This window comes from Micromys minutus (genome assembly GCF_963924665.1).
Source record: "Micromys minutus genome assembly, chromosome: X".
Taxonomy (NCBI): Eukaryota; Metazoa; Chordata; class Mammalia; order Rodentia; family Muridae; genus Micromys; species Micromys minutus.
The window spans coordinates 126,072,651-126,144,739 of NC_137970.1; the positions used below are offsets into that span (position 1 = coordinate 126,072,651).

General features: G+C 42.0%; 4 protein-coding genes across 4 annotated transcripts in view; all 4 read right to left on the minus strand.

The window, feature by feature from the left end:
* Positions 1 to 17,769: 17,769 nt before the first annotated feature.
* On the minus strand, positions 17,770 to 18,609 carry LOC308415521 (alpha-tocopherol transfer protein-like; the record flags this gene model as incomplete). The annotated part of the gene is made up of 1 exon (XM_080910560.1): positions 17,770 to 18,609. One exon carries the CDS (start codon positions 18,607 to 18,609, stop codon positions 17,770 to 17,772), a length of 840 nt encoding a protein of 279 aa, XP_080766686.1.
* Positions 18,610 to 27,567: 8,958 nt separating this feature from the next.
* LOC308415514 (paraneoplastic antigen Ma6E-like) lies at positions 27,568 to 29,892 on the minus strand (the record flags this gene model as incomplete). The annotated part of the gene is made up of 1 exon (XM_080910550.1): positions 27,568 to 29,892. The coding sequence occupies one exon, from the start codon at positions 29,890 to 29,892 to the stop codon at positions 27,568 to 27,570; it is 2,325 nt and encodes a 774-aa protein (XP_080766676.1).
* Positions 29,893 to 57,901: 28,009 nt separating this feature from the next.
* On the minus strand, positions 57,902 to 58,612 carry TREX2 (three prime repair exonuclease 2; the record flags this gene model as incomplete). The annotated part of the gene is made up of 1 exon (XM_080910561.1): positions 57,902 to 58,612. One exon carries the CDS (start codon positions 58,610 to 58,612, stop codon positions 57,902 to 57,904), a length of 711 nt encoding a protein of 236 aa, XP_080766687.1.
* A 2,673-nt stretch (positions 58,613 to 61,285) lies between these two features.
* The window catches only part of HAUS7 (HAUS augmin like complex subunit 7), a 19,229-nt gene continuing 8,425 nt past the window's right edge, over positions 61,286 to 72,089 (minus strand). The window contains exons 6-10 of the mRNA XM_080910559.1: positions 71,618 to 71,776; positions 71,401 to 71,497; positions 70,718 to 70,927; positions 69,608 to 69,722; positions 61,286 to 61,470 (exon numbers count right to left, since the gene is read on the minus strand). Coding sequence (XP_080766685.1) covers positions 61,400 to 61,470; positions 69,608 to 69,722; positions 70,718 to 70,927; positions 71,401 to 71,497; positions 71,618 to 71,776 — 652 coding nt within the window. The 3' untranslated portion in view covers positions 61,286 to 61,399. The remainder of the gene's footprint in view (positions 61,471 to 69,607; positions 69,723 to 70,717; positions 70,928 to 71,400; positions 71,498 to 71,617; positions 71,777 to 72,089) is intronic.

Genomic DNA, 72,089 nt, shown 5'->3' on the forward strand with positions numbered 1-72,089 from the left:
CAGACAGACAGATGGTAGATAAATGATAGTGATGGTTATATAGAATGTGTTAACATTTGCTACCTCCATAGAGTACATCAGAACATCATTCTTTGCTTAAGGAATACCTCTTTATTTGCCTCCATCAGCAAACAAGGTAGAAACTAACAACATTTTCAGGTAAACAGTATACAGTTTTCAAGAATTAAAATGTACTCATGAGAGTGTAGTCCACAGACAAATAAATGGCATGGAGGGGGTGCATGAAAGTCTTCCCTGTGTGATGTAGCTTCAGGGAGAAGAGTAAGAATAGATGGTACAAAGGCATCCAAGTGCCCTCAATCATGAGTAAGTTTGTGAGGGAAGCAACTAGGAATTCTCGACAGCAGTTGGCATAGATAGTGACAAGAACAACTCAGAAAAAGACATGGGTAGAGACATAACTAACCATTTCTAGTTGTGGCTCTTAAGTCTTGCAAGAGCGCTGTTAAAAGTGTAGCAATGCTGTCAGGGTCTTATATGTTTGGAAGATAACTTGACTGTTAAAATAAAAGAGTGTGAAATCTCTTATAGCTACAAAGAAAGAATACTAAGAACAAAAGAAATAGTGTACCCAAGGGAAGAGAACACCAATTGATTATCTAACACCAAATGGTTATCCTTGAGAATCTTCATATTAGTAACATTGTATAGACTGAGAAGGTTATATTTTGAATATATGCATATGCATGTAATATCAATTAATTAAAAAGAGGCCATGAATTTGAAAAAGCACACAGAAGATTATATGGGAGACTTAGAAGGGAGGAGGGAAGGGAAGGAAGAAATTATATAATAATTTTAAAGTCCAAAAAATAAAAGAAAAGAGAAAAAAGTAAAGACATCTTAAAACAGGTAACACTGAGTTAGGTGTAGTGGTACATGGCTGTAGTCTTGGCACTTGTGAGACTGAGACAGGAGGTTCATGAGTTTAATATTTAAGACCTACACATGGAAGAAGAGAATCAAATCCGTCACGGTGAAGAGACAAAGTAAAATTTTAAATTATGCTGGAAATTTTTTACTCTATTGAAGCAAAACAAATATATTTTATACTTGTGTCTTTTCTATCTAAGAGTATGAAATAGTTTATTGTTTGTAACTATGCTACTTTTATAACCTGTAGTTGGGGTTTTTTAATTTTTATATTAGCTTATAGTACCAGGTTTTCTATGGCATCTCACATACACACAATTTAAGTTGGCCTCTCCTTCCCACTTCTTCCTTTCCCCTGCTTCTCCCTATCTCCACTTAAACCAGTGGTTCTCAACCTGTGGGTCACCACCTATTTGGGGGCTATCCTGTATATCTTATATTTACATTATAATTACTAACAGTAGAAAAATTACAGATATGAAGTGGCAACAATATAATTTTATGGTGGGAGTCACCACAACATGAGGAATTACATTAAAGAGTCATGTCATTAGGAAGATTGAGAAACACTAGCTTAAACCATTCCACTTCCAACATTTACTTTCCTTCTAGTTTCGTATCACATCTCTCCTCTATCCCCCCCTTGTACTTTCTTATCAGAATTTTGATGTATTTAAAGATGTATGTATTTATATTTTTATACATGTGAGTGTTTGCTTGAATGTATCTAAGTGCTGTGTCTGTATGCCTAATGTTCACATTCACAGAGTCCAGAAGAAGGTGCTGAATCTCCTGTAACAATAGTAGGTGCTGAGAATTAAACCTGGGTCCTCTGGAAACGTGACCATACCTTTAACTAATGAATGATATCTCTAGTATCAGTATTTTATTGTATTTAACATTCCATGCTATATTATTGTTTGAGTCTTAAATGTACTTGTAGAGAGTCATCTTTTTATTTATTACATCGAGAGGATGTGGGAATTTTAGGTGGTGAGGACTAACTGTGGGAAGTTTTCACTGGAGATAAGCCTTTGAAAATTGTGGCCTGCCCCTCGTTCTTGTCACTGCCTCTATGCTTCTTGGCCCATGATGATTTGAACAGCATCAGCAACATGCACCTGTCATGAATGCAGCTACTCTGCTATGCTGTCTGTGACCAGAAAGACTGAAACCCTCTGAAGCTATGAGCCAAGTATCTTCTACCTTAAGTTGTTTCTTTCCAGTAACTAACACATAAAAGTTTGTTATAGTCTGTGTTGCTCTTCAGAGCAGAACATTTCTTTAACATATAAAATTTATTTCTCCAGTGTTGTTTGGAAAATAAAGGTGTAAACACATCTCAGTAATTTAAAGATACTTTTAGATCCTTATAAGCTAGTATATCCAAATAATTAAAGTTTATCTGTTCCAATATTTCTACTGTGTTTTCTTTCACAGTGATTAAAGACCTCAATCAAGGAGTAGGAATGTCAAGTGAATAGATGTTCTTCATATATCTGTTAAGATAATATATTTACATTCTTCACCAAAAACAAAGTGACTGACATCAATAACTGTTAATATTTATCTATCATTGCATTCTATAAGTATATTTGTGCATGATACAGGCTTCTTCTAATGTTCCTATAGAGATGATTAATGTTTTCTACTGTTGTTAATAGGTAAGCTTAATCTACACAGTGGTTTTACTATGCTTGCTTATTCCAATTTGAGTACTAGGATTATAGTGTGGGTTTGAATATTTGTCATATTTTGCAATGCAAAGAGGAGATTATATTATCTAAGAATTACTTGTTTCTTTTTTAAGATTTCTTATATTTTTTAATTTTTTACAATATTTATTTCATTTCCAATATTTGTATTTGCATAAAGTACATTTTACATGCATAAAGTACATGTAAAACAAGATGTAACCTGGAAATAGTCAAAGTTTTCTTGGTGTGTAAAGATTAAGCATAATAATTTTTTTCTTTTTTTTGACCTTTGTTTTTCTTGAACTTCATATAGTCTGTGAGTTGTTTCTGGGGTTAATATCCAATTATCAGTGACTGCATATTATTATGCAAAAATGCTTAAAATCTACATTTATCTTTGTTTTTTAAAATAAAGTTGTTCAATTAAAAAAAGAACAGACATAATATGCAGTCACTGATAATTGGATACTAACCCCAGAAAGCTCTGAACACCCCAGAATCAACTCACAGAGTATATGAAGTTCAAGAAAAGAAAAAAAAAAGGAAAATAAAAAATCATTATGCTTAATCTTTACACACCAAGAAAACTTTGATTTCTTATATTTTTATTGGATATTCTCTGTATTTACATTTCAAATATTATCCCCTTTTTCCTCTCCCATCCTTTCCTCCTCCCCTTGCTTCCATGAAGGTGCTCCTTCTCTCAACCACCCTCTCCCACCTCAGTGCCTTGTCATTCCCCTACACTGGGAAAACACACCTTCACTGGACCAAAGGCCTCTCCTCGAATTGATACCAGACAATGCCATCCTCTGCTGCATATGCACCTGGAACCATGGGTCTCTCCATGTGTGCTTATTGGTTGGAGTTTTAGCCCTGGAAGCTCTGGGGGGAGGGGTTGTTTGGCATCGCTGTTCTTCCCATGGGGTTGCAGACCCTTTCAGCTCCTTCAGTCCTTTCTTTAGCTCCTTCATTTGGGTCCCATACTCAGTCTGATTATATTTTCTAGTTCTATCCATTTGACTAAGAATTTCATGAAGTCATTGTTTTTAATTGTTGAGTAGTACTATGTTGTATAAATGGACCACATTTTCTGTATTCATTCATCTACTGAAGGACATCTGGGTTCTTTCCAGCTTCTGGTTATTATAAATAAGGCTCCTATGAACATAGTGGAGCATGTATTCTTGTTATATGTTGGGGCATATTTTGGATATATTCCCAGAAGTGGAATAGCTGGGTCTTCAGGTAGCACTGTGTCCAGTTTTCTGAAGAACCACCAGAATGATTTCCAGAGTGGTTGTACCAGTATGCAATCCCACCAAAAATGGAGGAGTGTTCCTCTTTCTCTACATCCTCAACAGCATCTGCTGTCATCTGAGTTTATTTTTTTTATCTTAGCCAGCATCTGCTGTCACCTGAGTTTCTTATCTTAGCCATTCTGACTGGTGTGAGGTAGAATCTCAGGATTGTTTTGATTTGCATTTCCCTGATGACTAAAGATGTTGAACATTTCTTTAGGTGCTTCTCAGCCATTCAATATTCCTCAGTTGAGAATTCTTTGTTTAGCTCTGTACCCCATTTTTAATAGGATTACTTGATTCTCTGAAGTCTAACTTCTTGAGTTCTTTGTATATATAGGATACTAGCCCTCTATCAGATAGATATAGGATTGGTAAAGATCCTTTCCCAGTCTGTTGACTGCCATTTTCTCCTATTGACAGTGTCCTTTGCCTTACAGAAGCTTTGCAATTTTATGAGGTCCCATTTGTTGATTCTTGATTTGGTGTTCTCTGCTCACGAGATTTTGCCCTGTGCTTGTGTGTTCTAAGCTCTTCCCCACTTTCTGTTCTATTAGTTTCAGTATACCTGGTTTTATGTGGAGAACTTTGATACACTTGGACTTGAGCTTTTACAAGGAGATATGAATGTGTCAATTTGCATTATTGTACATGCTGACTTCTAGTTAAACCAGCACCATTTGTTGAAAATGCTGTTTTCCTAAATAACAACAAAAACAACAAAAAGCCCACATACACATGGAAACTGAACAACTTGGTCAAGGAAGAAATAAAGAAAGAAATTAAAGACATTTTAGAATTTAATGAAAATGAAGGCACAACATACCCAAACTTATGGGATACAATGAAAGCAGTCCTAAGAGGAAAACTCATAGCTCTGAGCGCCTCCAAAAAGAAACTGGAGTGAGCAGACACTAGCAACTTGACAGCACAGTTGAAAGCTCTAGAACAAAAGAAGCAAATACACTCAAGAGAAGTAGACAGCAGGAAATAATCAAATTCAGAGCTGAAATCAACTAAATAGAAACAAAAAGAAATATACAAAGAATCAACAAAACCAGGAGCTGGTTCTTTGAGAAAGTCAATAAGATTGATAAACCCTTAGCCAGACTAACCGGATACAGAGAGTATCCAAATTAATAAAATCAGAAATGAAATGGGAGACATAACAACAAAAACTGAGGAAATTCAAAAAATCATCAGATCTTACTACAAAACTCTATACTCAACAAAACTGGAAAATCTGGAGGAATTGGACCATTTTCTAGACATATACTAGGTACCAAAATTAAATCAGGATTAGATAAATCATTTAAACAGCCCCAAAGTCTCCCAACCAGAAAAAAAAAAAAAAGTACAGGACAAGATGGGTTTAGTGCAGAATTCTATCAAACCTTAGGTCTAATACCAATACCAATACTCTTCAAACTATTCCACAAAATAGAAACAGAAACAACACTACCCAATTACTTCTATGAAACCTCAATTACACTTATATCTAAACCACACAACAACCCAACAAAGAAAGAAAACTTCAGACCAATGAATATTGATGCAAAAATATAGAAACTTTATTATAAAATAACTTGCAAATAAATAAAAAAATCATATACCAAAATTAACCAGACCCTCCTGTTTCTTGTAACAATTGTTTCTCTCCCCTTTGCTCTTTGATCCTAACAAAAACTGTCTAGAATTTGTACTTTTATTACATTTTTATTTTTCTAACTCTTCTGTGGTTTTTGCTGTTCATTTATTTGGTTAATTAGCTGAAAGGTGGTTCCTTTCAGTTAGTCACTTCTAATTTTAATGCTTTGAATTCAGTAAAAAAAAAAAAATGTTTTCTAGAATTTTGGAGATTGTCTTTGTGAAGAAAGCGTTGATTCTATATTTTCCAGTATATACCATTTGGTGGGGGTGGGAAATATTGTGATCTCATGGTTGGACACAGTTATGTGCATTATGCATCTATGAGGTCAAGATTATTATTTGTACAACTTGAATTCTCTGTTACTTTTTAAAATAGTTTCTCTATTTGGCTTGTCAATTAACATGTGAGGATAACAATTTTCTTCCACTCTAATTATGGATATGTCTACTTATTTTCCAGTAATTGTGAATTTTGTTTTCAAATATCACAAACCTATGTTGGACACAAAGGTTTATGCCTATTCTTTGAGCTTGTATCATTTAAATATCAGGACATTCATAGTTGTCTGTGAAGAATTTGTTTGTTTCCATTCTATTTTCTATAATAGTGAAGTACTAAATATTCTTTCTGTGGATATTTTCCTGGTACTTTTGTTAAATTTTTTAACCTTCTCAAGATTTATTCATTAAGTTTATTGGAAGATACAAATGAGCATTTTTTAACCTCCCCTGCATATTAGAATAGCTAATGAACAGATCATTTTAGTCATTGATAAAGGATCTGGAAAGTTCTTTACAGTGGAATGAATTAGTTCAGGCTATGCCTTATTTCTCCAACTTTCTCCTATACTTGAACATACATTAGTTATGTTGATACTGTAAGGAAAATACTGAGAGAATTAAGAAGATTCTTCTGTTGACATCCTTGCATGGCTAACCAAAGGCAGTAAGTGCCTACTTCCAAACAACTAAACATATGAGAAAAATTAAACATGTTGTATTTAAATCACCATTGCTGTGTCTGTTAATTGATCAAACCCAATTTCTAATTAATAATACATCACCCCTATGGGTAATCAGTATCTCTGGCTTATATGCATTATTTTAGAAATAATCTCTCTTTAAGTATCATTATTCTAAGTATACCTTGAACATTTCATTATGGAAATTTCCAAGCATATACATAAAATGACAAATAGCATGGTGTAGCTCCATATTATTCATAAGCCACCTTGAACAATTATCCATTGTTAATCTATGCAAGTACATGCAGGCACACAAATTCTTGTTTGACACAAATGCCAACTTGTTATTGAATCTATACTTTGACTTCTATTTATCTTATATCCATGGATCTGTGTCTGGGTATAGGCACATGAGTGCCACAGAACGTATGTGCAGATAAAAGAACAACTTGAAGGAGTTGATTCTCTTCTTTACTCTTTAGATCCTGAGGATTGAAATCAGGTCATCAGGCTTGGTTGCAACTGAGCCACCATACTACCCCAACTTTCCTTTTTAAACCAAGAATGTTTGTTGGACCTGGTTCTATATCAACATTAATTTCTCATTGTCATCAATGTTCATCTGGTGTTGCTTTATCTCATCACACATGTGTAAATAGATCTGTGGCATCAACTCCCTGATATGGAATAGCCAAGTCCAAAAGGTATAGACATTTGTAATTTTCTATTTCTTCAAATTACCTCAAGAGAAGTTTGTACAAGTTCCAACTCCCATAAATATGGGCGCACGCTCCTGCTGGTTCATTACTCTGTCAAATGTTTCTGCTTTAACCAAACAGACAAAATGAATGTGTCACTTCACCCTGAATTTTGTTTTCTTACTTAAAAGTGACATTATCTTTCTTGTGGGCTGTCTTTGAAGCCTTTACTCATCTTCCTATAGCACTGTGCATTTTTCTTACTATTTGGTAAGATTATTAGCCCCTTTATCTTTAATATGAGTTACAAGTAATTTCTCTACTTGACAATTTACCTTGGACTTTGGTAATGGACAAGTTTTGCATTGAAACTTTCTCTTTGAACTGAATTGATGGACTTGTTGTTGGCTTCTGAAGTTTATGTTATGTTCAAAAAGGTCTTTATTCCTCAACATGTTTTAAATTACCCAGTTTCTTGTAGTATTTTTATGGCTTCTTTTTTATCTTTAAATATGATCTATCCAGGTTTAGTGGTTCGAAAGTCTTAAGAAGAGTTGTAAATTTATCCTTTGCTTAGATATCCACTGCTTCTTTTTTAAAAAATGATTATGCCAATTTTCTTATATTTAGTCGGTAATTTTTAATAATTTAAAGAGTCTTTCCCCACTAAGTTAAGGCCAACATTTCTGTAATAATCTGTTTTCCCTCATGAAGCTGAAGCAACATTTTATTATAAAATAAGTAGATTGTATTTTGGTACTTTTCAGATTTTCTAGTTTTCCTTCCTGTTTTGTTACAGTATTTATGTACTAGTAGAAAATTGTTTTCATAAGTGTAACTTTACTGTATTTTAAAACCTGGTAAGTCCCTGTAAAGAGTGGAAGGAGTTAAGCATGAAGTTCTACCTCTAGATAGTCTTCTAAGAGATAGTCACTTTTCTTTTTTTATGGGATATTTTATTTATTTACATTTCAAATGTTATCCCCTTTCCTGGTTTCCCCTTCAGAACACCCCATTTCATCCACCTCCCCCTCCCCCTTCTATGAGGGTGCTTCCCCACCCACCCACCTACTCCTGCCTCCCTGCCGGGGCACTCCCCTACACTGGGGCATCGAGCCTTGGCAGAACCAAGGACTTCTCTTCCCATTGATGCTCAACAAGGCCATCCTCTGCTACATATGGGACTGGAGCCATGGGTCCATCCATGTGTACTCTTTGGTTGATGGTTTAGTCCCTGGGAGCTCTGGTTTGTTTCTATTGTTATTCTTATGGGGTTGCAAACCCCTTCAGCTCCTTCAGTTCTTTCTCTAACTCCTCCATTAAGGACCACTTTCTCAGTTCAGTGGTTGGCTTTGAGCATCCACCTCTGTAATTGTCAGGCTCTGGCAGAGCCTCTCAGGAGACAGCTATATCAGGCTCCTGTCAGCATGTACTTCTTGGCATCCACAATAGTGTCTGGGTTTGGTGACTGCATATGGGATGGATCCCCAGGTGGGGCAGTCTCTGGATGGCCTTTGTTTCAGTCTCTGCTCCACACTTTGCCCTCGTTTTTCCTTTAGACAGGAGCAATGCTGGGTCAATTTTCTTTAAGAGCATGGCCACTGATAAGTTGGCTATGCTCCAGTGGAAACTCATAAATCCCAGAGCATATAGACAGCATAAATTGGACTTGATGGGCTTGATAGCCCCCCCCACAAAAGACACAAAGATGGTTGGGTAGGGGAGGGGTGAATATGATCAAAACATGTTGTTATTAGAACTGACCTATATATGACAGAAAATTATATATGTAATTTACAGATTTTGTGCCTCCCCAAACAGCAGTACCTTTCTCATGGGTTCCAAGCCTATTTGTAATGTGCACACAGACAACACCTTGAATGACTAACTAAGGCCCGCTTTGGGGTGAAATATATGGTTGGATTTTAATGTTTCATGTGTGTCTTCAAAGACAGTATTACCCAGATCAATGTGATTTAGAAATGTCCGTTAGCACGGGATATCAATTGTGATTCAGATCATATCTTTACTAACTTTTTCTTAATTTTGCCAACTCATTTTTTGTAATGACTGAAGATGTTTATTAAAAATGTAACAACAGATAATTTAAACACTGACTGACTATTTGACAATGTTAAATAATTATTGCTCAGTCAGTAAAACTTGTAGGTAAAGGTGCTGGCTTCCAAACCTCACTGCCTGAGACCAGTCCCCAGGATCTAGATGGTAAAAGAAGAGAATCAGTTCACAAAAATTGCCCTCTGACCTCTGCATTTGCTGTGGCATGCACACACATATGCTCATGCAAAAGTGTCTTCTTATTATCCTGACTATACTTTCCTATCCCTCTACTCCTCTCCTCTGATCCAGATACATTGCCTTTCTGTCTCTCATCAGAAAACAAAGGGGCTTCTCTGGGATAATGATAATATACAATAAAATATGGTAAAATGAAAACTCATCCATTCGATTGAACAAAACAAACAACTAGAAGGAAAAGAAATCAAGAGAAGGCACAAGAAACAGACAAATTCTCATACTCAGGAATTCTGTAAAAATATTAAACTGGGTGGGGAGGGGGAGGCTGAAGAGATGGCTCAGCAGTTAAGAGCACTGACTGCTCTTCCACAGGTCCTGAGTTCAAATCCCAGCAACCACATGGTGGCTCGCAACCATCTATAATGGGATCTGATGCCTTCTTCTGGTATGTCTGAAGACAGCAAGTGTGTACTTATATACATGAAATAAACAAATTAATCCTAAAAACCCCACTAAATTGGAAAGCATAGTTTTCTATTTATCTATTTACTCCCCTTACCTCCACCCCCATGTGTGTATAGTCAGGATACTATGATGAGAAAAACATCTGTTTTCAATAAAAGGAAAATGTTTGTAAAAGTTTTAAATTATTATAAATTCATAGTGATTTGATAGGATTGCAGTTAAATTATAAGAAAAAAAACAAGTATGTGGAGGACTTCAGAGAAGACCCAGTGTTTGAGTGTTTCCTCCTCTTCCAGATGACCCCACATCAGTGAATCAGATGCCCTCTTTCCTTCTCCACATGTATATGCCTGCATGCCCCCCCACACACAGAAAGAGAGACAGAGACAGAGACAGACAGAGACAGAGACAAATGTAATTTTAATAGTGGTGAAAGATTGAAACAGATATGCAAAAGTAACCTCAGGCCTGTAAGCACATACACTCTTACATATGTAGTCATGCATACATAAAACATGCAAAACATTGATCTAGCCTTTGTGAGAATTCAGACCTCCAAAAACTGGATTTCTTGCTAGGATAATAAGAAGACACTTTTGGAGGGAAGCTAAAATAAATAAAATACAAACAGCAGAACTTTATATTTTCCAATTAATTGCATTTTATCATCTTCGGGCTTTCTAATGTGTTTTACATTTTTCTTTCTATATTAACAGATTTTATCATTTTTTATTTAATGTGCTATTTCTAGAAATAAATTTTGAATTCAAAAGTAAGCTGGAGGTGGTGGTGCATGACTTTAATCTCAGCACTTGGAAAGCACAGGGAAGTGGATCTTTGTGAGTTTGAGGCCAACCTGGCTTACAGAGTGAGTTCTAGGACAACCAGGGCTACACAGAGAAACCCTGTCTCCAAAAGTCAAAAAAAAAAAAAAAAGAAAGGAAGGGAAAAAGGAAAGAAGGAAGGAAGAAAAAAAGGAAGGGAGGGAGGGAAAAGAAAGGAAAGTGAGAAAGGAAGAAAATAAAGAAAATTAAGCTAGAACAAAACCACAATGTATATGAATGTGAGAAAATGCAAAAGGTGAAAATAAGGAAAATCTTAAATACAAAATGATGTGTAAGTATTTTTTAGATCAACAGACAAATGCAAAAGATAAGCAGAGAAGATTGGATGCCTGGGTGACATAAGCTCTTACAGAGGAAAAGAAGGCAACAGGCTGTTAAAGTTCATGGTACCCGAAGAAAACTACCATTATGAAACCCATTATCTTCTACAGTGAGCAGATGCTAGTAATTGAGATGAAAAAGAAAGGATCAAGTTTTTTAAAAGAAAAGTACTAAAAGTTATAATCTAATGAAAATTTCTGGAAGTAAAAAGGATTTGAAGTTATACAAAACTATGTATAAAAGAGCAGAATGTGTAAAGACTTCCACAAAATTACCAGGACTAACCCATTCTACTAAACTTCCTAGACTTTACATACCAAGAAGGAAAGAACAATCTTTGGGTATTCTGAAAACGAATCAAGTAGATTATAATAAGGTGAAAATGTAAATAGCCATCAGGCTTTCGGATAGATAAGAAGAGAATGGAGCACTGCACTACTACTATGTTTTTTATTACTGGGGATTAGCCTTGTGCATGGAGAGGAAGAATTGTATTCACAGCTCCAAATCATATATTTAAGATATATAAGTTGCATTGGTTATCTGGGGCTGTAACAAAATTCATGAGTCTTAGTGGTTTAAACAATGAGATTAATAAATGGTATTTCCAAATAGTCAGATGGTAAAGTATACAACCACAGATTGCTGGTATCACAGAAAACTATCTTGAAAACCAAATTAAAAGGCTCTCACTAGCCAAAGTGGAAGTAACCTAGGCTTTGGTAAGAATAATAATTACAAATGAATGAAACCTTATCAAATATGCTTGATGTGGGTGCATGTCTTTAATCTCAGCACTTAGGGAAAGAGTCAAGCCTCTGAGTTCAAAGCAACCTGATCTCACACACAACTCACCTGGCTTATATACTGCTGTCCCCTCCAAGCCTTTCACCTAGCCTGCAGCACAGAAGCCTTCACAGATGTAGCCTTGTATTGACCATGGTTGTCAGGAGCAACAGAACTTATTAGAATGAATCTCTCTTAATGTACAGGAAAGAGCTTTATTAGAATGACTTTTATTTTATAAGTCTGTAATAGCTGTATTAGAATGACAACTGCTGTGGTCCAACTCATCCAAAATGGCTGGTTGTGAATGCAAAGTCCAAGAATCTAGTAGTTGTTCAGTCCATAAGGCTGGGTGTCTTAGATGGTCTTTACTATATGCTAGCATCCCCAAGAAACAGGCTTTAATGTGTAACTTTAATTTTTTTCAAACATTTTTAATGATGGTTCTTAAACCATTTAACCTCCCTTGTAGCCCACCACGCACCAGAGGTAGTGGGAAAAAAGGATATGGGGGGTCAGAGTGGACTTGTTTAGAAAGGCTCTTTGGAGCAACTCCCTTCTGTTGTCTGGAAATCAGCAGTTCAGTTCACAGGTCAGCAGTGGCGGCTCATTCCACTGGCAACCAGGCCTCACTCAGCCTTGGCTCATGTCAGCAGGAAGGACCAGGAAGAAAACCAAGAGAAGTTTTGGACTGTGCCTCTCTCTCTCAGGGAAGCAAAGATGAGCGAAGATTTGAGACCCACAAGCCTTGCACAGCACCAACAGTCACTCAGCACAGGTCTTGCCTCAGCAGTGCATCCAATCAGCCCTGGGAAGCAGCAACAAACTACAGCACACCACCAGAAGATTTTTTGGTGTGTTTCTCTCTATGGTGTCCCAACATGCAGCTCAACTATGCACTATAAGGTGGACCAATACATGCATGTTGTTAGCAAAGAATCTTTCATTACATGTCTTCTCACATGCTTGCTTTAGCAGAACATCTTCTCTCCTGTGTCTGCTTCAACAACATTCCTTCATGAGTCTGCCTTAGCCTTTAACACCTGTGTCCACTTTAAGGCAACATTGCCTCACGTGTTTGCCCCAGCAAAATACTATCCAATGGACTTTTCAAAGAACCTTTAAGTTTCTTCTCCACTAACACATTGAAGCAATGAACGTGCCAGTAAAGAGTGGACTTGTTAGCAAGGTGAGGGCAAGCAGGCAAAGAGATAAAGTTTTTTTTCCCATGTCCTAAAATGGGATTCCAGCAGAAGACGTGGCCCATATTAGATCTGAATTAAAGGTGTGTCTTCCAACCTCAAAGATCTAGATGAGAAGGATATCTTCCTATATTAAATTAAGCAGAAATTCCACATAGGTGTTCCCCTCCAGTTAGGGGTTTTAATTAATCCCAGGTGTAAAGTTGACAACCAAGGATAGTCATCCCAAGCCCTATCCTGCCCACTGTAGCAGACAGGTCAAAGCAAGCAGAACAGGTTCCAATAGCTTCACTCCCTCACCTACCATAACAGGGAGCTAGGACACCATCAGACACACCCTGATTCACTTTTGACATTTGCAGTCTTCTTTTCAGCATCAAATCCCACTTTATTTATGCCCTGAAACCTTCCCATTCTGGCCTCTGACTCTGGATTGGAGATCATCCTCCTTCCCTCCCTCAGGTTCTCACTAGGTTTGCTTCCTCTGCCAAGAAGACACCACTGGTTATTCATTCACTTAGTTCTTTCAGCTTTGGGTGGACTTAGGCATGTCTTAGAATGTGGTCCTCATTACACTGAGATCAAGGCCTTAGCAAATAATGCCTTGATGGCAGTCAAGTAGATCTTGAGATAAGCCTGTTTCCCTAACCCGGAGAACCAGCAGACAGTAAAAGTGTACAATCCTAAATTACAAAGCTCCAGGGTTCCGCACTCACAGAGCCTGGAAGATCAGTGGGGCACAGGGTAGGAATCACCCATCCATTCCCCATGGTCAATTGTTAAGAATGTACTCTCTCCCTAGTAATAGTTTTTCTATGTGTATCTGTGTGTGCATGTGGAAGATGTGGAATCCAGAAAACAATCTCAGACACTATCTGCCTTTTCTAAAAACATGATACAGAATCACACACTGGCAGGGAATTTACCATGTAGGTCAGGCTGGCTGAGAGCCCCAAGGAACTATCTGCCTCTACTTCCCATTGCTGGGTGCCTTAGTCACTGTTTTACTGCTATGAAGAGACACCATGACCATGGCAACTCTTATAAAAGAAAACATTTAATTGGGGCTTACTTATAGTTTCAGAGGTTTAGTCCATTATCATTGTGGGAATCGTGGTAGCACACAAGCAAACATGGTCCTGGAGGAGTTGCTGAGAGTTCTATATCTGGATCCACAGGTAGCAGGAAGAGAAAGACACTGGGACTGGCTTAGGATTTTTAAAGTTCAGAGTCTACCCCCAGTGACTTTGCATTCCTTCACATGCCCATACCGATTCCAACAAGACCACTTCTAATCTTTCTCTGTAGTGCTATTCCCTGATGACTAAGCATTTAATTTTATGATCCTATGGGGACCATTCTTATTCAAAACAACATGCTAGCATTATAAATTTATCCCACCACATCTCTTTTTAATATTTAATTTAGGGATTGAGCTAAAGTCTTCATGTGTGCAAAACAAGCACTTTACCTACTGCACCATAGCATTGCAAAGCTTCTGTAAGGTTAAGGACACTGTCATTAGGTCAAAACGGCAGCCAACAGATTGAGAAAGGATCCTACATCTGACAGAGGGCTAATATCCAATATATACAAAGAACTCAAGAAGTTAGACTCCAGAGAATCAAGTAATCCTATTTTTAAAAATGGGGTAAAGAGCTAAACAAAAAAGGAATACTGAATAGCTGAGAAGCATCTAAGGAAGTGCTCAACATCCTTAGCCATCAGGGAAATGCAAATCAAAACAACCCTGAGATTCCACCTCACACCAGTCAGATTGGCTAAGATCAAAAACTCAGGTGACAGCAGATGCTGGCGAGGATGCCGAGAAAGAGGAACACTCCTCCACTGTTGGTTGGGTTGTAAACTGATACAACCACTCTGGAAATCAGTCTGGCGATTCCTCAGAAAATTGGACATAGTACTACCTGAAGACCCAACTATTCCACTCCTTAGCATATACCCAAAAGTCGCTCCAACATCTAAGAAGGACACATTCTCCACCATGTTCTCAGCAACTTTATTTGTTCATAGTTTTATTTATAATAACCAGAAGCTGGAAAGAACCTAGATGTCCTTCAGTAGATGAATGGATACAGAAAGGGTGGTATATTTACACAATGGAGTACTACTCAGTTATTAGAAACAATGACTTTATGAAATTCCTAGGCAAATGGGTGGAACTGGAAGCCATCATCCTGAGTGAGGTAACCCAGTCACACACAAAAAAAAAAAAAAAATCCCACATGGTATGTACTCACTGATAAGCAGATACTAGCCCCAGAAAGCTCTGAATACTTAAGAAACAATTCACAGACCTTATGAAGCTTAAAAAGAAGAAAGTCCAGAATGGGGATGCCTCTGTCCTTCCAAACAAAACATTTATGGGAGGAAATACAAGGTCAAATAGAGGAGCAGGGATTAAAGAAAAGATCAATTAGAGATGACCTAGGCCATTCTTATAAAGGAGAATATTTAATTGGGACTGGCTGTAAAGTTGAAATGTTTAGTCCATTATTGTTATAATGGCAGCATGCCGACAGTTGTGATGTTGGAGTGGAGCTGAGAGTTCTACATCCAGATTTACAGCAGCAGGAACAGAGAGATTCTGAGCCTGGCTGGAGCTTTTGAAACCTTAAAGCCCACCCCCAGTGACACATTTCCTCCAGCAACATCCCACCTCTTAATCCTAGGTAGTGCTGTTCCCTAATGACCAAGAATTTAAATACAGGAGCCTATGGGAGCCTTTCAAATCACCACATAGGCCAAGGTTAGTTCTTTCCTAAGTGACCTAGACCTTGCCTTTGATCTCCTTGGCAAAAATGGACAGACAGGTGAACCTGACTCAAATCACATGTTTTTCGTTCTTTTTTTTTTTTTTTTTTATAAGAAAGATGCTTATTTTTAACAACAGTCCAGTAAATGATTGTGAAGTTCAGCAGCACAGTGAGTACCTATGGAGCCGACTTTCAGAATGTTTCCGGTACAAGTGAAACCACTTGAAGAATCCAGTAATTTTCCCCAGCGCCTTCCGGTTTACTCCCATTGTTCATCGATGTTCTTTCTAGAATTCCTTCACTGTATAAACATTTTCAAAACCCCACCACAGAAAGTACTTACATTGATTAACATTTTAAAATCCAGTTTATTGTTAATTACTTCATACTGTACACATTTAAAACATTAGCTTTTATTGTAGTGTCTCGTTCCTTCATGGCAAGAATCATGGAAAGTGACTTAATACCCATATGTAAATAAAGTGACACTAGAGTTTCCTTCAATGATTAAAACTTTGATAAACCAGAGGTGTCTTGTTATTGTTTATTTCTTTAACTTATTTTCTGTCATTCTTATTTATACAATTTTAATTTTATAATTTAGTAAAGAATACTATTTTTTAAGAAAAAGGCAAGATTTTTTAGTAAAATCAAATAGTAAACTTAGTGTTTAGTTGCTAAATCAAAATTAAACACATTCTCTAAAGAACATCTTCACCTCTTTTCAGTTTTGTCAGAGGTATATGTACAGAGAATCATAAGTATCAGCTTATCTGATTAGACTTATTTTCTTATAAAGAAAAACACCCTTGTGCAATGAAAAATATCCTTGTACAAAGATACTCTTATGTAATTAATGTAGATGTCTAACTACTTAAACATAAATTCATTGAGTTCTCTACCTTCTGTTCTTTCCAGTTCAAAATAAAATTAATTAGAAACATTGGGTATAAACATTATGTCTGTAATTGAAGGCTGTGATGGATAAGATTACATCTTTCTCAATGAATGAAAGTTGTAGAAATAAACTGCACTATGATATCCCAGCTACTGACTGTTTAGACTAAACATGAACCTTGGTACTCAGACTATTTGAGATAGTAGTAAATTATCTCAGAATAAAATCAAATTATTTTATGAATAATCTGAAAAATACTGGGTATACTGCTGATGGTCTGAAATGTAAACACCTCCTTTCATTTAAGTAGTTCTGTTAAATTTTCAAGTATAAGCAGTCTGTGTAAAATATATATACCTCTACTTCCTCATCTATAAACAAAAGCCATAATTATATTCTTTACTTATTTGAAAATACAAGACAGTATGAAAAACCAACTGTGTCCAGAAATTTTTCTTAAGTTTTAAATCATTTTTGTCAATAGTGATTTCATTGACTACAATATTATACTGTGTAGACTTACATTCAAAGGATTCTATTGTGCATATTCTAAAGTAGGATTTACCTGAGATGAACTATTCTAATTTAGCTATATTCAGATTCCAATCTGATGACACCAACCTCACCTGAGCCCTTTTGTTTCACCATCAGTTGACACACACAGTACTTCTTTCCAGTAGATATCCATCATTCTAGTATTAAACAATGTGATCATAAAGTTTTGTTTAAGAAAATATTTTTTGGACCATACAAAGATACACAGGAACAACTAATTTAGATGAAGCTATGTTTGCTCTTCAAGGGCAAACAGGAGTATCTTCTTTCCTTAACATTTAATTTAAAAGGAACAAAGCATTGTAGAAATTAAAACATTCCCCAGATATTCATGTTGCATGTTTAAAAATTAGATAAGCATCAATTCATTTATAAGGTTTGGTCTTGAGTTTCGTAACCAGATAGAATCCCATCCTTGAATTTTAAATGAAGAAGTCATTCACAGGAAATAACTTCTCATTGGATGGTCTCAGAAATGCTGCTGAGATAATCTTCAGACTTCATTATAAAATTTGTCCACTCCTGACAAATATCCTCCATGGAGAACTCGATACCACCATATTCCAGAGGAAGAATGTCCGGGAAGTGCTGAAGTAGACTTGACTTATAATTGTTCCCGTGCATATGAATCCGGCCCTTTATCTTTTCAGTCAGAAATGGTTTGATCATGGAAAATACAGCCTGGAAAATGACTGGTTCCTTTATAAGATGGATCCCACGAACTTTCAATGGAAAGGAATCAGTATCGACAGCAGCAATCTTCTTGGCTACAGATGGGGTAATTTGGAAAGCATGAGAAATCTGCCAGCCTTCCAGGTCAAATATAGCCTTGACTCCATTCCGTTGAGTTTCTGCCTCCTGTACAATGAGCTCCGATGTGATGAGACTTACACGAAATACATCATAGAGTGTAAAAACTTTTGGGTCCCAATAGGCAATCCGGTAAATGAGAACTCTGCTGCCCGTAGGATCCCTGGATCTCAGTGCTCCATGGTAGCTAGCCTTCAGAAGTCCAAGAATACTTCTAGGGTGTAGATCTGCACTTAAATCTGGACACTCTGCTCGCCATTTATAATAGTTTTTCATTAAGCGCCAGGCCAGGTCCAGGTCGAAATCCCGGGCGCGCAGGAAGCGCAGCAAGAAAGCGTCTGTGAGCGGCTGCGGGTTCTCTGGGACGCCCGCCTCCTGCGCCCGGCGCCTCAGCTCGGCCAGGCCAGGCTGGACCAGCGGCGAGTGGTCGGGCAGCTCGTTGAGCTGTTTCCCAACCGCCGGCCTGGCCGGCTGCATCTCTGCCATGCCCGCCGCGCTGTCCCAGCGACAGGGGGAAAAAGTGTGGGCCCAGAGCCATCCTCCGCCCCCCGCCGGGGCCGCCAAAATCACGTGTTTTTTAATACACATGTTTTTCTCAACTGAGACACACTGGAAGTCCACTGTCCTTGTCATCACTGGTCACTCTTCCAGCTTCAGGGTTTCAGCTCAGCTAAAGATGAGAACCAGTTCTCAGTCTTGAGGCCTTGGAGATTAAATAAAGGCCATCAAACAGTGCCTCAGGAAATGCCTTAGGTAGAAAAGAGGTCGTTGGGGCTTCCAGTATATCCCTCCCCAATACACACAATCAGGCAGTTTCTTGGACCAAAAAATGAGAGCAAGATGGCCACCAAGTTCACCAGAAGTTAAGGTAAGGCAGAAGAGCCTTTGTAGAGCCTTGCCAAAGGGAAAATTTTATGGCAAGAAAGACTGGTTGAGACTGAACTTCCATTGTTTCCAGTGGGAATCTTGTTAGGCTGTTTGACTCCTTTGAAAAACTATGACAAACTATGTTGGTTAGCTTTTGGGGCCTCCAAAGAGTGTGGGAAAGTAGCAAATGATATCTGCCTCCTTTATGGCTATTACATAAACCAGATGGAGGTATTAAGATCATTCTTCATGGGGGATGTGAAACAGACCATGAAATCTCTTTCTCTTATAAATCAACAACAGCACCTGTTCTCTGATGGGGGCTTTGGAGATACACAAAGGAGATGGGACTAGGCAATGTTCACTTTCATGAAGATCTTACCCCACAGGCTTTTCTTTTTTTCCATTCTCCCAAGCAGCCCACCTTTGGTTGCTGAATGCTGTTTCGAGACCTCTTGCCCACATAAAGATTCCAGGCCCAAGCATCTCAGCATAGAAAAGGCACTGCTGCTTCCCCTGGCCCCTCATCTCAGTGAACCAAAGAGAATGGGCTAAGGTAACTCACAATTTGCTCGGGGCCAGGAAATTAGGAAGAAGATCACATAGTAAACTGCAAGGTTTTATTCTAGATTCCCTGTTTGTCAGAGATACTGATTTGAGCCCCAAGAAAAGAAAGTGGCTGACTTGGTCACACAGCAAGTACAGCAGCTGCTGAGCACTTACATTGATTCAGAGTGCCTGCATGACTTGTTTATACCAAGAACTGCGCCTGTCTGGATTTATGGAATTAATTAAAGCCCTGAAGATGTCTCTTTCTGTGACGTTTGCTTACTAATGGCACCATCTGACTGTCTGGCTCTGTTGGTAAATTCCCTATATTGAACTACAAGGGACTCTGCCTTTTTTGGACACAGATTTCTGATTTTGTATCAAACCTATTTCATGGTGCAGAATCCCTGAGCAACTCTCAATGTGCATGCAGTTTTCATTGTGATTTCATCTCCCATGTCAAATGAGTAGTCTGCTGTTGCCATGGTGAATTGGTATTATACTGTGACCTTGATTCTGAACAGAAATGTACGTTTCCTTGACCATGATTACACAAAATTTGTTGTCTAGGAAACAGCACAGTTCCGGGAACAGGAAGGGCCAGATAATTCTTAGCTATAACTGGAAGCCACACAGGGTTACCTTGTACTCAGTAGTGTCTCAGTTTTCCTCAGAGTGCCTCTGGGCTTCATGTTTCCATGTGTGACACAAATTGAGAGAAAGGGGCAGGGGGAGAATGGCAGGAAGAGAAAGGTGAAGGCAAGAATCAGGGGAGTGCTCAGCACCTCTCTCCATGGTGGAAAATTCTGAGGCTGAACAAGATTGTGCAGCTGTTGAAAGTGTCCAGGACTTACTGAACCTTCCTATTGCTTACTGGGATCTACTAGGGAGAGAGTGGACAGTACTCCAGGATGTTACAGTATCCTAGTTTTATCTATAGGAAACACACAAATACACACACACTCACACCACCTGAGCCAAGGGCATATTGACAGGACTGGAATCTATCAGTTTATTTATACACACACCACACATAGCCACAAGCTTCTGTATAAGTCACCTGAAGCAAGCATAGAGGAATGCTTAATGGTAGAAAGTTCTAATCCATCCCAGCAGACATAAGGTGGAGCCAAAGAGGCTGCCCGCAAGAAAAACAGCACAGACTTGTATGTATTAGGCTTCTAGGCCAATGACTTCCTCTCCTCCCCCAACCCAAGTCCTTTCTTCTCATAGAATCCCAGTTGCTCAAGTTGGATACCTTAGCCTCATCCACAATACCCACCTGTCCTCCAGCAAAGGTTCTAACCGTGGACAGCCTATGAGAAACCTATTATCTCCGCACCTCAGCAGTTCCTAACAACCCGCTACTCCTCCATATAATTCTTTGCTCCCTGACCTATACTTACCACCCCAGTGTGTATGTAGCACTGCACACAAGAGTACAGCAAATACTTCTTGAGTCAATAGCTGAAGTAGAGAGAGAATCACCACAATATAAGTAGCAAAGAGAGGAGCAAAGAGAGTTCATGCCCAGTGGAAGCAGTTATGAATTACAGAAATGTTTGAAGATGGTACAGAATCCACTCCAAAGCCTAGCACCCAGCAGTACCTGCCCTCAACACAAGCCCAAAGCCCAGAGTGTGCAAAAGAGAGAGTAGACAGAAGTAGGAGCAGGCAGGTGAGATTACTCCTGATGTAGTTATACAATGCACCAAATGAGTGGAGGCTGAAACATGACTATAGGATTCCATTTTTATGAATCCTAAAATCAGAGAGCAGATGGGTGGCTACCAGTGTAAACTTAAATACCAGAAGCACTAGTTCCTAAAAGGCAATGAATAAAACTGTGAAAATGTTACACTTTTTGAAATATTATGCTTTCTTGCATGTTCTGCAACAATGTGTAAAAATATCTTCAATTATAGGTAAAGAAAAAATCCCACATAAACTCTTCCATAGCATCAGTCCTCTAACTCTGATTTTGTTACATTTCATTGCCATGGTATTTGACACACTCTACCCTGCAGTACCATAAAGTGTATGGTTCCCCTGTTGCTGAATATTAGTCCAGTACATAAACAGATCATATCTATGACTCTTCCATTTCTTTACTCTGACATCTATTGTACTTGGATGGAATTTGTTCCTTTGGCAATTTTTACTGTGGTTTTTAAACTTGAATGACAAACTAGACAGATTCATAGCGTATTGTGAGATGCTGAACTCTTCTTTCTCTGCTTCCCAGCTACTGTGTACTCATTTCCATTATGATGTGCTGCTTCACCATAGGCCCCAAAGTGATGATTAATCATGGCTGAAAAGTTTCTGAAACTATAAAAAGAAATAAGCCTGACCTTTTAAGTTGATTAAATCAAGTATTTTGTTATTGAGATAAAAGGCTACCTATCATGTCATTAATTTATCCATGGACACTTCTGTTTATTCTGGATCTTTGCTATTGTGAATAACACTACATTAAACATAAGAGTGTGTGTGTGTTTCTTTAAAATACTGATTTCTTTTCCTTAGGGATATACACAGTAGTGGAATGAGTACATCACATGATAGCTTTATTTGTAGTTTTTTTTTTTTTTGAGGAGCCTCCCTGCTGTTTTCTCTAATGTCTATATAATTTACACTCCCACCAAGAGAGTTTCAGAGTTTCCCTTTCTCCCCATCTTCGTTAGATTTTATATTGTTGTAATAGTTGTTCTATAACCTAATGATACCTCATAGACTAATGGAACAGAAAAAGAAATCCTAAACAAATGCACATATTTCTAGCTAAGTGATTTTTTTTACAAAAGCAACAAAAATGTACTTTGAAGAAAAGATGGTGTTCAATAAATGATATTGGGAAGCTGGGTATCCACATGCATAAGAATGATATTATACCCCTAACCTTCGCCCCCTACAAATATTGATTCAAAATAAACCAAAGCTTACATGTAAGATCTGAAATGCTAAAACCACTAGAAGAAAACACAGGGGAGAAACTTTAGGACATGGTAATAAGCAAAGATTTGTTGAATAATAATCCAAAAGCATAGGCAACAACAACAAGAAGAAGCAGAAAGCATATAGCTTTACAATCACGAGTGAAGTAACAACCTACAGAATGGAGGGAACATATCTGCCAACTATGCTCCTGACAAGGCCTTACATTAAAAATATATAAGGAACTCAATAGTAAAAGGCAAGTAGTCCAACTGAAAAACTGTCAAGTGATCTGAATCACCATCCTCAAAAGAAATAGCAAGCGTACAACAAGTTTAAGAAAAAAACATTCACCAGGGAAATGCAAATCTAAATGACCCTTAGACTCCATCTTATGGCCATCAGAATGACTAATATCAGAAATTAAAATGACAGCACATGCTGGTGAGGATGCAGAGAAAAAGGAACACTCCTCCATTGCTAATGGGAGTGCAAACTTGCACAACTCTGGAAATCAATCTGTTGCTTTCTCAGAAAAATAAAAATACTGCTACCTGAGGACCCAGCTATACCACTCCTGTGCATGTACCCAAAAGATTCTCCAACATCTAACAAGGACACATGCTCCACCATGTTCATAGCAGCCTTATTTATAATAGCCAGAAGCTGGAAAGAACCCAGATGTCCTTTGACAGAGGAATGAATACAGAAAATGTGGTATATTTACACAATGGAGTACTACTCAGCTATTAAAAACAAGGACATCATGAATTTTGTAGGCAAATGTATGGAATTAGAAAATATCATCCTGGGTGAGGTAACCCAGACCCAAAAGACATGTATGGTATGTATTCACTGATAAATGGATATTAGCTGTGAAATACAGGATACCCATGAAACACTCCACAGACACAAAGAAGCTAAACAAGAATGAAGGCCCAAGTGAGGATGCTTGAATCTTACTTAGAAGGGGAAATAAAATAGTCATAGAAGGCAGATGGGGGAGAGAACTGGATGGAGAAGGGTATGGGGGCTCAGAGTCATGTGTGAGGAGAGACAGGAGAAAGGGCCAAAGGGCCACAAGAATGAATGGAAATCTGCATCTCTAGGGGCATCTCTAGGATGTGCCAGAGACATAAGATGGGGAGGCTCCCAGGAGTTAATGTGGGTGAGCTTTGAAATGGAAACTTAAGGGTTCTTTGGAAAGTCAGTTGTTTGGGATGGTGTTTTGCTAAAGCAAACATGTAAAGGAATGGTTTCCTGAAGGTGAAAGGCTAAGGCAGACTCATGAAGGAACTTTTCAGTGAAGCAGACACAGGAGAGAGGATGCTCTGCTAAATCAAGCACAGACAGGACATGTGATGAAAGATTCTTCTCTAACAACACAACATGTCCACCTTACATTGTGTAGTTGAGCTCCATTTGTCAGAACTCCAAACATCCTTCCGGTGCTGTACTGCAGTTTCTTGCCACTTCTGCAGACACAGGCTGATTGGCAGACTGATGTCAGCTGAGACAGACACATGAGCTGAGGCAAGACCTGTGGAGGCCACGTGATGCTTGGAAGGTATGAATAGGTCTCCATGACCAGTGAAGGAGGCTGAGCTGACTTGATATAGAGCTAGCTGTGCAATGCTTGTGGGTCTCCAGTCTCCCCTGATCTTTGCTTCGCTGAGAGAGGCACAGCTGAAAATTTCTGGTGTTCCTTCCAGTCTCTCCTGCTCACTTGTGCCAAGGCCTAACTGTCTCTCCTGAGTAGTGCCACTTTTGCTGAGCCTGATGCTGCTTAACCTGACTGCTGCTGTACCCGTGAAGTGTTTGTGAGTGAACTGAGCTGCTGCTTGCTGACCTGTGGACTGAACTGCTGATTTCCTGACAACACGGGGGATTCGCTCCAAATAACCTTTCTATACAGGTCCACTTCCCCTGTATCTTTACTTTTCCACTACCCCTGGTGGGTGGAGGGCTAGAAGGGAGCTTAAAGTGTTTAAGAACCATTATTAAAAGTAGGCTATGAAAAATATTAAAGTTATAGCTGGTGCCCTTATCCATTCATCTTCAGGGCAGTGATCAGGGTGTAAAAATGAATAAATAAATAGAAGAAAAGAAAAACATTCAACCTCACTAATCCTCATTATTTTTGTAGTTGTGGCTACTGTTTCATGTATAAAACCTATGCTGGTTTGTGGTGTCTTCAAATTATCTTTCACTTTCATACCATCTACCTTGGAATGGTCTGCTACTCCTGTGGCCTATGGCCTTCAATTTCATTAATCTAACTAAAGATTTGTTTTCCATTTTCTGTGACTTTGGGGACTACAGCCCTTAATTCTAGAGCAATCTGATTTCTGCTCCAATTCTGAAAAGGCATTGTTGGCTCAGCTCACTCCTGCTCAGTCCATACTTAGCACAACTTGGCTAGGCTGTTGGCGAATTTGTGGTTTAGGACTGTAGCAGCTTCCAATGGTATTGTTTTCCTCTTTGAAGTTGTCTTTGAAGCCATATTAACCCAGAATTCCTCTGTTTAACTGAAAAGGAAAATAACCCAAGACCTTAAAGAAATTTCCTTTCTTAAAGTTGATCTTTTGAAACAGATAACATTATATAGGCCATGAACATGGCATGCCCTGGCTCTATAAACCCACAAACCAAATCAGTCATGCAAGAGGAGCTGGGCCTGGCAAGAGTGTACTTGTGGCCCTAACTTGAAGACTGCCCTAGGCTGGGAAGCCTTACCTAAGGGTTTATCAGTTGGTAAGGTAAGGTACAGTCACTTCCTGAACTATATCCACTGTGAGGGTCATATCCATTGTGTCAGTAAAATGTCACAATACAGATTCAGGTTATGTCTGAAACTATTGTGACACTGCATAGTCACATATTGTGAAACTGTATAGTCACACTGCAGACCAGTCCTCAGCTGATAGGCTCCAAGATGCTCCACATGATTGCTGAAGACAGTGCTTAAGGGAGTTATCATGTTCATAATTAGAATTGGCTAAAAGTGGCTAATGGGCAGAGCTTTCTGACACTTTGTTCTGGCCCCTTTGCTGAGCAATGTTAAAGCTTTTCAGCATTCTGACTGTTCCTTTAGCTACAACCTGGACATTAGGCTGAGGCCTTTCTCACCCAGTTGGGAGGTTAATAAGAATGAACCTGAAAGGTTGAGAAAAGACAGTTCTCCAGAGTCTCTTGGGGCACGACAGAACAGAGCAGGGGAGCCAGGAGCTCCTTGTCAAGTCAGGGGACAGGCAGGAATGGGAAGGAAATTCCTTGGGAGCCAAGTACACACGATCCTTGTGCCAGGAAGATACCTCAAGGGAATGGTATGCCACTTAGGGTTTATTAATCAAAATCAGAGTTCCTTATCTGAATGACAATTGATGTCATTGGATTGTAGTCACTTCAGGAGTGGGCAGAAGTCTATGCTAGGCTACCACCTTTGTGCCTGCAGATGAAACTGAAGTCAGTTGGACTAGAACCAGGGAGAGGAAGATGAAGATGCAGAAGCCCACTTGGCCTCTTACTACCTCAAATCCCCACATGGAAGAGCTCTCTCATAGAAGAGCATTTGACCTTGCACATGGATATTTATTTGCCAGGAAGTGATGAGGGAATACCTGACCGGATGAGGTGGTTGATCAGCAGTTCTAAGTGGTCTGTAGTGACTCCGGACTACACTGAACTGAGCTAGGCATAAAACAAATGTACAACTTCTAGTTTATTTCCCCTTGTGGTCAATCATGACATAGGACCATAAAGGACAGGTAACTGAGAAAATTAGCTTCAGATTAGTGCCATGGACACAGTATGCTTGACACTTGCTGTCCAAGCATTTTCTTAATGCCCCTATCCACCCCAGAACTATGTATCTATGAGCATGGAACTTATGCTTCAGAAGGACACACTGCCTTCAGCTTCCCAGGCTGGCAAAACATTATCAAAAGCCCAAATTAGACAGGTGAAACCAAACAACAAATCACCTTTGAAATAAAGATTTTCTCCACCCACAACTGCCCAAGTGGAGAGAGACACAGCTGGAACATACAAAATTTTTATTAAACAAAAACATTTAATGAAACCATTGAAAAAGGCAAAACACTAGTCAGGAACATACCATAGCCACTAGAAGCTGCAGTTCCCAGACTGTACTCCTGCAAGCACATTGGAGGGCCCTGTCATTTTCTCCCCTTGTGAAGATACAAGATATTCATCTTATCAAGACAATGGCTTCTGGCAATATTCCTTTACTTTGTAGGATCACCTCAAGGGGTCACATACTGTAAGTTGGCTCTGCCCTATTACTGATAAAGGCCAGTTACAGGTAATTAGAAACCACAACACAGAACACCCCACCAAGTAGAATAGGAGTCATAAATAACATAAATGGAACATCTAAACACAGTGTTCAATCTCCTCCCAGGTCCATGTCTTTTTGCCCATGAAAATCAATCAACTGACAGTTACAAGGTGAATACCAACCAGCCCCTTGTCTTATGTTCTTCCCACTGGCTCCTGTTGCTGGATTTGGGGGAGGGGTCTCTGCAAATAACCTGCTCAAATAATGCACACATCTGGATAACAATCAGCCAGAGGCCTGAATGCTCTGGATAGGCTAAGTCACTATGAGACAGATAAGAATGACCACCTATGGCAGAGAGCAGTCTTTGTAGACTGCAAATAAGGGTGGGGTTCCTGTGTTAGGAGAAAAAGGTACCCAGAATTGTTGGGATGGCCTCTTTTCCACATCATCCAGCTAGACATTAGGCCACACACTTAATTCTAAAAATGGGCCCTCAGCAATTTATTTTAGGCAAACCAAGCCATAAGAGTTTAGGACTACATCTGAAGGTAACAATGTTATGATAAAGGGCACATGGTTACCTAGGTAACTATAATAGGAGGAGATGCTGGTGGTGGCTAAAACTCCTTGGGAAGTTGAGGGAGGGAGATGGCTTAATGTTTAAGGCTGAGCAAAATCTTTTCTGGGCTCTGCTCTACTTTTAGGGTAAAGCACAAGCCCTGGGCTTACCTTGCCTACCTCTAGAGTTGGATGTCTGAGGTAGGAGGAAGCCCCTGGACCTTCTGAGCCTATTTGCCAAGGAAGGACTTGGGGTGACTAGATTCCCATGCCCCACCCTCATTTTCTGACTCTTCCTTCAGCCCCTCTGTTACAGGCTGCTCTGCTTCTTGCTCCCCTGCATGGGCCACACTCTCAGGCACACTTGGGCCCTCGGTAGGCCCTGCCTGGCCTGAGTCAGCAGGAGCTGACATATTTTCATCTCTCTGGGTGACAGGGAAGGCCTTGGCTTCACCAGAATTGGGGTCTACCTTTGTGTCACCATCACCATGAGAAGCAACCCCAGCAGCTTGCTGAACAGCAGCAGCAGCAGCAGCAGCAGCAGCAGCAGCAGCCTGGCCAGCATCTTCACTAGTTGGGAAGACCTCTCTAACAGCAGGGGCAGGCTCAGCAACCCCAACACTGACAAGGGCAGCCTGAACCACATCCAACTCCCCACCATGCACTTCCATCCTTTCCCCCACCTGAACTTCTGCATTTTCAGCCAGAGCTGCCTCCCATGCCTCAGTCTCCCGAATGAGCCTGAGCAGCCCCACAAAGCCAGGTGGCCGCCTCTCCAGCCGCAACCTCCTCAGGTTGTTCTGCAGCATCTGGTTTGGCCTGGCCCGCATCAGCACCTGTCGGGCCCTCGCTTGATCTACCATTGCAGGCTGGATGGCCCCCTTCTCCATGGCCATCTGCAGCAGACCTTCCAGGCGCATCACATAGGCAAACAGGGTCTCCTGAGGCCGCTGGGAACAAGTCAGGAACTTGAGCCGCGCTGTCATCACAGTATCTTTGTTGCAAAAAACCTGCACCAGTGCAGCCAGGCAGTCCTGAGCAGGGGTGTCTGGATGCTCTTCCAGAAGCTCACACAGAAGATCCAGGGCAGGGCCTCCCAAGCTCTCCACCAGCCGCCGCCTCCTCTCACTCTCAGATATGTGGCGCCACAGGTATAGCATGTCATTGGCATGGTCCAGCCAGTTCTCGAAAGACTGACCCCCACAGCCAGGCTCTTCCATCCCAGAGAAGTGTCTCAGCTCCTGGTAGGCCATGTTTTCCAGGGTGGCCTGGCTCCATTGCTGGCTCCAGGCTCCAGCCCCATGTGCCCCTCCTGCCACATCAAAGGCCCCTTCCTCACCTGAACCTCCTGCCTCACCTGCAGCTCCTGCCAATCCTATAGCTCCTATGATCCCTGCAACTCCCATGTCCCCTGCAGCTCCCTCCTCATCTGACATTCTTGCTTCAGCTGCAGCTCCTGCCTCATCCTCACCTATAACTCCTGCTTCACCCACAGCTCCTCCACCATCAATAGATCCTTCATCCCCTGCAGACCCCTCATCGCTCCCAGACTCCTCATCCCCTCCAGACCCCTCTTCACCTACCCCTGCCTCTAAAACTCCTCCCTCTCCTGCAGCTCCCACCTCACCTGCAGCTCCTACCCAACCCATGCCTCCTATAACACCTGCAACCCCCATGTCACCTCCAGCTCCTTCCTCATCAGACATTCTTGCAGCCCCTGCCTCAACTATATCATCTTCCTCATCCATAGCTCCCTCATCTGACAGTCTTGCTTCACCTATAATTCCTACCTCATATAGAACTTCTGCCTCATCTATAACTCCTTCATCTTCTGCTCCCTCCTCATCTGACAAGCTTGCCTCAGATGCAGCTCCTCCCTCCACTGCTCTTCCTGCCTCACCTGCTCTTCCCTCTCCTGCTCCTTCCTCATCTGCAGCTCCTTCTTCCCATAGTAAGGAGGCAAGAGCTGCAGCTCGTCCTCCTGCCTTACCTGCTTCTTCCCTGCCAGACACTCTTGCCTCATCTTCAGCTCCTTCCTCAGCTGTTCCTCTCACCTCACCCACAGCTCCTGTCTCATCTGCATCTCCTTCTCCAACTGCAGCCCCTGCCCCACCTGAAGTCCCTGCCTCACCTGAAACCCCTGCCTCACCTGAAACCCCTGCCTCACCTGAAACCCCTTCCAAAGCTTGCCCATGAGCCTGTGCAGGGAAACTGAATGTATCTTGTGACTCGACTTCAGGGACCTGAGGCAGGAAGACCACACGCCAGGACCCCCTATTATTTGGTATTTGTTCGGGGATCAAACTTCGGTTTAAATTGTCAGCAAATTCAACCAAAGCGACCTTTGCCCCAATCTCCTTTCTGAAGACCTTGCCAAGCACTCGGTACCTGCCCAGGGGCCTGAGGGCAGCCTGCACTGCCTCCTGAAATTCTTCTTCATCACAGTCATCAGGGATGCCCAGAATAAGCAGTGAGCGATGGGCGTTGACACCCATCCACCCACACCAGTCCTGCAGAATCGCCAGTGCCATAGCAGTGAACTTGGGAGGTAACATGACCAGACAGGGATGTGTCTGACTGCACTAGTCTCTTCCTCAGCCTGTGGGGGAAAAAACAAAACCAAAACAAAAGAGAAAGACATGTTAGTGTCAGGCAATCCAGGCCCCACCAATATTCCCCATAAAGTATGGGGCCAGTCCTACTCCTTGTCCATTTTGCTTGATTTTAAGAAATTATTTGATAGATTAAATCTGTTTATAATATACAGGGTTGCTTATATTTCACATTTTATCTGGTGGTAGTTCTTAATATGTTCTATGTTCCCAAAGAACTTATGGTTTTAAAGTTCTGGAATAAATCTGCACTTAATATTCCATTTTCTTTTTTATGTCTGCATGGCCTGTCAGATTCTCTTCTTTTTCAGTCTTGATATTACTTTTTGTTCTTTTATCTTAATTAGTATTGTTTACCAATTTTACAACTCTTAAAAGGCATTTGTGTTGTTTGCATATATTTTCTGTAGCTGATTTCTACACTTACATGTAACGTTTCTTCATTTGATTTTTTAAATTAGAGTTGCTCTTGCTCCTGGCTCTAGCTTGTTTAAATGGATCCTTAGGTCACTATCTTAAGTATTTGTTCTTTCCTTTTTATTATACTTTTAAAACTTAGTGTATGTACACACTTTTATGTATGTGGGTATATATGTCTCATCAAGCGCCACACAGAGTTCAAATGAGAACTTTCAGGAATCAGTGCTAAATCAGCCTAGGGAATCAAAGTCAATTTGTCAGGAGTCTTTACCTCCTCAGTGATCTAGTTAGCCTAGATTTCTTTTGTTCTAATAAAAACATGAGATAATTTTCTGCTGATCCTTCAATTTCACTTCTAATTCTGTAAATTTATGTTTTTATTGTTGAATTTGAAATATTTTCTTCTAACTAAACTTACCTAAAATATACAAAGCAAACCATACTTTCACTGACTCACAAAATTCCAAATATTTAGCCATCAAAAACTTACCAGATGTTCCACTGTCAACACTACAAAATTTAGACATTATTAATTTCACGTAGAATTGTTAACATGCTCTAAAACAATTGCAGACTCAGCAATCATTTTAAATACCTAGTATTTTCCCAGGATAGAATTTATAGCCTCAAGTGATCCTTTTGCCTCAGCTATTGAATATCTGAGGTCCACATTACTACCTATAGCTTATAAATAAATTTTCAAAAGTTTTTTGCACAATACATGTATGGTCTATCTAGGAAACTATACAATGTATTGCACTGTTATTCGTGTAGTTGCTACCAACAATAAAACGGATCTGTGGGATCGTCGAACGTTTCAAATCCCAAATGCAGAGCACCAGCCCACAGAAGCACTACCCCTCTTCACCCACCTGCAGCCATTAAGAGTCTCTGGTCTTCACATTCATCCCAGGATGCCAGTCAGCCTTGCCTTCTACATCTCCTCCACCCTGAGCCAGTGACCAGCTCTTCCAAAAAACCTCATCCTGAACATGCCACCACTGAACTCTGTCCGCCTGGCAGCTACAGGGTTCTGGCACATGGCAACACACAATCGCACTCAGCCTGCAGCAAGCTCCTCTAGGCCAGAGGGCAGGATGCCCCGTCCCAGAGTGCTTAAATATTATTATTCTCCTCTCACCTCCCAAAACTAATAAGCTGTGGACAAGACAGCAGCCATTCATTTATTCGCCACTCCACCCAAAACCAGGAACCCTCTTCTATCACTCACAGAACTGAGGCACCCCTGCGCCAGCACATTAACACCCCACCGCCGAGTAATAGTCCCACAAAGTAAGAGATAATGCCCCATTTCCCTGCTCGGCTGGTGCCCCGCCCCTCTCCCTTTTCTTCATTCGGAGGCTGACCGCCATGTTGTGCGCCGAAGGCACCCCCTCCCCATCCCTCAAGGAGCCACCAACCGTTAGCCCGCCAAAGACCGCGCATGCGCAAGCGTGCCTTCTCCACGGAGCCACCTGGCCCGTGGGCACCATTCGCTCCGTGGCTTAGCCTCTCAATCCAGTCATACCACATCTCTCCATCCACAGCTAAGCATCTAAAAGAAAGGCAGACACACCAGGGCCCTGGCCCACAGGATCCTCCCAACCGCCAGCATCCAGAGGCCTAGGCTGCCTCACACCACTACTCTCCCCGCGAGGTCGCCTCTGCCGGAACACTCCCCTCCTTCACCCCTCACACAGCCTGCAGAGATGACCGTTCCTCAGCCTCCTGTGTCCCCTACCCCTTATCCTCCACACTCTTGCCACAAGTGACCAGACTACGACAGACACACGAGGCCTCACTCGGGTGTGTCAGGCCGGGCCCTCAGCACGCCCTCGCTGTACCCCACCACGGCTGCCCCACAGCACCCTGACTGGACCCCAGAAGCAGCTAGGGTCTAAGTCAACCAATCTCCCTACCTGGTTGTTCACTTTTCTCCACTCTGCTGTCCTCAGGAATCCCAAGTGCAAATGTCTCAAACCGCCTCCGCGGAGCAGGCGAAAAGACGTGTGAAGCTCTCAGTCTCCCGACGAGCTCCCGGAAACCCCTTTTTCTCCCAGAAACCTCCTCTCCACATAGAAGGAAATTCTGGAACTATCTGTGGCAAGTGATTGGATGGAGAATTCTCGGGGGGCGGAACCAGTGTTAACGGGAACAAGTGCACCAATGTGAAGGCTTGATATGGCAAGCTTGAGATGTCCAGAAGCAATAGACGCACCCATTGGTCCTTGCTCTCCAAACCGCCGTTCAGGTGGGGGTGTAAAGAAGCTGCTTTATATCGTGGCCGACTTTATTATAATACATCTTGACGCTTTCTTATTCAGTGGAAAAACATGAATTTTATGTGCTCCCAATAAATCTGTCCATATATCATGATAACATTTAATCGTAGCTGATAGTTTTTATCCTTTCTTTTCTGATATTAATGTCACATTTTGACGTAGCTTTCATGAAGACACAGGTTCGATCGTCAACTCAGCACAAACCTGAAACTGGCCGTGGACACTAGTCATCCTGGCACTTGAAAAGTAGAGGAAGGAAGATTAGGAATTCAGAGTCATTCTCAGCTACATAAAAACTTCGAGACTAGCTTCGGCTACATGACACTGTCTGGGAAAAAAAAAGGAAATTTTAAAAAGTTATTCATTGCCAGGCGTGATGATGCAAACCTACAATTCTAGGTACTATATAGTCTGGGTTAAAATAGTCAAAGCCGAATTGCACAATTTAGAAAGATGTTGACGAAATAAAAGGGGGAAACAAAAAAAGGAAAATGATCTTATGAGTACGGTGCTTAACTCCGTGCACAAGGTCCTAGGTTCAATTCTCAAGAGTCCCAGTAAAGCAAAAATAAAAAAATAAAACCATTTCCATTTTCTTAGATTATTAAATTATTGTTTGCTTGTATTACATCTCTTACCATTGCCCCCAATGGAATCTTTTAATTGACTTTCGTAGAGGCCAAAAGCTCTAGGTTTTGTTATTGTTGTTTTGGTTTTTGTTTCTACCCATACACAACTTTGAATCCTTCTGCATCAACTCCAGAGTACTCAAAGACATGTACCATCAGGCACGGCCTACTTTCCTTTAAGAATTTTATCCTCTCTGCGCTTTTTTCCTCTTCTCTGGGATTCCTTATATCTTCCCACAGCACTTCATAGGTCTGTTATTTCATTTCTTTTTTTCTCTTTTCTTCCCTTTTCTTCTCTTCTTTCCTTCCTTTCTTTCATCTCTTGTCCTTTTAGCTTCCCAGAATGGATAATTTCTCTTCATCCACGTTCAGCATATTTATTCCTTTTTCTGTAATCTACAATATGCTAAAATGACCAGGTGAAAATTACACTTTAGTCAATTTTTGTCAAATGTAGATTCAGAATTAATTATTTTATCTTTGGCAGGATGGATTGTTTTAGACTCTCAGTTCACATTGCTAAGACAACCGGTAACTCACTATGTAGCCCAGCCTAGCTACGGAATTGCAGCTATCCTTCCATCTTGACCTGTGGAGTACTGAGTTTACAGGCGTATGCTGTTATACCTAACTCATAACTTGTTTTTTCCAATAATATTTCTCTGCTGAAAATCTTTTCGAAAGTTATTATAAACATGATTTATGTCCTTAATGATGTTTCTAAATATTTTCTTGCTTTGTAAACTAGCATGCAAAGTGTTACATATCATTATGAAATTTTTGAACACAAGTGTGTTTTAGTATATTCTCCCTCCAGTCACTCAAATTGGATTGGCTCTTTTCCTCTTTAATGTCCCATACCTCATCCTTCTTGTAACCTAGTTTTACCCTCTCATGATCTACTTTCTAGTTATTGCTGTTTTTAGGTTTTGTCTACATTTAAAATACATTTATATGTTATATGTATACGACACAGAGTAGTTACTAAATACAGTTTTTAACTTTCTAAGTTTGCATTACACAACTGATTTCCTGAAATATTTAATTTTCTTTACAGTGGTAAAAAAATTCTGTTGTGTATTCATTCATCTGTTGATGGACATCTAGACTGTTCCCTTTCCTTGTTATGACGGATAAAGCACCAATAAATGTGGATGTGCAAGTATCTCTAGAGTATATGTCCAGAAGAGGTATAGCTGTGTCATATGATAATTATATTTTTTACTGTTTTGGGGAAACTACCATACTAAGGTTTCATAATAGCTACATTAGTTTACACATCCACCAGCAGTGAATGAATCATACTCATTGTCAGATTTCTTATGAAGCCATTCTGGCAGTGGGGAGGTGAAATTTTAAAGTACTTTCAATTTTTATATCACTAATGACTAGAGATGTTGAACACTTAAAAACACTTAATGAACACTTTTTTGAAAATTATTTATTCATTTCCCTAGCCAATTTCTTAATTTCCAGGAGATTATTTGTATATTTAACTTTTATCATTCTTTTTTAATTCTGTATATCAGCTTCCTATCTGAAATATAACTGCTGAAGTTTCCTTTGCTGTGGAGAAGCTTTTAAATTTCATTTTTCTCATACTTCGTTTAGGTTGGTTTTTTTGTATTTTTTACATTTTGACTCTGATATGTCATAGAGTTTCTTCTTTGATCATGTCTGTTGGGGTTATGAATGTCTCTTGTGTTTGTATTTCTACTTTACTCCCTAGACTTGGGAAGTTTTCTCCTGCAATTCCCCTAGATGATCTGTCTATTCCTTTAGACTTTATTTCTGAGCATCTTCTATACCACGAATTTGTCCTTTTGAGTGTATCTCCAACTTCTTGGAAATATTGTTCCTTAACTTTTATTTTCACATGCATCTGTTTAGTATTATGTTATCACTATGTCCTTCATTCATAAATGTGTTCTCCATGATCTTGTGTTTCCACATTTTCCAGTGTGGCTCTATTTGGTTAGCCATTTATTTCATTTCCAGTATTTTTGCTTAGACCATTTTAAATGTTTCAGTTTCCTTGTTAAAAATTTCCTTTAAAAATTCTTCTCAAATATGCTAACTACTTAATTGACTTTCAAGACAGTATCACTGAAAGATACCGGGATATATTACCTTGGTTCATACATACATTTTCCTGATTGAATTTTCTAATGGTCCTTAATTCTTTTTTAAAGTGCTGAATTCTTTCGTGGACATTTCAGCTATCTCTGTGGTTATTTGATTACATTAGGAGATTGGGACTGAGCTACTGGAGCAAAACTCCTGGTCTCTCTGTAAACTCTAGGAGCACTTGGGTCAAAAGCTAGGTCCCACAGTGTCCTTTGAAAACACTGGAGTCAAAGACCTGATCCTGCAATGAACTCTGGGAGCAGTGAAATTAAAATTCCATCCCATGGTAAACTCTTGGAATACCGGGGCCAAATGCTTGAGCCTATGGGGTCAGCCAGATATTTAGGCAGACTTTATATTCCAAATTTTGTTCTCTCTACCTATTTATTTTCTGTGATCATTTTTCTGTCATGTTACCCTAAAGTCAGTGTCTGAGTTTTAGCCATACAATCTGGTATCCTCTGGTATCAGTTACTGTTCTCTTCATAAAAAATATCAACACCCCTGTGATTTTTGTCTCAGTTGCTTTGTATCTTGTACTGTCAAGAAGTTCTATATCTAATATTTGTCATAACTGTTGCCTACAGAATGTTGATGTGACAGGGGCTATTCCACCATACCTGAAGGCAAAGGCTGTATCTTAGATTTCTGTTACTGCGACAAAATACCATGACTAGCTTATTTTTAAAAAAGAGTTGAGTTGGGCATACAGTTTCAGAGTGTTTGTGTCTATGATGGCAGAGTGAAGACATGGAAACAAGTGGCTAAAGAAGCAGCTGAAACTGCCACACCTCCTCATCTTTCCCAAACAGTTCCATTAACTGGGAACCAAATATTAAAATACATAAGCCTATTGAGACCATTCTCATTCTAAGCACCACATTCCACTCCCTGGTTGCCATATTATAATGCAAATCACATTTAGTCCAGCTTCAAAAGTTTTTACAGCCTTTCAGTCTCAACACTGTTTAAAGGTCTAAAGCTCAAAAATCTAAGACTCAAAGCAATCTTTTAAATGTAAACCCCTGTTAAATCAAAATGCAAATTATATATTTGCATAATGCAATGTCAAAGAATATAAACTTCCAAAAAGGAGGAATTGGAACATGTTGAGGAAATATTTAACCAAAGCAAAATCAAAAACTAACAGGGCAAAGTCTAAATTTTGTAGTTCCCTGTCTGATAGATGGCTTAGGAAGTTCTACTCTTCCAGCTTTGCTGCCTGCAGCATACTTCTATCTCATGGGCTGCTTCCACTCCCTGTCTGTAACTCTCTTTGGCAAATGTCTTGTGGATCTAGAATCTCCAACTTCTTGGGGTCTCTAATACAATCTAGGCTTCATGTTCACTGCTTCATGAAATGATCTCTCAAGGCCTCCATGTAAAGACTCCTCTGCCTTCAATTGTTTTCCTTAACCACAAAGGAAGATCCCACAACCTCTTTAATGCATACAACCTTCATACTCTAAAGCCAGAACCATGAACCATATGGCAAATGCTGCTAAGTTCAGCTGTCTGGTTAAAATGGATCTTTGATTCCCTTCTTGAATTGTATTTGCATAAGCTTTGATTTGTCTTTGCTTTTTAGGAATGAAAAATTCTTCAAGCCCTTTTCTTTCACAAGTTAGAAGCTTAAATGAGTGGGTTCTTGTCCTAAGGTCATCACTCCCTTTATTCCATTTTGGATCAGAACTCTCCTTATCTTTCTCAGAACAAACCTTAGTTCCAACATTGAATTTCCTTATACTTGTTTTCTCCTCAGTCTGTACATTTTGAGGATTGGGGTTTTTGGTGTTTGTTTGTTTGTTTGTGTGTTTTTTGCCCCAATTGCTCTTTTTTCCGTAAAACTCTGCAAGAGTAGTTACTAATAACCATGGAATAGAGTCAATATTGGGTTGTCTTTAGATCCCCTCTGCCAACAAAGTGAGTCCAAAACTTTTCAATTTAGCCTAAGGCATATTCTTAGGACAAGGGTAAAAAGCAGCCACAGCCACACTCTTTGCCAAAATATAATGAGAATGGTATCTAATCCAGTAACACACCTCCTCCAACAAGGCCACACTTCATAATCCTTCCCAAACAGTTCCACCATCTAGAGACCAAGCATTCAAACACACAAGGCTATGGAAGCAATTTTCCTGAAGAAGAAAACCAACACAAGCTGACTTAATAAGTTTCATTTATTATATGGTTAGTTGGTAGTCATTGCTATTTTCACCAATCTTGCTTTAAAGCTCCAACTGGCCTGTAACTGACTATACAGCCCACGATGACCATGAACTTGCAGCTATTGTCCCCTTCCTATCCCTCACAAGTATTAAGTAAGATTAGTAGCCTGTGCCACCATGCTAAGCTGTGATTTAAGTTTAACAAGAACACTTGGGACTGTACAATTGAAAGAGCCCACAAACTGACTGTGATGATTAGAATGAAAAATATTTCTCATGGTCTCTAGTATTGAATTGGTTCCCAACTGGTGGTGCTGTTTGCAGAGGTTTAGGTGGTAGAGTATTGCTAAAGAACATATGTTGTGAGCTTTGAAATTAAAAGTTTTATGCTGCTTCCAGTTCATTCTTTCTGCTTCATGTTTGCTGTTGAGGATGTTGGCTTTCTGCTCCTATCACTATGTCTTCCCAATATGATGGGCTCTTATCCCTCTGAAACTATAAGCTATAATAAACTAATTTCTTCCATCAGTTGTTTTTGGTCATAGTGTTTTTATCACAGTGTCTTAGTCAGTGCTATATTGCTGTGAAGAGACAACATGATCATGGAAACCCCTATAAAATAAAGCAGTTAATTGGAGTTTCCTTATACTTTTAAAGGTTTAGTCCATTATGATTATGGTGGGGAAAAGGTAGCATGCAAGCAGACATGGTGCTAGAAAGTTAGCTGGGACCTACATCCAGATCCACAGTCAGCAGGAAGAGAGTGATATTGGGCCTTGCTTGAACTTTTGAAACCTCAAGGCCCACACATCCAATGACACACTTCTTCCCAAAAAGGGTCTACTCAGAAAGTCCTTCCCTGATGATTAAGCTCTCAAATATGGGGCTATTTTTATTCAAACCAATACACAGCAACAAAAAAGTAACTAATGCATTGGCTTTACATATTATATATTTAAATTCTGCTTTCTGAAATAGAGGCTGGACTTCATGACTCACTTGTAATAGAATAAACCAGAATGGCTGCCCAGGCTTCTTGGAATGGCCAAAGCCAAAGGGAGGGGAATTACCAAGGTGGTCTCCATACCAGTTTAGTGACTCTAACAGTTGTGGGCACTTTAAGTTCCCCTGACCACCTCAGGAATGAGTATCTTGGGGAAACCACAGAAAATGAGCAGAGCCTGGAAGAGACCTGACTCCCACACTCTAGAGTTCTGGAGTCTAAAGTCAGTGACACCCCTTCAGAGGGGCTGAGGGAGGATCCTTCCCACCTCTCCTAGCAGTGCCAGCTGTTCCTTGGCTGTGACCACACAACCCTACTACCTTGCCTTTTTCTTCTGTGCATCTCTGGACCTCTGTCACTGGACATGGGGCCACCTGGATGATCAGGGTGATATCATCTTTCCATCTTTAATGGGACAACTCAAAGATCTGTCTCTTGTATATAGATGGCTACATTCATAGACACTGGGAATCAGGGGGTGCTCACACATTACTCTGGGGCACAGTCCTGGGTATGCTTGTCCAGCAGCCCTAGTGAGCAGGTATCTTTTCATTGAAACCCACAGCTGAGGATCCCTGAGGTCCTCACAGCCTGTTCCAGGAAACAGGCACCAAAGCCGTGCTTGCCTTTGTTCCCCTTCAGTCTCCATTCTTCACTGTCAGAAGCATCTTGTCTGGGGGATTCTAGCTTTTCCCCTAAGCCTTATCCCAGGACCACAGGCTTGCAGAGGGCCCCTTGCCCTGGGCCCTGCCTGGCCTCAAGGCCATCTAAATACAGAAGACCCTGGTTAGCTTTATAAGGAAAGATACAGCTCAGTTCCTAGAAGCCAGGTTTGGGAGGCTTTGGTAGCACCAATAATATGGTTAATTTTCCTTTTTCTTTGTGTTTTACTCTTTGCTTTCCAGAAAGAAGTGTAGAACTCCAGCCCTTGGGTTTCCATATTGGTTCTACCATGTAGATGGTGATCTATGGTAAAATGGTAGCCCTAATGCCTACCCTGGGTGGGGGGAGGCCGCTAGCTTGCTGACAACCTGAGCAAAAGACGTTGTGTTCAAGAGGTCACTAACAGTTTTTGCACTTTCTCTTTTCTCTCCTTCTATACCTTGCCATCTTCTAGGTTCCCTTCATGCCCTATGCTCCCTTTCTGATCCTTGCCCTTCCCTGCTCACAGGAACTCTCTTTTACTAGACCATGCCCTGGTCACTTGATGCTAGAGAAATAAACGGATGGATGGATGGATGGATGGATGGATGGATGGATGGATGCTCAGTGGTCTGATCCATGGAAAGTACTTCATCAATGATGTGGGGTTAACAGGGGCCTCTCTTGTTGCATCATGACTACCATATGCTGACCATTGCAATCAGACTGCTTCAGAGTAGCCCAGACAGAAAATGGAAGTGTCCTGGGTGAGACCAGACGCCTAAGTGGGGCGGGAGTGGGCTGAGCCGCCCTCCTGCAGCGCCGCGCATGCTCCGTGTCCCCCCTTTGCGCCCCGTTCCCACACTGCTGCCGCCGCCGCTGCCGCCCCCGCCCCAGCCACGCCTGCTTGCGCACCCTGCTCCTCCTCCGCAGCAGCAGAGGACCTGGCTGAGGGTCAGCTACGCAGGAAGAACCTCCTAAACAGAGGTGAGGTCAGCAGCCACTTGAGAGCTCAGAACCTCTCTAGGATGCCTCCCTGGAGAGCTTCTTGGAGGCAGCATCCTTCTTTTGCCTGATGTAGGGGTGCAGAGAGGAAGCCAAAGCTGCCTAGTGTGCAGGTAGACAGGCAGGCGGGAGAAGGGAAGCTCCACAGGATCATTGGCTTGTCTCAGCAGGAGTGCGGAAGGGAGGACACAGGTGGCCAGGGGATGGAAGAAGGAGCTGTGGTGGGGACGTTTGGGGAAGCCCTGGGCAATGGGACAGCGCTGAAAGAGCTGGGCAGGATCTTTCAGGGATTCTCTTTGCAGTTACCTGGAGAAGAGAGCTGACCTGGGAGCTGGGGGAGCTGGGGACGCTGGGGGGGGGGGGGCAGGGGAACTGAAGCCTTGTCTTTGTATTTCTTTCCTGATTTTCAGACCTGGGGCTGACACAAGAGCATTGCACAGCTGATCTGCCCAGGTAATTTAGATTTTATACCTCTGGGTGTGGGAAGTCTGGGCAACCTCCAGTTATGAGGTCATGGCACTGATACCCAGGGGCATCTGGCAAACAGCACACAGGCACAAGCCCTGAGAGCCCCCAGTCTGGGTTAGGCTGTCAATAATCATGAACCTGTGGCTCTCGGGAGTGGAGAGTTGGCCTCTCCACTGTGTGTGTTGACAAATGTCATTCCAGGGAAGAGCAAAAAACTTAGTCAAGCCAATGCCTAGGAAGGTAAGGCAGAGGGAAAGGTGGGAACACAGGTAAGGGATTGAGGAGAGCTGAGCTGATCAGGGATGGTGCCTCCCTGCAGTGCTAGTTAAGACTAGTTCCATCTAATAAGGATCTGTCAAGAACCATTATGAACAAGGTTGTTACAGACTTGTCTGAGATCTCTCAAAGGAGATGGCAGAATTCCTCTCTTCTATGGTTGGAGTTCTAGTGACAGAGCACAGACCATTTAAAAATAATGACTATATGGGTTGAGTGAAAGCTAGTAAGAGCTGAAAAAAGGAGGTCCAGTTGCAAATTTAGGTGCTGGGAATAGAAGATTTCTGCCCAAACTTGAAAGTGATAAAAGAGTAAGACACATGTTTCTGTTTTGGAGGAATGTTGTAGGCAGAAGAAATAGCTGGTACAAAGGCCCTGAGGCAAGCAATGCTCTGATTTATGACTGCAGCTCAGGGAGGAACTAGGAAAGGAGGGGTTAAATGGGCTGTGTGGGTTTACTCTAAGTGACAGTCTTGGTTAAGACTGCATGGGCAGAAAAGGACAAGATCTGACCCACCTGTTGAGAGGATCGCCCAGTAAGCACCCATGATTGGTAGCCCACTAATGGCCCCCCTCCTCCTAGAACTAAGCTTGGAGCTAGTAGTTGCAATAGAGCTCCCTCAGGGATTTGGCTGGCAAGGTTCCTCAGCTGTCCCTCTCTGGCCATTCTAGCAGGTAGGAGTAGGGCAGGTAAGTAGAGCCTCACCTCAGGAGCAGCAGGCAGGAGATGTAATTGTACTTAAAGACGTAGTTGGGTAAAGAGCTGCCAGACCCCAAGGAAAGTTCTACCCTAAGTAACCTAGATAACCCTCCTTCTGAATGAAAAGGCCCAAATTCCCCCTTGTGAAGTGTTTAAAGAAGATCTGAGTGTTTTCCTTGCTGTTTATTTGGTGGGTTTCTGGTTTCTTTATCTAGAGAAAGCACCCCACCTCGTGGTAGCATGTAGGATGGGTCTCTGAGCACCACAGGTCCTTTTCTCTGCCAGGCTTACTCTGCCTGCAGTGCACAGCCCTCTCCTCACCCTTCTCCCTTCTTGGTCCATGCAAGCAGGGATTGGGGAAGCCACTGCTGGCCTGTGATCAAGACTAGAGTTAACAGGACTAAAGCCTAGAGGGAGGCACTGCTCCTTATTTGTATGTGTGTACATTTTCGTGTGAGTACGGATGCACATCTATGGAGGGAGGTCAGAAGTCAATGTGGGTCTTAATCGATCTCTACTTCCTAAGTAAGCACTGAACCATCTCCCCTGCATCCTTTCCCTCCTTTTTTTTAAAAAAAAAAGTAAATAAATAAGGCAAGAGACATTTAACATAAAGGACACAATTTGCATGGCTGAAGAGATGGCTCTGAAGTTAAGTGCACTTGTTGCTTTTCCAGAGGACCCAAATTCAATTCTCAGCACCTATATGGCAGCTCAACTACCATCTGTAACTGCAATTCCAGGGGATCCAGTAACCACTTCTGGTTTCTGTGGGCACCAGGAATGCGCTAATACATAGCCATGCATGCAGGCAAAACATTCATATACATTCAGTAATAACAACTGTTTTAATTAAAGGCACAATTTTAAAGGGCATTATTCAGTGACATTCAGTGCTTTTATTGTGCTGTTTGGGCTTCCTATCTAGTTCTAGAGCATTTTCATTGCCCCATGAGGAAACCCCTGAATCCACTAAGTTAGTTTTTATATATCTGGTCTCTGAGCCCAGCTTTCTGGCTATGAATTTGCCTCTTTTGGACTCATTTGCTTTATAAAGATTTGGGGATTGGTGACATTGTGGTAAATTAAAGGCAACAAGAATTTTCGTATTTTATCCCTAAATGAGAGAAAACAACTATGTGGAGCCACATGAAGGGGCATTTAGGGACAAGAAAACTGTTAGCATAACAGGAATTGGGTCAGTTCCTGTGGGTTGGCTAGTAGAAGCCCCTTCTTTTTATAGAATCTAGTCCCTGATTGAGAACCTGATTGGAAACAGACAGGAGTGAGTATTTAGTGGCTCAAGAGACTGGGACCTTAATATGGGACATAGTAGGAATGGGTGCTTGGCAAACTGCCTACAAAAGACAAAGATTTTAGCCACACTAAAAGCTAGGTTAAAGCAGCTCTTATGAAATGTCATGTTACATCATATAAATGAAACCATACCATATGTGGTCTTTTGTGTCCAAGTCTGATATTTTTAACTTAGCAAAATATCCTCAGGGTTTATCCATGTTGTACCATACATCAGAATTTCCTTCCTTTTTATGCCCAAATAATACTCCATTGTGTATATATACATTTTGTTTATCCATTTGTTTCTTTTTTTAATTGAACAACTTTATTTTAAAAAAACAAAGGTAAATGTACAGATTTTAAGCATTTTTGCATACAAATATACGAATACATTTTTGTTAGTACTTGATTTTTTTTTAAAGGTTTGATAGTGTACATTAAGATCTTACTAGTTACAATGAGCATAAAGTACATGTAAAACAAGATGTAACCTGGAATTAGTCAAAGTTTTCTTGGTGTGTAAAGATTAAGCATAATGGTTTTTCACTTTCTTCTTTTTTTTTTTTTTTTTGGCCTTTGTTTTTTCTTGAACTTCATATAGTCTGTGAGTTGTTTCTGGGGTGTTCAGAGCTTTCTGAGGTTAGTATCCAATTATCAGTGACTGCATATTGTGTCTATTCTTTTGTGACTGGGTTATCTCACTCAGGATGATATTCTCTAGATGCAGCCATTTTCTTAAGAATTTCATAAAGTCATTACTTCTGATAGCTGAGTAGTACCCCATTGTGTAAATGTACCACAATTTTTGTATCCATTCATCTACTGAAGGACATCTGGGCTCTTTCCAGCTTCTGGCTATTATAAATAGGGCTGCTATGAACATTGTGTTGCATGTGTCTTTGTTGTATGTTGGAGCTTCTCTGGGGTATATGCCCAGAAGTGGAATAACTGGGTCTTTAGGTAGTACTATGTCCATTTTTCTGAGGAATCGCCAGACTGATTTCCAGAGTGGTTGTACCAGTTTACAACCCCACCAACAGTGGAGAAGTGTTCCTCTTTCTTCACATCCTCACCAGCATCTGTTGTCATCTGAGTTTTGGATCTTGGCCAATCTGACTGGTGTGAGGTGGAATCTCAGGGTTGTTTTGATTTGTATTTCCCTTATGGCTAATGATGTCGAGCACTTCCTTAGATGCTTCTCAGCCATTCGATATTCCTCAATTGAGAACTTTTTGTTTAGCTCTGTACCCCATTTTTAACAGGGTTGTTTGATTCTCTGGTGTCTAGCTTCTTGAGTTCTTTGTATACCTTGGATATTAGGCCTCTATCTGATGTGGAGTTTATACATTTGTTTCTTGATAGATGTTTAGACTGTTTCTGTCTTTGGAAAGTATAATTGCTATGAATGTGGGTGTATATGTTTTTATGGCGATATCTGTTTTTGTGTTTGTTTTTTTTTAAATTATTTTCGAGTTTGTATTTAGGAGCAGAATTTAACTCATTGAGTAACCATCCAAATGAACTTGTTTTGCTTGTGTTGAGGGAGAGTAGGGATTGTGTGTGTGTGTGTGTGTGTCTATATGTGAGGACACACATGCATGGCAGTGCACAGATATATATGTGGAGGCTAGAAGTAGGCATTAAGTGTCCACCTCAATGACGCTCTACCTTATATATGGAGAGACAGTTTCTCACTGAAACCTAGAGCTGGTCAATTGGGTAGTTACTTACACTAAGTACTTAGTTTAGCTACTTAGCTTGCTCCAAAGATCCTGTCTGATTTACAGATGGGCCACCACACCCATTTACATAGGTACTAAAAATCCAGTCTTCAGTCTTGACACTTGAACTATCTCCTCATGGTGTGTGTGTGTGTGTGTGTGTGTGTGTGTGTGTGTGTTGTGTGTGTGTTGTGTGTGTGTGTGTGCTCTTGTGTGTTCAGGCACACATGTCTACCTCATGTCACACATTTAACTTACGATTAACATTTTGATGTGTGATGTCCCAGTCTCTTCCAATCTTTCACCTAATGATTTTACAATCTGTTCTATCTTAAAAGGTCAGTTTTTTTTTAAAAAATATAACCTTAATATCAGTACAGTGTGTGTGTTTGTGTGTGTGTGTGTGTAATGTAGGTGTGTGCTTAAGAATATAGGTGTCTGGCTAGAGGGTTCAGAGGGTAAGAGGTTTTGAGTTCAGTTCCCAGCAACCACACAATGGCTCACCAGATCTATAGTGAGATCTGGTGCCTCTTTTGGCCTGAAAGCATACATGCAGTACTGGACACTATGCATAACAAATATTTTTTAAAGAACATACATGTCTATAAAAACCAGAGGTATCTGATCCTCCAGATGCTGGAGTTATAGATGGATGTGAGACCCTGATATGGGTACTAGGAACTGAACTCAGGATCTCCGGAAGAGCAGCAAATGCTCCAAACCACTGAGCCATCTCTCCAGCCCTTTAAATAATCTTTTTTTTTTTTTTTTTTTTTTTTTTTTTTGGTCTGATTCATAGAAACTTCATCAGAAACATGTCTTTATAACTGGTCAGTGTTGACTTACAGGACCTGAGGGCAATTTAAATGCTGGGTAAATGTGTTTCCTAGACTCCATCCCCTTTTTCTTTCCTGTAGCCCTATCACTGCCAAAGAAACAAGCTGTAGTCACCCACCAGGGCATAATGAAAAATTTTTTGACCCATTACTCTTCTGTGCTTCCTCCTGGTTTCTCTGCTGTTCCACTGTGGACTTTCATGTTGTCAGTACCAAGTCTATTAGAACAGCATGCTTGAAGCAAGTGGTTCTAACTAGCTTCTACATTTATTGAAGTTCAGAAGTCTGAGGCTAACTAAGTTAACTTTGTCTACTCTGTCAAGCCCTTGTCATGAGAACCAACTCCTTACAGTCCTCACTCAGTCTCCTTGCTTATGTGCATCCTCTCAGTTCTTAGCAGCAACGAACACCATAGGGAGAGGCATGTGTGCTGGGCATTTTATTGTCTGTGTTCCCTTGCAACCACATGGTCATTCTCAGTCTGATGTCGCCTCTTCAGAGAGCCCCTGCCCATCTCCTGTAGATCCCACTTCACTGTGGTTCTTTCTGCTCACTAGCGACTCTCATTCTGCCCCCGAAGGTTGTGAGCATGTGTTTGGAGTGGATTTTTTTTTTAATACAGACCTAGACACTAGAGAAAGAGGAGCATCCATGAATGCCTAGATAGTTGAAGTGCAGAAGAAAGAAACTAAAACAAGAAGAAAGTGAGAGCGATTGGGAAGATGACTAAAGGAATTAGAACACTTTGTTGCAATGACCCCAGCAAGCTCTAAGAAATGTATGGTGATCAGTGGCCTAGGTGAAGCTTCCAGAGGTTGAAGGAACTGAGCCTATGGCATCTGGAGAAGAGGTCGACCACTCTTCTGGAAACACAAGTGCAGCAGCCACAGGCTGCACCACCAAGCCATCCTGACCTTACTCTACATGTCTCTCAGGCTTTCACCTGTGCTGTGCTTGGAGCCCTGACTATGGCAGCCATTCTTCTAAGGGCAAAGTCCAAGGTAAGTGGTTAGCCTCTCCCACACTGTCCCAGAACTTGCACCAAGAATTTCCAAGGGCTTTGATATGTGGAGAGACCTTTGCTATTCCCATCCCCATGCAGCATGCTGCTTTACCTTTGCTAGGTTTTCTGCTTCTGTCTGCTCCTTTCCTGAGACAAGACTCTTGCTGCTGAGTCTCTCCTGACTGCTGAACTCTCCTGGGACAGGGAACCCATGTTTAATTGTTTGCATTTAGGATTAACCTGGAATTTAATTCCCTACCACATAAATGACTTGTTTTAGGTGACAGTATCTTTTGAGGACGTGTCTGTGTACTTTACAAAGACAGAATGGAAGCTTCTAGATCTCAAACAGAGGAATCTCTACAAGCAGGTGATGCTGGAGAACTACAGCCATTTGGTGTCAGTGGGTGAGTGACTGTAGTCCTGAATTGTCTTGCTTGTTGATTGATATGAACCCAAGAATAAGTACATTTCTTTATCTGAACTATACCTTGTAGGTCAGCTATGCTATTAAAAATAAAGTGTTCTTCTAAATAGCTTAAACTTTTAAATGCTCAGGACATAATCAATAACGACCTGTCAGACCCATTTTCCACACAAAATCATAGATTCCCAAAACGTCTTTCTATTGAGAAACAGATTGCAATTACACTGGAACATGTTTGCAGCATTTTAGACTCATTTTTACAGCACATGTAGTTGACATTCAACATGCTTTGTAGAAGTTAGCAATATCTTCCACTTACATGAGCCATGAGGCAGGCCCCACTCTAAGGCCAGTCAGTGCACTTCATTTCCACACCTGGAGAAATCTAGGCAGGAGCTGGGGCAGCTTCCTTTTAGCTGCTTCAACACTCTTCCTATTTCTGTCTTTGTGCATGTGCAAAAGGCTTTCCATATTGCCAATTCCAGACAAACCCAACATTCATTTGGCTATATGGATGAACCCTGTCTAATATGGAGCCTTACTGTTTGCTGGCATCTTCCTGGCTGAAATGGCTCTCTGACTGCTTTTGGGATGCCATTTTTTCCTCTCTGACTCTACAGATCACCCCTGTCATCTGAACCCCCTGGTTCATTCCCTGGGTTCTCTCTAACATCTTCCCAGAAGATTTCTGGAATTTTCACTTGAGTTTAGTGCTGCCTCCAAGCACATGACTAGGGGTGACCATTCTCAGGCATACTTTCTGTACTCTGAAGATGCAGGCTGAGCTCTGTTTAAAAATTATTCTATCCTTATCTAGAAAGGTGCTGATTTTCTTCATTTCCTTGAATAGGGTTTGCTTTTTCAAAGCCTAACCTGGTATCCCAGCTGGAGCGAGGGGAGAAGCCCTGGGTCAGGGATGGCGCAATGGAAAGTGCTGGTGAGTGAGGTGCCCTCAGCTAACTTGATAGTGCCAGGGTAAAGCCTAAGGAAGGTGATGTGTACTGAAACTTTGGGTGAGAAGCCCTCTTTAGTGAGGGTGTCTGTCTTTCCAATACTCCCCTCCCATGCTGTGGCTAGATGAAAAGACATTTATCTGCTTCCGGAGTTACCAGTTCCGCCCAGTTTCCAGTATACCCTCTTTCTGCAATCCCTTCTGTCTGCTTGATGGTTTTCTTACTCCCCGGTTCCCTGATGGGAAGATGAAAAGAGTGGAAACGCTTCTCAGAAGCCCAGGGAGGTGACACCTTGGCTCTGTCATTACAGGGACTAGGATAAAGAGCAAGACTCTGACTTCAAAACCAAAAGTTTTTGGAAGAGGTCTCCTCAGAGACACCTCGGGATCCTCATTGCAGAGACGTCCTCAGGATTTCAGGCCAAATCCCATTGTAAGGTACCAAAACTCCAGAATGGCGGATAAGCGGTATCTATGTCAGCAGTGCGGAAAATCCTTCAGCCGCAGCTCCAGTCTCATTAAGCACCGGATCATCCACAGCGGTGAGAAACCGTATGAGTGCAGTGAGTGTGGGAAGCTGTTCCGGCGCAGCTTGGCGCTGCTGGAGCATCAGCGCATCCACAGCGGCGACAAGCCCTATGAATGTGGTGAGTGTGGCAAAACCTTCACGCGCAGCTCCAACCTCGTCAAGCACCAGATCATCCACAGCAGTGAGATGCCGTTCGTGTGCCGTGTGTGCGGGAAGGTATTCCGGCGCAGCTTCGCGCTGCTTGAGCATGCGCGCATCCACAGCGGCGAGCGGCCCTACGAGTGCTCCGAGTGCGGCAAGGCGTTCAGCCGAAGTTCCAACCTCATAGAGCATCAGCGCATACATAGCGGCCGGAAGCCCTACATATGCCAGGAGTGCGGGAAGGCCTTCAAGGGCATCTCGCAGCTCATCCACCACCAGCGCAGCCACCGCGGTGACAGGCCCTTCGCGTGCAGTGAGTGTGGCAAGGCCTTCCGAGGTCACTCTGGACTCAGCCAACATCAGCGAGTCCACAGCGGCGAGAAGCCCTATGAGTGCAGCGAATGCGGCCGGGCCTTTGGTCGCCGGGCCAACCTCTTCAAGCACCAGGTGGTGCATGGCGGGGTGCGGCTTCAGCGCTGCACTCGAGGGAAGGGGTTCAGGCGGCGCGGCTGCATGCTCCTGGAGCATCGGGATCTCCATGGGCAGCAGCCCCAGGAGGCTGGAGAAGGTAGCTCGGCCGAGCCCCAGCCCACCGACACCAATGAGAAGCAGCAAGTGTGTGAGCGCTGCGGCCAGGTCTTCCAGAACAAGTTGCTGTTGTGTCGCCACTTGCGTGTCCATGATGACGAAGATGACAAGAAACAGAAGCCTGTTACTTCGAGCACCTCAGCTTTGGAGGATAAGTCAATGCTCGGCCAACATCTGGAAGCCCAGCCCACGGAGGAAAGCGACAGCGAAAGCAGTGTAGTTTTCCTGTTTGCTGAGATGCCCCAGGGCTCATCCTCACCTTGAGGCCAGAAACGGGGCAGCATCTCAGAATGGCAGGATGACTGGCCCCTTCCCCAATATGAAACAGAGAAGCAATTCAGAATGTTTTATGTAAAGTTCTAGCTTGTAACTTGCTCTTATCTCCGTGTTCTCCAGTAGATCCCTGTCTTCTTGCCCTATGATTGCTTTCTCTGCAGTTGTGTGTTGTGCTCAGCCTTGTGTCTTCACTCCAAGTCCCATGCTGGGCACTAGTGAAAGAGCCTTGCTCTCTTAGTGTGCTGGACTTAGGCTATGTAGTAGGCTTCAGTGGCTCCTGGCAGTTGTCCAAAGTATCTGCTACCTTGGTTTCCCACTAGAAAAAGAAATACTAAGAATGGTGTCTTTTAAGTCCTTTGTGAAGTAATTGCTCACCCAGCATCTACTAGGGCTGACACAGATACAGGAAACTAGGCCTCATGTAGAGCAGGAGCCCACAGTGGAAGGCCCTGTGCATACTGTTGTGTGTTCTTAAATATTTATTTCCATGGCTCTAGGAAGGGAATGCATGATGCCTATCCACCAAGCCTGTCCTGTCACCAGCTTCTATACCCAAAGATAAGTCTCCAGAGAAAGAGTCATGTGTAGTCATTGTCTGCAAAAAGTAGAATCTGCAGGGAGAGATGTAGAACACTTTAGAGTTGAGTACCCTGAAATTCTTCAGGGTTCCCAGTTTTCTACTTTATTTCCTGTTCCTAGTTGTTTTCAGGAATAGTAAGTTCTCTCAGGTATGGTAATCAGGTGTGTGAATGAACAGAACAGGTTTCTCCTGGGATAGTCAGAGTAACCAGAGGGATGCTTGTGCTTTTCCTTATTTTGTGCCTAAAAATTGTGCTCCATCCTTGTGCTGGATGGGGAATGGGGCTAATCATTCATTTGTGTGTCTTGGGGGGGGGGGTAACTAGATTATAAATGCTTTAACTATCATAATGTCCTGCTGTTTTCTAGTCCCTCCTCTTCCTGTCCCCCCTCCATACTTTACCTTTAGACCATTTGCCTTTTATGACTTTGGGTGCTTTTCAGGTGCTGTGTGAATACCCTGGCATTGTCTCCAGGAAACTGGAAAATGGTCCTTTTCAACATTTTTGTTGGTTGAAAAAAAGGATAGCTACTTGGAAAGGGCTTTCCCCGTGTAGAGAGACTTTTCCCAAGATTAAAGTAACAGACAGGTCGTAGGTTGAAAGTCAGAAACAAGAGTCAACTCTGAGCTAAAAAGAGCCTAGAGTGATAGTAGGGTTATTGGGAAGGGGCTGTTTGCCGGCCTTAGTCTGTCCAGGGTCCAGGCTTCTCACAGGGCCCCATACTGCAACTGTGAGACCAGGCCTGAGCAAAAGGCTCCTAAACAGAAAGCTCCATCAAGAGGAACCACTATGCCTGTCTTCTGTTTCTGTTGGTTTTCTTTGTTTGTTTTGTTTTGTGCTACCAAGTTTCAGGCAGCACAGGAGCATCCAACCTTACAGCTTTCCAAACAGGAAGTAGAATATAGGGACTTCAGGTTTGGGGTATGGGGGATGTTGCTGAAAAGTGCCTTGGTTGGGAGTGAGGAGGATATAGTGTATTTGAGGAAGCCCAGAATGAACACAGGTTTCTCTAGGACAAGAGTCTCAGAGGGTCATTGTTTCATGAAACCACAGATGAATTCAGTCTCATGAAAGCATGAAGTGAGCTGGGTTTTCTTTGGTGGATGGTGTCATTTTAAGCCTATGTAACCTAAGCTGGCCTTTAACTCTTAATTCTCTTGCCTCTACCTCCTAAGTGCTGGAATTACAGGGTTGAGCCACCATGCTTGGGTTCTGAAGATTCTTGTGTTCTTATGTTGAAAGTAACATTAGTTCAAGCCCTTGCACATTTATGAGAGAAAGAGTGCCTCCTCTTTTGTTCAGTAGGGCTAAGCCTGGTCTCTCTCCACCACCTAGGAATGATGAGAACAGAAATGAAGGCTTATTGTGCATTTGGAGGCTAGTGATGCATTAACATTCTTTGGCAGATTGATGGGGGTATACATTATACAGCTTAAAGTGTACAACTGTGGATGAGTTATGATGAGTGTCTGTACCCTTAAAATCATGCCCTCTGTCAAGCCAGTAAACATTCAGCATCTTAGCCGATAACTCCTCCTTTCTTCTCCTCCCTAAACCATACTTACAACTACTGCTTTCTATCACTAGTGATTAATTTCTGTATAAATGTGTGTCTGCCCTTCAGTGCCATTTTTAATGTTTCCAGGTGTTTGTGTGTATATCCACACTTTATATTTATCCAGTGTAAAATGGCCTCCAATACCTATTGATGCCTATTAATTAGTATTTACATTCTTTCCAGTTTGAGTCAAATAAAGCTGCTATGAGTATTTGTATGCACATTCCAGCATTAAGGTGTTTTTATTTCCCTTGAGTACATAGCTAGGAGTACAATAGCTGGTTCTTATGGTGACACTTTGTTTAACTTGGGAAAGAACTGCCTAACTTATCCAATAGCTGTTGTCTGAGAGTTCCAGTTTCCTCCACCCTCAATAACAGTTAGTTGTCTGTCTCAGTGTAGCCATCCTAGTGTGTTGAAAGGTGTCCTTTGTGCTTTTGATTTGTGTTATGGTAACCTCTTCAACCCGAATAAGCCCATCCAATGAAAACATAACTCAGTGAATATGAACACAAGCTGCGCGCAGATCTACCACTACACTACTCTATTCCCCAGCTAGGAGATCCCTTATAACTTGCGGCTTCTCCAGGCCATGTGTTCCAGCTCCATTTTCCTTCCACCTCCCATGGGTCTATCCTTTATTTTACAAGTTAAAATGGGGAGAAGGTTCCAATGAAGTCACCTGGATATGTGATTCACTGCTCCTCCTAGGTAGCCCCTCTGAAGAGGAATTAGCATCAAAATACAAGCAGCACCAGGGCAATCCACAGATTTGCATTTCCTTCAAGACCATTTTTGCACATACTTGGTCATTCACATTTATGTGTGGTGATCTCTTGCCTATTTCAGTCGAATTGTTTGTCTTCTTACTGGGAATTAGAGTTCTAGACTTCAGTCCACCATCAAACACATTTTTAACAAATGTTTTCTTTCACACTATATATTTAAAATTTTTAGTGTGTATTTTTTTGTTGTTGCAATGAAGAACTCTTGCCAAAAAAAAGTCACTAAGACATTATCTTATGTTTGCCTATAGAATTGTTTAAAAGATTTATTTTATGTATGTGAGTACACTGTTGCTGTCTTCAGACACACCAGAAGAGGGCATCAGATCCCATTACAGAAGGTTGTGGTTGCTGGGAATTGAACTTAGGACCTCTGGAAGAGCAGCCAGTGCTCTTAACCACGGACTCATCTCTCCAGCCCCAGCTTATAGGATTTTTTTTAATGACTTAGACTTTTTTGTTGATAGTCTTAGGTTTTGTTTTGTTTGTTTGAGTTGAGTTTTAATAATCACTTTTAAGAGAAATTGGGAAAAGATGGTTTCCCTTTAACATCAAACAGTCTACACTGTAAGATTAAAATGAAAGCCCTGTATAATATTTAGTTTCTGAACTTTCACTCTTAATTTCAAGGTGCTTCGGGGAGCCTAACAAAATTGGATACATCTCACGAAGCCCTGCTGACCCAGGAGGTTGCTATGAGAACATCTCTCTGGTCTCTGTGAACACAAGTAGAACTCTGTCTGTAGAAGCTGGGGGGAAATGACAGCCTAGTGCTAGCCAAGGCTACTCACTGCACAGGGAAGCAAACTGGAAACCTGAGGAGCATGCACTGAAAGCAAAGCTACAAGACACTCAGGGAAAAAGGCAAATGTCTCATTTATCTGAGCAGCCATCTCTGTGCTCCATGAGATCTACTCTAGCTTTGTGGATGGTAGGCACTAAGCTAAAGTCAGGATAATTTTATATACCAACTTGGCCAGGCTATAGAACTCAGGTTTTGGTAAAACAACAGTTTAGATGAGGCTGTGATTTTTAGATGAGATTGGTATTTAAATTAGTGGACTATGAATAAAGCCATCTTTTGCCCTAGTGTAGATAGATCTTGTGCAATCAACTGAAGGCTTTATTTATAAAGACTGGAATTACCCAGAAGAAAGGATCTTGCTCCTGATAGCCCTTAAACTTAACCATAGCTTCAACCTCAGTTGCTAGCTGGCTCAATGGCCACTCAGTCTCTATATTATGTGAGCCAATGCTTTGAAGTCTTCCATAAATGAAGAGATGATAGATTCTGAGATACTGTGAGAATTCTGACTAATAAAGCCATAAAGTCATAAGCAGAAGCATATAGTGATTAAATTTATACTGGAATAGCTATTTGGCATGAAGGAATACTTCAATAAAACATAACTACGATGGAGTAGCACTGTCATGTAACTGGACAGATGTAATAAATAAGCAAGAACAGAATTGCACAGCAGTACAATTGTTAAGCTATATTTTAGAACTATGGATAAATGTCAACATTTCTTAAGACACATTTTCCAGGAGCTTGAACACTTTTCAAAGTTATTGATGAACAGGAATATAACACACCTGTAATCTCTACAGTAGGAAGGCTAAGACAGGAGGATTGCAAGTTTGGAGATGAAATCTATACCTCAAGTCAAGCTTAAGAGAAGGTCATGAGGGTAGGCTCCAAGCCTGTGTGGCTGAAAGGGGTCTTCTCAGGCATAAGCACATAGGGAGGATGACATATGAAGATGAGAGTCCTACATGTACAGGCAAGCCACAAAATGGCCAAGGTTGCAGAAACTACTAGGAGTTGCAGACAAGAGTGGAGCAGGCTTCCTTGAAAAACTCACAAGGGACTTACTCTGATAAGAACTTGATCTTGGACTTCTAGCACTGAGGCATAATTTGCTATAGCAGCCCTAGGAAACTCTAAATCCCATTTAAAGGTGATCTTGGTGGGTGAGATGGTTGACGAAATAAAAGCACTTGCTACATAAGCCTGACTAGTTAAGTTTTATCTCTGAAACCTACAGTGGAAGGAAAGAATGACTTCCTGAAAATTGTCCTCTGACTTCAACTGGAGCAATATAGCATGTGCATATCACACACACAAACACACACACACACACAGAGAGAGAGAGAGAGAGAGAGCATGTGTGTGTGTGTGTGTGTGTGTGTGTGTGTGAGAGAGAGAGAGAGAGAGAGAGAGAGAGAGAGAGAGAGAAGGAAAGATTTTAAAGAAACTCTTCACTAATGAGAAGTTAGGACAATCTATACAAGCATCACATTGTGAAGAAAATGAAAAGTAAAACCATGAGCCATTTCTAATACCAACCTAATGAGGTGTCTAATAGCAAATCTTTGGGGTGTGGTCTGATCCTTGAGGGAAAACATTATTTTTGAGAACCTCAGTTATTCAATATGGAAGATGGTTCATGTTAGTCTCCATCTCAGAAAATTAAAAAATAATCTGAAGTTAAACCAGAGATGGAAATGATCAAGATAAAAAAACTGAATTTAGTGAAGCAAAAAAAAAAAAAAAAAAATTAAGTGAAAGTAAGTCAAAGCTCTAAATTTGTTCTTTTTTTTTAAATGTCTTTATGGGAAAATATTTTTCTTTTTTTCCTTTTTTTTATTGGATATTCTCTGTATTTACATTTAATGTTATCCCCTTTACCCCAATCGCATCCCTCCTCCCGGTCCCATTGCCTCTATGAAGGTGCTCCCTCTCCCAACCTCCCTCTCTCAACCAAAAGGGCCAATGAGGAATATGGAGCTGGCTCAGTGCTACAAGCACCTGTCTCACAAATGTAAGGACCTAAGCTAGTATCCCCAACACCCATATAAAAACTGAATAAGTCAACATACATTTGTAACCCTAGCACTGACTACCGGAAAAAGACAAGAACTCCCAGGCTTTTCTCGACAGCCTGCCTAACCAATTGATGAACTCAAGTTTTAGTGAGAGACCCTGACTCAAATAAGGTGGAAAGTGACCTCTGGTATCTGCATGCACATGTGTACATACATACACACACACACACACACACACACACACACACACACACACCTATACACAAACTCAAGTGAAAGAGCCACTGAAACAGATCATCTCTCACAATCCTCGTTAAGATGTGTAGGAATAAGAAAAGAGACATTAGCATAGATGCTAAAAATAAAAAGATTTATGTTAATAAATTTAAAACCATTGAGGAAACTGACTAAAATGATTCAAAGAAGCCATTTATGACTTTTAAGAAACAGCACCTAGTTAAATGCTATTTTTGCAAACGTATGAGTATGCAGGAGAAAAATACAAGGAAGAATGTGAGGGAATGTGGATGTGTGCGTGTATGTGTGAGAGGGGGGTACATATACAGGGGCCTATATGTCATTTTGTGTGCTATGTTCTGAGTATTTGCCCCCACTGAAGTTAAAACCAAAACCCAAGAATAAATAAATAATATAAATAAAAAGTTAATCAAGTTATATTTAAAAAGAAAGTAGCTATCCAGATCTATCATATCTTAACTAACCACATTTTACTGTTACTATGCATTGATGCACATCTAGCAAGACTGCAGTAGAAATCAATGCTGTAGTGTAATGCCGCAAATCTATTCCTGTATAACTTTGTGCATACTTTGTCCTCCTCCTATTTGGCACAGTGACAGAGCTATCCCACAGAGGTCAACGGGCCAGGACACAGCAGTACTCAGTTTATTCCTGCTTTATTGACTGCCCTGACATGAGACAATAATGGGGAACATGTTAATACTTCAGATTAAATCAGAGTGCCACCTTTGTGGTAACATCATTGTTGGTAATGTGAACATGTGAAGTTTTAAGATATATCTCTGCTTATTTACTTTCAACTTACTCATCAAGAGAAAGGAAATTGTGAGCTGACCAGTGCTCATCATGGGTGGGAAACACACACACACAAACACACACACATTTACTTTCCTGGAAAGGCAGTTGGCATGAATTCATCAGCACATCACTACTTTGGAGGCAGGTCTCAGCTTGTCTGTGCCACATGGAAAGACATTTAATGCTTTACCTGATCAGTCTGAGTGGGCTGGGAAGACTTCGGCCCAACACCCAAGACCATTAGGCAGAGGGTACTTGGATGGCTGAGGCAGAAACCTCAACCTCAGGGAGAGAAAAAAATCACAAAATGAGACCACTGTGGAAGTGTCATAAGGTAGAGAGAGAGCAGCCAGCTGATCCTGGAGTTGAGCTTTTCTAACCTGTCATTATGTAGTAGCAGATACAGTATTCTAAGGGCACTACTTTTTTATATAGGCTGCCCACATGAGTCTGGCCAAAGGTAAAGGGATCAGGCCTGAGAGATACAATGAACACACAAGTAGGATTTTGCCTTTCTTCTTGACACAACCCTTTGTAACCTCCACTGCCCTCATTGTCAGCCAGGCCATGTGATTATTCTGACACAGCCATCACCAGCGCGCTTGCCTTCTTACCCTGCCACCACACACACTGAAGCCTCTGTAGCCATTTTGACCTACTTAGGGGTCCCCAAACGGGCCAGGCTGGCAAGGCTGGAGGCTTTGCTCATGCGAGTCACTCTGGGGTGTGGCCACCCCACCCCTTCTTACCTGCCCCAGCATTTGGTGACACAGCTCTCACCTGGTCTGACTTCCTACAAGACAGGAATGCCTCAGGGTGGGGCTCCACAGGCAGGTCACCAGAAACTCGAAGTCCAGCTGAAGCTGGTGCCAAGTTGTCTAAATAAATCATTCTGTGAAGTATTGGAGAGCTGGCATGTGTCATTCTCATCTGTGCCTCAGGCCAGCTTGGCACCCTGGTCTGCCTGGATGGCTCTTCCTTTGGCATTCGTGTGCCATGTCCACAAATGATTAGAGATGCCTGTCTTTTCCTGGTGCCTAATTATCAATTCACTAGTGCTACTTTGCTGAGCAGGATAGGGGAGGATGAGGGTGAAGGTTGGAACTGAGCATTGAACAAGGAAGGCATGAGCTGGCTCTCTGCAGGCTCAGTTACTGCTCTCAGTTCCCTCCCTGGAGGATAAGATACTGCTTATCCCAAGGGCCTAGCAAAGAGGAGCAACATTCAAGGGGACCATGAGACATACCAGAGATAGCCAGGGCTAAGGGTCCAGCACTCCTATCACAAGCCCCTTTTGAGAATCTTCCTCTCTCCATACTCACAGAGCTCACCACAGGGTCAGGCCAGCATGAGGCCCATCTATGCCTTGGTGGGATAATTTTGGGTATGGGCAGAGAGAAATCTGGCCAGTAAGTCAGCTGGTAAATAGTTGGTGATATTTATTGAGAAATGGAATGGAAGATGGAAGCCCTGAAAGAGCAACTTGTAGGAACTCACAGCCTGACCAGAGGGTACCCAACTGGAGGTGGAACACAGAGAGGGCTTTAGGATCCAATGGCCAGGTAGACCAGGGCTGAGGAAGGACATGAAGATGCTACGGAGAGCAAAGATGTAGCTCAGAGCCTGGATGAATGGATGGTGCTGGCATTCAGGCCTCAAGGCTTGGACCATCAGGTGGCACATACATAGGCTCAATATGAGCCCAGCTGCGGGCCTGCTCATCCGCCCAGGCGAGCAGCTCGGGAGCACGGTGCAGGAAGATCAGAAGCAGTGTGTGCACATCACCTTCTGCTGAATGGGCAGCACTGGGTTCAGCCTGGAAGTAGCGGTGGAAGAGACTGGCCAGGCTGTAGCTTTTGCGGCCTTGAGCCCTGGTGCCATGGCTGTGAGCATGGTCCAGGCCTCGCAGTGCAGGCAGTGTGTCCAGGCAGACAGTGTCCTGGGGCAGATGGGCACCCAGACGTTGTAGCTCTGTGCACAGCAGTGGGAAGTCATAATCGAAGCCATTGTGGGCCACAAGGCAGATAGGGCCCTCCTGGCGGCTCAGGAAGCCTTGCAGTGTCCTCACCACTGCACCATTGAAACCAGCCTTCCTGCAGTGCATCAGGCGTTCGCTGCTCAAACCAGTAATCTCGCTGGCCTTGGCAGTAAAGGGGCGCTCCGGGCACATGCACAGTGTGAGCTTGTCCAGAACACGGGGCAGCACCAAGGACCCAGAATCATCCCGTTCTGGGTTCTCCAGGGAAGAGCGATGAACAGCAAAAAGGGATATTTCTGCAATCTCAGGATCCATGTTTGGGAGCCCAGTGGCTTCCAGGTCCAAGAATACAAAGGTCTCAGCCCGCAGTGGCTCAGACATGCTGTTGTTCTCACAGGAACAGTGAGGCCTAAAGCTGCCAGAACAAGTGGCATAAGCCAGAGGGCTAAAGACATGGGAGCAAAGCCCTGCTGCCTAGAGCCACCTCAGGCCAAAACTCTACCACAAAGCACTCACTTCCTGCTGCTCCACCCCACCTCATGAGGTCTTTGGTGCTAGAGTAGTTTCTGATGCATATTCACATCTAGGGACACTTTGAAGGGGACTCCATGGGGTCAGGGTCAAGTGACCAGGATGTTACTGCTGTCCATCCTTCCTCCTCCCTTTCCTGTGTCTCTCTACAACTTAGCCTTAGTTCTATCACCTGAACAAACAGGCACAAAACAAAGTACCTAGACTTTAACCCAGGGTACTCTTTCTTTTGCTGCCAGGCCCAGATCTAGCCATTGACCCCATCAAGGACTGGTGCCTTGACCCAGTCCCTTGGTGGAAATACCTTGGCTGGAAGCCCCAGGCATTATGCCCTGCTTTCTACCTTTGGGTGTCAGGCACCAGAGGAATCTGGCACAGGGACCCTGGTCTCCCCAACCCTTTCTCTTCCAACCAAGTGCTACCTCAAGCTGGCTTCTACCTGCCTTGTGGCTTCACCCACCTATACCCCCGCACTGGCTTACCTGGGGCGGGCTTCAGCTGGCTTCCTGGGATGCTGGGCACCTGTCTCTGCACAGGCTGCTCCAGGCAGCCTTTAATCAGAGGACACAGCCCGCCCCCAGCCGCCAGTTGGGCAACCAGGAGGCTGGAGGCTGCAGGACCTGTGCAGCCGGCTTGCTTGCCACCCCCTCGCGAGCTTGCAGCCACCAGGACACACGCCTCATATTTACAGGCTGAGAAGTAGGCTCTGACTGCACACAGGCTTCCAATGAGTGATGGGCACTGTCATGGGCTAGACAAATGTGTCCTCATAGGCAGGAGGAAGTCAGAGTGTGATGGAAGACTGTGGCTTATGCTAAGCCCTACCCCCAAGTCTCCTCAGAGAGACAAACTAGGTTGTGGTTGCCAGACCTAGACAAACCAGGTGTACTGTTTAGCCCTTTGCCAGGGCACATTTCACAAAGACAACAGGTCTGCTTCTCTAGGCCTTGGCTTCCTCCATCAGTGGGGACTTGGATGCCCTTCATGAGGTTGCTACAACCTCAGGAGTGACAGAAGCACCTATCTGTGCTTTGTTTAACCTTTGAATGGGAAGACATGCTGAGGAAAAAGCCTTGGTCTTGCTTCAGTGAACAGGGAGTGTCCTTAAGAACATTTCCAGTGTGAACACTGCCTGGCTGCAGCTCACCACCTTCTGGTCCCATCTTCCAGCTGCAAGTGGGCATGGAGATCTCTACTCTAGGGATTTGACATCCAAGGGTTTGACACTCCTGGGTCTAACACCCAATGTGTTCCGAGCATTTATTTAGTAGAGTTGTGGAGAAGGCAGGGAGGAAAAAGGCAGGCAAAGGGAGGCCATGAAGCAGTGAGGCCTGACCCACACAGCTCTATGGTATAGCTGATCCAATTCTTTCAATTCCAGAAATGGAAAGAGGTGACTGGGGAACTAGGACTCTACGACAGTGGGTCTCAACCTTTCCAGTGCTGCAACGCTTTAAGTTTTTCATGTTGTAGTGACATCCAACCATAAAATTATTTTTGTTGCTACTTCATAAGTGCAATCTTGCTGTTATTAATTGTAATGTAAATATCTGATATGCAGGATATGTAACTCCCTCAGGGGTAGTGACCCACGGGTTAAGAACCACTGCTTTAAGGTCTTTTCTGCTTTATCTGAGAGGCATCATCAAGATGTGAGAGTGGCCAGAAGGCTAGGTTATCCATGGCCTCTCCTGAAGATCTCATTCCAGAGACCCAACACTGCAGACCTTCTAAGGATGTGGTTGATGCTGTATCTGCCACTGAAGACACTACTGGGCCTTCCCATAGAGCAGTTGCTTCAGCTGAACAGTAGAAAACAAGGACCTGCTTGCCCATCAATCTTTCCCAGCTTTTTCTAAGAAGGGGCTAGCACCCAGCTGTCCAAAAGTACTCATGGAGCCTAGAGGAGCAAAGGTGAAGTTACAGGAGCAGGGTGGGGCAGGCAGCCACAGCCGTGATAATGGGCCTCACCAAGTTGTGCCTGTTCTGGTGCTTGAAGGGAAGGAGGTGGCTATGACAGGCACACTACTCAAAAAGATACTGTGTCACTGTGGGAATCCCAGAGAACAGTTTCCTGGATAACCAGTCAGGTCATGGTGAGAATTCCCCAGTGGATACCAGTACCCTAGAAACAAAGGAAGAAATAGGCTGGCTCCCAAGGACATGCCAGAACCCTGAAACAAGAAAGATGATGAAGGGCACATGAGCAGGAAGAGGGGTCATGTCAGAGGCAGGGGAGACCTCTGGGACAGGATAGGTCAAACTAGCTAGGCAGTATCTGGAAGAAATAGAAGCAGCAGAGAGAGGAAAGGCCAAGGCTCGCTGTGGTCTTAGAAGGCTTGCCACAAGGCTAACCTAGAATAGTAAGGATGAAGATAGGAAGGGAGGTTGAGCATTCCAGGCCAAAGAACAGTATGATATGTAGAAACAAACAGTAGTCTGAAGGCAATGTCTCAGAGCATGAGTTTCTTTTATTTCTAGCTTCCCTGTCCCACCCATCTTTGCCTTCCTTCTCTACCTCCTTCTTCCTCCTTCCCTTCAAACTGCAAACATCAGGCAAGTGAAAATTCATACAGGTTATGAATAGGACTGGAACTGCCTCTCCTGACAGCTCCAGGGGGGCTTTATACCCCCACGTTATCTTGTGCCTCTGTGAAATTTGTCAGTGAGGATCTTGTACTTCTGTGTTACTTCATCAATCCTGGCAGCTGTAAAGAGAAAGAAATAGAGCTGAACCTCAAGGGATTTGGAGGCTGCAGGTGGGGGGTCCAACTTTTCCATGACCAGAAACACTGATCAAGGAGCTGCTAATGAGGTCTCTTGACTGGTGGTAATAGTCCAGCAGCTTGAAGTCCCTGGCTGGGTCACACTGATCATAACGCATGTCAACGTTCAGGCCAGGCTGGGTTCCTGCCACCTCAAAGCCCAGGAGTTGTTTCCATGGTGAGTTGTCTTTATCTGATACCAGTATTTTTATTTTATGCGTATAAATATTTTGACTGCATATATCCATGTACACTATGTGCATGCTTGGTGCCTGAGGGGACTAGCAAAGGATGCTGAGAATCAAACCCAGATGTTCCGTAAGAACAGCTCTTAAACTGCTCAAATAAATCCTTAAAACAGAAATACATGTTAAAAACAAATAAAAGAAGAACTTAAACTTGGTAGAAATTTAATTACTGAGTATTAAGTAATTGTCTGGCCAGGACCCTGGGGGTGGATGCTTTTACAGAATATTTCCTCCAAAGCAGTGGTTTCAAACTTGGGTTATGACCTTCTTCGAGGGGTAAACCCTAGCCCTAACCCTTTCTAGCCTCATATATTCTTTCATGTATGCATATGTGTGTGTGTGTGCGCACACACACCCTTAGCACATGTATGAAAGTTGAAGAACTTGCATTTTTTTTCTTTCAAAATAACTACTTTTTAAATTTTTATTTATTTTATGTATATGAGTGGTCTATCTGCATGTATGCTACAGCCAGAAGAGGGCATCAAACCCCATTACAGATGGCTGTGTGAGACACCATGTGGTTGCTGGGAATTAAACTCAGGATCTCTGGAAAAGCAGACAGTGCTCTTAACCACTGAACCATCTCTCCAGCCCAATGGTTTCATCTTTAAAACATGCTGTACAATGTTGAGCCACTTCTCCATCCCCAAAGAACAACTTTCAAGAACTGATTCTCTCCTTCAACCTTGTAGAATCTGGGGATCAAACATGGGTTGTAAGGCTTGGCAGCAGATGCCTTTACCCAGTGATCTATCTCACCCCACTACACTTTTCTAATTCCACATTACTACACCAGTTTGGCCTAGAACTTGACTTCCTGCCTCAGCCTCCAGAATAATAGGATCACAGGCATGCCATGTTTGGTATTCCCAACACAAATACAGATCCATTACTTTTCCTACAAGTTTGTCTATCTTTTCTGTCTTCCCATGAGGAGGAAAAGAAAGCTTATAACCCATGCTGCCTGCCCCCTCTCTTCCACAGTCCCATTGTTAGCTATATTTTGCCTTTTGCATGTCAAAGTTAGCAACATTGACATTAGGTACAGTGATAGTCCCAATTTGTCATCATTTTCCCATCACAAGGATGGCTCTGGAGCTTGAGATTCATGAGGTATGCCCATCCTGAACTGCACCCTAAAAATCTTCCCCCTTTGCTGTTAATGTTCCTAGTGGTGTCTTAGTTAAAGAGTTACCCTGTGGCAAACTATATCCCTCTGAAGATGACAGTTTGCAGGCTTCTGCTCTTCCTTTCTTTTGTGGCATTTGCCTTTATAAATCCCTGAGTGTTGCTAGAATCTAGACCCTGGACCTCACCCTATCCTGAGCTATCAGCCCAATGGCTCACACTTTCTCACCTGGAGGAAGGCCTGCTTTGCCCTCACATGTGGACTTCAGCAGTTTTCAGTCCCCAGGGCTGTTTCTGAGGCCACATACTAGCTTTCTATCTTGAAGTTTTGGTCTCGTACCCTGGTTCTGCTATAGCAGGGTGTGTTTTAGATAAATTATTTTGGATTCCACCTCTCTGGACTTGAAATAAGGAGCCCCCTGCTTCATTTCTGTTTCTGTGGATCCAGCTTCTATGTCCTATAGCTTGTGCTTACTCTCCCATCTCACTCCATTCCTAGAGGCTCACTACCTCACATCACTGTCTGCTGGTCTTTCATCTCAGCTGGGCTTTCACAGTTACCCAAGAACATTTGTCTGACATGTTGCTTGGAAGCTTTCCAAAAACAATTTCCTGTGTTTCCAGGTCTTCTTTCTTCACCATACTTGTTCTCTGCACCCTTCATACCCAGAAGACATACAACCTTTACATGAGCCTCTTACTTGATATTCTGGGACATATCACCAACAGGGCTCAGCTACAGCATCTGGATCAGTAAGACAGAAAATTATATAGAAACAGATTTCCCCCAGATAAGAGGAAGGCTGTTTCTCATAGAGGCTAAAGCCCATAATGGGTCAGGTAAACAATGGGTATTGAAAGGCTCAAGTAGCTTTGGAGTTGATTTGGATACTAGTCTTTTTCTCACAGGCATATCTAGTGTCCAAGAATTTGTCTCAAAGCAAATCAGAAATCCACACTGACAAGAGCTGAGTCAGGAGCCCAGCCCTGCTGTACTCACCACCTTCACAAAACTGAGGCCATTGAGAACCAAAGGACAGGATGGGGTGCCCAACTCATACTACCAAGCTTACTACCAGTGCTAATATGCCCTAGTCACCAGTGAGCGGGCACACTTTTAAGGCTATTAATGATCATTACTGTAGAAATGATAGAGTATGAATTTATTATTATAATTATATGGACTGCAACGAGAGCCACAGTGACAGTGGTGATTAGGGTAAATACTATAATAAATTTTAAGATGAAGGATCCTCTTGCAGCTCAATAACCAAAAAGGGATTCCAAAGTGTCTAGTATACATGTGGCAGGTGTATGCCAGAGCAGAACACAGAAGGAAAGCCATCAGCCAGAAAGAATACCAATCAAGGCCTGTTTGTACAGGCCTATGGTCCCAGGTATGTAGTCTCAGCTACTAGAGAAGATGAGGGAGGAGTGTAACAAGTTCAAGGCCAGCCTGAGCAAGTTAGTGAGACCCTGTCTCAAATTAAAAATTAAAAAAGAGAGACAGAAAGAAAGAAGAAAATAAAGAAAGGAAGGAAAGAAGGAAGGCAGACAGACAGACAGACAGGGAGAGGGGGAGAAATTTGGGAATATGTTCAATGCAAATACATAGGAGGGGGACTCTTCAAAGGAGGCAGCATAAAGGCTGTGATCTAAAATCACTACTTGGGGATAAAAATCTGTGAAAACAATTATAGTCTAGTACTTTACCTGCTGTTCACTGAAACAGTCAAGAAAATAATACACTAATTCAAAAACCTGGAAGGAAAGACTGGGGAATAAAGGCTAGTGGATTTGGATACTAGTCTTTTTCTCACGGGCATATCTAGTGTCCAAGAATTTGGAGAAGATGAGGGAGGAGTGTAACAAGTTCAAGGCCAGCCTGAGCAAGTTAGTGAGACCCTGTCTCAAATTAAAAATTAAAAAAGAGAGACAGAAAGAAAGAAGAAAAGAAAGAAAGAAAGGAAGGAAAGAAGGAAGGCAGACAGACAGACAGACAGACAGAGCCAACAAGAAGTAGAAGAGAAAGAAGAGCTGCCAACTGCTTAGCAGCTGATGAACAATGGGAATCTGTAAAGTCCAGAGACATCTGAAATGGGCAAACTTACAGCTGTTAAACTTGTAGGAGTTCACAGAAAGACACACAACCGAACTGAAGGAAAAGAAGGAAGTGAGATCTATTACATATAAGAGCCTTCAATAAGAACATAAATTTGTTTCACACCAGAAGCTATGAATGTCAAATGACAGTGGGATAATATATTCAAAGTATGGAAGAATTGCAGTCCAAGAGCAAAGAGCAAAATGAAGGAGAATAACAAATGTCCATAAAAAGATTTTTGTTCAGTGGGTTGTGGTTAAAATAAAAATACAACTAGGTAAAGTGTGGACTGCTAAATCACAAGTGAGAAACGTATATAATACCTCCAACCCCCTAGGCTCAGGAAACATCAAGAAGGAAGAGGTGGAAAGACTGTAAAAGCCAGAGGTTAGAGAGAACTCAAGCAAAACAGTGTCTTCTAGACATGACTCACAGTAGCCGTGATTGCTTACACAAGATCAAGCTTACCAACATTCTAGTATGAAGCTGGCAAAGCTCACAAGCCCACACCCCAGGACCTCTTGACAGCTGATGGGTGCTGGGGTAAGGAGAGGCAGTTTTCTTTAAGAATGTGCCCCCTTCCTATGAGGGTTTGTGCCCAGTTTCTTATTGTTGTTTTACATCTTGTTATGCCAGGTTTGGTGATGTCCCTGGGAAGCCTGCTCTTTTCTGAAGGGAAATGGAGGAGAGGTGGCTGTGGGAGAGATGGAGGTGGGGAGAAATGGAAGGAGTGGAAGAGGGAAGCCTATAATCAGAATGTATTGTATGAAAGAAGAATAAAAAGGAAAAGAATGTGCCCCCTAATAAGTCAACCATGTTCCCTCCAAAAGCATATTTAAGGACAGCACAAATTAGCCTTGGTGAGATTTAAACAAAAAAAAAAAAAAAAAGAGGACATTAAGTTAGGAGAAGGGTTAGGGATGAATCTGGAAGACATTAGGAGGAAGAGTGAGGACTGAATATGATAAAATACATGTATCATATTCTCAAAAAATTAATAAAAAATATTACATTGAATTTTCTAATGAAGGAAAAAGTAAAGAAGGTATTTTAAGATCTACAAAAACTGAAGAAATTTATCTCCAGTGGACCTTCCCTTACAAAGTATAAACAAACAGTAGATAGCAATTATTAGCCTACATCAATAAAGAACTTGAAAGCCAGGTCTGCTGATTCACATCTGTAATTCTAGCATTTGGGAGGCAGAAGCAGGCTGATCGCTCAACATTTACAGCCAACCGCATCAGCATAGTGAGTTTCAGGCCATCCAAGGCTACAGAATGAGACCTTGTCTTTAACAAAACAAACACAAACAAAAGATAAATATGACAACTAGCATAAATAGATTTTTGTTTGTAATTTTGAGTGCAATTGCATGAAGCAGTTATTATAAATTCATGTTGATCTGTGAATACTAAAAATTGCCACAAGTCTATATTCCTAGCTCTTGGATTATTAATGATTTAAGGTCTAGGTGTACCCCACTCTGAGAGGGTACTATACATTTAATTTTTTTCCTAAGAAGGACTGAGGCTTTCACTTTTTGGCCTTTGTTATTCTTGAGCTTCATATGGCCTGCGAGTTCTTTAAATAACGTTGGTTGTAAGAAAAAAAACATAAAATCAACTGTTTGACTCGAAAATAAAATAAAATAAAATAAAATCATACTTTGTTCTTACTTTAAAAAATAAAATAAAATAAATTCATGTCGATGGGTATATAATACATAAAGTCGCAATCTAAGTTTTAAAAATACCAAAGTAAAAAGGCAAAGAAGGTCTATTAAAGAACAGCTTTTGTGTACTATTTAAATTAACTTAGCACCAAAGTGCTTCAGGTTGATAGCTATAATTCCAAAGGCAAATGGAGAGAAAATAAATTTTTAAGAAAAAGTTTATGACCCAGCAATTCTGCTTTACACCAGCGAGAATCAAAAACATATTCACACAAAAAATTACAACAGTGTTATCCATACTAACTATAATGAAAGAATAACCCATATGTCTCCCAATAAATAAATAAAACAAAAATATTTATTCATCACAGTCATATCAGCCATATAAAAGAATGTAGCACATGGGTGAACCTTGAAACCATGCGCTCCATGAAAAAATAAATAAGCAAAAGGTCATAGACTATTCAATTCCATTATAAGAAAAATGTCTAGAAGAGGCAAAGCTATAGAGAAAGTAGACCAGTGCTTGTCAAGAGCTGGAGTTTAGGGAAAATGGAAAAGAGCTTGCTAATGGTACAGACCTTATTTTTCTTTTTCATCTTTCTTTACTTTTCTTTTCTTTCTTTCTTTTTGAGACAGGGTCTCACTGGCTGTCCTGAAACTCACTCCCAGAGATCCACCTTCCTCTGTCTCCCAAGTGCCAGAATTAAAGGCAAGCACTACCACACCAGGCTTCTGGTATAGAACTTCTTTTGGGAATAATAAAATGTTCTAGGGGCTGGAGAGATAGCTCAGAGATTAAGAGTACTTGTTGCTCTTCCAGAGCACCTGGGTTTAATTCACCCACATGGCAGCTCACAGCTATCTGTCTGTAAATCAGTTCCAGAGAATCCAATGGCCTCAGTGGGAACTTGATCCATATTGTGCACAGAAATACATGCAGGCAAAACACTCATATACATAAAATAAAAATAAATGCATATTAAAAAATTCTGGACTTAGCTATGATGGCTGGCAAGTATATGAAAACCCTTCAAAAAAAAGAAAAAGAAACCAGATGGTTCACTGTTAGAAAGGGTAAATTTTACATTATGTGTACTATAGCTCAGTAAAACTGTTATTAAAATGGGGGGCTTGGGTGTATATGAAGCCCAGATTTAATAAGTTCCAATGAAGAGAAGGAGGAGGGAAAACAACTTTTATTCTATGGGTTTATTTTGCCATTTTTTCCTTTTCTCTAAGACATAAAGAGAGAGAGAGAGAAACAGACGAGAACAGAGACCTGATGACTAACAGACCAATGGGGAAAAGAGTGAATTTACATTAAGTGCTACTGGAACAGATGTGTATCCATAGAGAATAGAATGAACTGAACTCCCATCTGATACTATACAAAAATCAACTCTAAAGATTACTAACATAACCACAGAAGAAAGTGCTATAAAGCCTTGGGAGATAATGTATCAGAGTAGGAATGCTATCTACAATTAATATAAAAGATTATATCCATAAAGAAATTATGGCTACATTTGACTACATGTAAATTATACAACCAATGACCCCTATACACAAGTCATTAAAAGATAACACACATTTTGGGGGAGGATATGCATGCTACATTAAATATCCCAGGACTTGTGTGTACTATATATGAAACAAGCTAAAACTCAATGAGGAAACAAGCCTTTACAAGCAAGATTTCAACAGGTACTTCATAGAAAAAAAGCTTAAATGATCAATAAATGTATGAGAATGTGCAACTCTGTAAGTACAGAGATACAGAAAAAACATGCAGCAAAATGCTGTTACACATGCCCTAAATATCATCAGCCAAGCCAAGTCATGGCTAGAGCTGATGACATGCAGCTGTGATACACCACAGCGGTGCCAGGCAGTGTGTCAGGATGGAATAATTCTCCTCCCAGGAAGACATCCTGGAGAAACCGAAAGAGTGGGATGAAGAATATTTACAGCATTGACAGCATAGTCACTATGCTGTCACATACTAGAGTCACCTGTGGAAAAGGTGGAACCTAAACTGAGAAACATACCCACTAGATTGATTAATAATTGATATGGGAGGGCCCAGATCACTGTGGGTGGTACCACTCCTGGGCTGGTAATCCTGGATGCTCTAAGAAAGCTTGGTGACTAAATCAGTAAGCATCACACCTCCATAGCCTGTTCCTGCATCCATCTTCATGCCTTGAGTTACTGTTCTGACCTCTCTTAGAGATGAACTGTGGTATGGAACTGGAAGATAAAATAAACCCTTTCTTCCCCAAGTTGCTTATGGTCATGGTGTTTTATCATAGGAATAGAAATTCTAATACATTAAGTAAGATGTAGCACTATACAACAGGATCAACAAAGCAGGGTCAACTGCCTATTTCATAGATGAAATTTCACTGAAACATAACCATGCCCATTAATGGAGGTATTGCAGGCCTTTCATCCCAGTACTCAGAAGGCTGAAGCAAGAAAATAACAATGAATCAAGGCAAGCCTGGGCTATAGAGAGAGACCTAACCTAAAAAGCAAACAGTACAAAAAGAAAACTTAGTGAGGGGGAGGTAGGATGAAAATTAAATTGATACAATTTTGTTCCTATCTAATAGCAATAATATAAAAAGAAAGGAAATGATAATAGGGAAAGGAGTAGCAAGAAACTGATGAAAATTCACACTCAGGACTGAGTATGGTTCATTTCTTTTAGTTTTACATCTATACATTTCTGAGTTATACAACTTTCCTGCCAAGAATGCTGGAAGCATTTCCAAGGGAAAGAAAATAAACATTAAAAGAAAAAGCTAAGTTGTCAGTCTCCTAAGGGCTGGCCCAGCACAGAAAGGACAGGCCCTGCCACAGAGTAGACCTGGGTTAAAGAGGCAAGTACTGCTTCCTCTCAGCCCAGGCACTTACCTAGGCTTATCCCAGAGTTGTTGCTGCTCCAACAGTTCGGCTCTCCTTCCTGCTTCCTTGCTGCTTTCATAGCTTCAGCAGAGGTGTCTGTAATGTCCATGACTGCTCTCAACAACTGTCGAGGCAAAGAGGGCACACAGGCCTTGGTAAGGCTAGTGTGACATAGAGATGCATCTGTAGTTTCCACCCAAGCTTACAGTGAAGCCCCCAAAGATAGCCAGCCAACAGAAAGAGGCAGAACTCTCATCTGGAGAGTTGCCCTTTAAATCTAAGTCTCCTTTTTTCGTCACTCACTGGGACTCTACACTACTGTGTTACTCTTGCAGCCCTCAGATCTTAGTGACACACTAGCACTGCACATTGTGCCACCTGAGGAAAGCAAATGGCAGATGGGAAAAGATATCCTACTAGAAAGTGCCTTTGTGATAAGAGCTTCCCTCTACTGGGAGAGTCTCATGAGAGACTGGGAAGGCTTGGGTGTTCTTGTTATAACCTAAAATCAACATCATGGCACTGTGAGCCAAAGCCAGAGTTACACACATTATAGCTACAGCGATGAGAATTAGTTCAGCTGCTAAGCCTGGCCTCTGAGAACCTGAAATGCAGAAGAGCCAAGTGATCCACATTCACTCAATGGCTTAGCCACAAACCCAACTATCTACCATCTTGTTTGTCTAGCTGGCCTAGTGCTCAGTCAGACAAAATATCAGAGGTAGCTTGGCATGCTTGGGTATATAACAGTGAACTAACACTGCACAGATGCTAGGACCAGGACATCATACTGAGTCAAGTACAATCCAATGTATGCAATATATAAGCTTCCTTAGGGCTAAGAGAAGAAAGAATGGGGGTTGGAGCTCCTGGAGAAAATGTCCATACCAGTTTTCATCACATCCTCAAGGTACCAGAAATGTTTGTCCTTATCTGACAAAGGTCCCATACCCAGAGTTCTACCATGTGACTGGTTGAGGAACCCAGGCTAAGCCTTCTCAAGCTCTTTCCCAGCCTGTACACTTGACATCAAGGGTTGCTAAGGTCCTGAGCCCAGACCTGGTGGGCATGAGCTCTTGAGGTGCTGGGAGGCACAGAATTGGGGGGCGGGTATCTTACTTGGCCACAGGAAGCCAGAGTCTGATAGACAGCTTGGATGATGGGGCCACTTGGATGCAGGCTGGGTACTGGGCGCTGGCAGCACTTATCTAGCTCGTCATCATAGACTTCCAGGAAGGCCAAGATGAGCTGGTAGAAGTCAGAGATGACCAGACGGAGTTTCTGGTCTATGGTGCTGGTGTCAGTCCCTGCTTTATGCTGTGCAGAGCACTGCAAAATGAAGGGTAACAGTTACTTGAGGCTGCCCTGCCCAGTCAGCCTAGGCTGTCACCAGCCCACATAACATAGCACAAGCTGACATAGCATGGCACAAATTGACAGGAAGAAAGTCTCCATAAAGAAAGATATGGACGTAAGAAGGGTGTAAATGAAGCCTCGGCCATAAGCCTAATGTTTACACAGACCTCAATCTCCATAACTAAATATCTAGCCTGGCCAACAGATGCCAGTAGGGCTGAATTGGAGAAGATATGTGAAGGCATGCAGTTCAGGCCTCGTGCATGGCTGCCTTCTGAAGTATATTCTTTCCTTTCATGCTCAGACCCTTAGCACCTACCTCAACACTCCTGTTGCATCTCACTGAAGCCTCACAGCACACCAAGCTGAAGGGGACACCACTTCCCCTAGAACTCAGCAGAGCCTGTTCCCCAAGTCCCACAACCCCCAGAGCTGGTACCCTTCACCTGGTCTCGGAGTGTCTGAAGCTTAGTAGCACTCTCCTGAAGCTGCTTGGCCAGAGCTGCCACCATCTCTCCCTCTGACTGGGCAGAGGGGCCAGCCCTGCAGGGGAAAAGATAGGAAACTGTCAGCTCTCTGTTACTGCTGCCACTGTAAAGTCCATTTTACTGGACAAAAGCAAGATGGGGTGATACTAGAACTAGAGCCCTCCCAGACACCTACTTTGGCAGGTTATCACATTGTTTGTTGAGAGAGGACTGCATGTCCAGGGGCCATGGGTCACTCTCAGGTTTCAAAATTTCCCACAGGTTGGGGCTGGAGAAGAGCTCCCCAAGCAATGCCTCATTCTTCTCGGTGGTGTCTTCAAGGTGTTCCTTCAGGCTGCAAAATCAGGACAGGCCCTGAGTATACTATTACCATCAGAAGCACTGACCCAGCAGTGCCAAGGATGGGGAATTCTACTGCCTAGAATTCCCTCCCAGTCTCTACTTGCTTTGGCCCTCTGATACAGCTAGCCTAACTGTCAAGATGGTGACTACAGGGAGCTGTCTCAATTTATCAGTCCTGTAATTCCTGGATCAGCACATGGCTACTGTCACCAGAGGGGGACACATTCCCTCACCACCCTACCATCCCCATTAGCTAAGACTAAGACTAGCTGTCAGGGCACCTGCCTGTGCCACTGACACCTTTA